The 71,091-nt window shown below is 44.1% G+C and overlaps 2 protein-coding genes across 7 annotated transcripts; one reads left to right on the top strand and one right to left on the bottom strand.

Moving 5' to 3' along the window:
• Window positions 1–32,381: 32,381 nt before the first annotated feature.
• On the top strand, window positions 32,382–53,352 carry CCDC68 (coiled-coil domain containing 68). Of its 6 annotated transcripts, XM_067315793.1 has the most exons (11): window positions 32,382–32,444; window positions 32,700–32,758; window positions 38,196–38,338; window positions 41,649–41,792; window positions 42,373–42,498; window positions 44,170–44,298; window positions 46,980–47,062; window positions 48,566–48,671; window positions 49,584–49,667; window positions 51,982–52,058; window positions 52,836–53,352. In XM_067315793.1, exons 2-11 carry the CDS (start codon window positions 32,740–32,742, stop codon window positions 52,900–52,902), a joined length of 978 nt encoding a protein of 325 aa, XP_067171894.1. In that variant the 5' UTR covers window positions 32,382–32,444; window positions 32,700–32,739; the 3' UTR covers window positions 52,903–53,352. The 6 variants fall into 6 exon arrangements, with proteins under 6 accessions (XP_067171894.1, XP_067171895.1, XP_067171893.1 ...); XM_067315794.1 differs by lacking the exon at window positions 32,382–32,444 and having other exon boundaries at window positions 32,649–32,758; XM_067315792.1 differs by lacking the exons at window positions 32,382–32,444; window positions 32,700–32,758 and adding an exon at window positions 33,608–33,676 and having other exon boundaries at window positions 41,652–41,792.
• Window positions 53,353–54,293: 941 nt separating this feature from the next.
• Window positions 54,294–70,866, bottom strand: RAB27B (RAB27B, member RAS oncogene family). The gene is made up of 6 exons (XM_013945732.2): window positions 70,714–70,866; window positions 67,655–67,740; window positions 65,617–65,720; window positions 63,677–63,800; window positions 61,490–61,695; window positions 54,294–58,454 (listed from the first exon to the last, which is right to left on the bottom strand). Exons 1-5 carry the CDS (start codon window positions 70,864–70,866, stop codon window positions 61,506–61,508), a joined length of 657 nt encoding a protein of 218 aa, XP_013801186.1. The 3' UTR covers window positions 54,294–58,454; window positions 61,490–61,505.
• Between the last annotated feature and the right edge of the window lie 225 nt (window positions 70,867–71,091).

Raw genomic sequence — 71,091 nt, 5'->3', positions numbered from 1 at the left:
TCTCACTGCTTCGTGCTAAACTAAAGAAAATCGTAAAAAAAAAATCTCACCTTGTTAGAAGTGACCAGGAAGGTGAAAAACGGATGAGAAAGGCAGGAGTTGTGGAAAAACTGGAAACACTTTGGGTATCAGCACAACAGCCTTATCTGCCCCGGGGGGGAAAAATCTGAGCACTGAATCCCTGCAAAGCAGAAAAGCACATTACAAGTGACTGAGAAAAGAGAGGAAATGTATTTTTAGTTCATTGAGAAATCTGGTTTGGTTTAGTTTTGAATTAGCTTAAAAATCTGGTTTGGGTTTCGCTAATGACTGAAGCTGGGCGAGGAGCTCTTGTGCAATGCGCTCGACTTCCCGTCCACCAGCCCGAAGGTGGCCGCGTTGGATGCAACCGGCCCCCACCGTCACCGCTGCCGAGCTAACGCGCTCGGCTGATTCGGGGTTGGAAGCGGGAAGCAGCGGCGCTGCCCCTGCAGAAGGGGCTGCAGTGAAGCTTGGGGCCGCCTGGTGCACGGAGAGCACCGTGCATGGAGGACACCAATCGCCAGGGCTTGCTCACCGCCTGCCCAGGCTATGGATATCGACGTTTTCGTGCGTTTTTGCTTTGCTCCTGCCGTAACTGGGCGAACGGCGTGTATCTATATCTATTAGATCAGCAGCGCTTGCTCTCACAGCTGGCTGTCAAGCGAAAATGAATACATAAATCATTAAAACTGGTCTCGCAGGAGACCACAGGCCAATGGTGTTTTATTGTGATTTAATGAAAAACGAAAATGCTGCGAGCACATGGCACGGTTCTCTTTTTCATAACGCTCGATTAAAGGGTTTGCACCCGGCGTCGCGCCGCTCTCCGCCGGGCGGCGCTCCCCCGGCCGCCTGCTCCAGCCGCAGGTGCCAGCGGTGGCCCGCGCCTCCCGTGCCGCTTCCCAGGAGCTGCCAGGAGCATCGGAATAGAAAGGCTCTTCCGCATCCCTGCTGCCCATCCACTGCTATTGCAGGCAGCCACGCTCTGCCGTACTTTGCACGACCTCAGCAAGCTCCATCGGATAGCTAAATAATTATTTTTTAAATTGCTTTTAGGACTGGCACACTTTGATCCATCTGTGGCCACAGTATCCAAGGAAGGGGAGGAATCTCCACGCAAGCTCCATCAGCTGCAACAAAACGTGCACCGATGAATGGCTTTGACCTCTTGCTCTTCACCTAGTTATATAGGCAGAAATAAGGCTAAGGAAACAAGGCTAGGAACAGGACTTGGGTAGTTCAGCGAAAAAGACCACTATTGCATTAATAACTGACCCGGACAAAAATCAGAATTTCCCATCCAGCAGATATTTCTGGGAATTCTGACATTTCAGTGTTTCTTTTGCCGAGTTGGTGACACAAAATGTCAAATTCTGAGATTTCTCCTGATACAGGAACACAGAAACACAGTCACAAAAGGGTTTTCTATCAAATGAAACAAACTGGCATTTCTTATACCGAATGCTTTATTTTAGTTTTGCTGAATTGAAACAAAACACTCCATTTTGCACCAGATCAGCGTCACGCCGCACTTTGGGTGCCACACCTCACCCCTGCATTGCTCCCCCGGGAGCTGGGGTCCCCGCAGGGCTATGTACCCTTAATGCACCGGAAACCTAAGCGGTTGCGTTGCACCCCGGGAGCCGAACATCTCCCGCGCCGAAACGGAATTTGTGCGACACAATGAGCCGTGCACCTCGGGCAAACGGGGATGCGGCTCTGCAGGGAACTTCTCCTTCAGGAGCCGCGAAGGCCTTAGTTCAATGCATTTTAATGCTTTCGGGGACCAGTGAAAACAAAAAGGTGCGGTGCTGGTACAGTGCAACAAAAGAAACAGGTCTGGGTAAAAGTTACCTTAAACAAAGCATGTTGTTGTGATTTCCCCAGCATATTTGGCAAAGTTAGAACATTCTGGGGGAAAATTTTGTTTTTGTGGAAACAGAATTTGCTGTTAGAAGAATGGTCCTGTTGGGCAATTCCTGACCAGATCAAACTGACATTAATTTAGAGTTATATAAAATGTTTCACTTCTCAAAGCAGTAAAGGAGAAGTCTTCACCCTTATGCATCTCTCCTTATGGATTTAAATGCCAGGAAGGATGCTGACTGCTCCTGTCGAGGTCCTGGAGGAGAGAGGGGAGCCAGACCTCTCTGTCTGCAGGCCAAGGCTTGCAGCAGCGTGCAAGGTGCCAAGCCTCTGGAGAACAAGGCTGAGCTGCTAAATCCTCGCCTCGGTAGGCAAAGAAACCTCTCGTGGTCATCCAACGCAGCGGTGCTCAGTACTTCGGCTGACTTTTATCTGTGGCTTCTGCTGAGCGAACAGATAAGCTGTGGCTGCAGCAGGGCTCTGCACAGGACAGGCAGGTATCGCCCATGCAACCTCGCCCTCGGCCACGAACACCTGGGGAAGGAGCCGCACGTCAAAGCCCAGAGCAATGGGAATCTGCCTCCGCTCAGCAGCCCAGTGTCCAAGTCCTAGTACTTTGCAATAAAAATACTAAGGCGCCAAAAAAAAAAAAAAAAAAGGATACTGGGTTGTACATGTGAGCACTTAAATTTTATATCGCATTCACCCTAATGCCTCACATCTGCTTCAGGTTTTTAGTGTTGGCTGCATGTTCCTCAGTAGAGCAGCATGTTTCAAAATAAAGAAAGAAATATTTCATATAGCATTATTGCAGTCTTTCTCCCTCCAGCTTGGGAAACGCTACTTGGTGTCTGCAGCTAAGTCATTAAACTTACAAGGAAGCTTTCTTCGGTACCAGGGAAAAGAAAGCAGCCATGAAGTTTCCCGAGTGCTTGGATGCAACTGCACCTCCTTTGCCTGCCTCCAAAGCTGTGTTTTGGAAGGAAAGACGTAGGCACTGGGTCCCTTCCCTTGCAGCCAGGGGAAGGCAGCAGTTTCTCCACATGGGAAACTGCCTTCGAGGCTGTCCGAAGACGAGGCCGGCTGCCGGGCGGCACGGGTCCCCGCGGTCCAGCTCGGAGACCACAGGAAGCACCGGCGTCCCGACCACCCATTTAACACAAAACACCGGGAGAAAAGTGAACTCAGGAAGTGCTCCTGGTGGAAGGACGGAGAAAACCTGCCCAGACTGGGCTCTTTGGGAGAGCAGAGGGCGACGGGAGACGATTTCAGCTGTACTTTGCTCTATGTCTATGCAGGTCAATACAGTACCCCAAAAAAGGGTGACAAACACCAAAAGCAAAGCAAGAGGCTACAGGGGTGAATGGGAATATTCAGCATGGACCGAGGTGGTTTTACTCGCTAAGAAAATATTTGGACTAATAGCATGGCAAAATCTGCACTCAAACCAGCCTAAAAATGCCAGTTACTGAAAAAAAATCACGTCAGACTGTTTTGCCCTCATCAGAACTTGCAGCGCTTGCAAGATGTCACAAAATTCAAGGGAATTTGAGGACGCAGGTTTTGCGATAAGGAATTCACCGTGGAGCGCAGTGCAGATCCGGTTTTCAATTATGTCATGACCGTGTTTCATAGGAGGGCCCTAAATTTATAGATAAAATGTAAAAGTTGAATATAAAAGTTTTTAAAAGCTTCCACGGAGCAGAGCCTGCTCACCACCAGGCTCACTAAATTTAATTTGGAATAAATATATTTGTCTGCTCGTGCAAACAGCAGGGTCTGAGACTGCCCCGCAGACCCGCGCTGCGGTGTCACTGCTTTATTAAAATGGTGACCACCCTCCAGCATCTCTGCAGAGCCTCAAACCTAATCCCAGCCACGGCTTTCACATCAGGCAAACGCTAAGAGCAAAGATGTGCATTAGCTGCCATGTGAGCAGAAAGTCCCGGGATCTCCGGAGGCCTCGGGCCAGACTTGGCTGTCCCGCATTGGACGCTCTAACTCTGTCTGGGGTTTTTGTTATTAATATTTTATTTTGTCTGTCTTGTTTCTGATCTGTGGGTCGGTATATTCCGAGGAGATGCTTCTAAGGCCACTCTGGAACTTATTATAATTTCCTTTGCTTACAATCGCAGTGCTAAGACTTTTACAAATACAGAAATTATGACCTTTTCCCTGGGGACTTTTTTTAGCTTATTAGATAGACTGGGAAGGAACGGCCTAAAAGTAAGGTGTTGAGATAAGCTGGGGGAGCGGCTAGCAGGCAGAGCAGTGGTCTGGGCAGACGCGAGACCAGACCCACTGACGTACGTAGGTGCCTTCTCAGGTCTCTAATTCTTAAAGAATTCATGGGGAATCTCTGTGCTTGAATAAAAAGGATAGAAACACTTTGGGGGTAACGGGTCTGGTGGCGCCAGGTCCTGGTGGCTCGGCCATGGGCTCTCCTGCGAGCACACCTCCTTGGAGCAGCTCTTGCCGTGACCTTGACTCAGCCGGCAAAACATCTGATTGGGTAGATATGGATTTCACCGAGAGATGAATCTGTTCCACCGGGATATGAATTTATTTCCAACTGAAATGAATTCAAATCACCGCACAACATAATGATGTCAATGTTGCTATATAATCTGAAAGAAGAGCAATATACTGTGAAAGGGCGGCGAGGGAGTTGCTAAATACAATAACCATACAGAGGGAAAAATAGATGTTTAGGGAGTCACCTGCAGCCTTGATTGAAAAATCAGAGTTACATTAAAATTTTTCCTATTTAATTATCTCACAGATAATATCACTTAGATTGAGTTTCATATCTGAGCAAATTAGTTGTGCCACTATTATTAAAACCTACTTAGGAAACTCAATCAGTGAGAACTACCACTTTGAGGCTTAACACGTGCTAGGAACATGACTAGAGAGGGTTTTCTTTCTTTAATGAGCTAAAGTAAATTTATGATATAGATATATGTAGTATGAGTGAATCGAAATTAACACTGCTTTAGAAATTGCTCTTCCATTTAGCAACGCTCTGCAAAGTTGGGCTTGCAAAATTTAATACTGTTAGTTGCGGTCAGGCTCCAGACTGCTGGATCTGACTTTCCTTTGCTAATGCCCCAGATGTGGCAGTGTAAAGGAGCCTTAAAGTAAATGTAAAAGTCATTTATTATTTACACATGGTTAGAGGCCTCTCCTCTTTAAGGGCTCTTGCCCAAGTGATGCAAAAGAACTTTATGGTAAATGAAAAATTTGTTCTCCTGAATTTAATGTGTTGTTACATAAATGTTTATGCACCACACACACACACACACACACACACACACATTTTTTATATGTATGCACTAAAAGGCTTAGTGCGGCTGGCATTCTGGTGTTGAATAAGGGCTGGAGGAATCTTATCTTCATTTTCCACAGTTCCGTGGTCCTGTCCAGAGCAGGAAAGCCGATTCCCATCCTAATGCAAAGCCAATGTCACTTCACAGTGCTTTCTTACAATACGCTTATGGGTTTTTCCATTTGAACCTCCGTAGAGCTATTACCTGAAAACTTTTCACTTTTAAAGAAGCTTTTGGAGTTGCTCAGGTTTCTGATCGGTGGTGATTCAGTGAGCTGGGCTCCTTGTTCCGTACCTTGGCAGCGAGGGGTATTCTGCCACCCTCTGAATTTACTCCAAAGCTTAAGGAAGACTTGCATGTGAACAAACAGTATTTCAACTAGTCACATGTCCAGGGTTTTGGGAGAAGGATCTGAGCTGACTTTGGAGCAGGACTATCATATCTTAGATAGCTAAAGCTGGATGGATTTACTGAAGAGGGATCCCTCCTTCCTGCCCATCTAGACTGGCTCACGCTCCATCTCACGTGATAAGAGAGACTGGACCACTTCATAACCCTTCCTTCCCTCTTTTCCTCTCACCTTCAGAGCTACATCAAGTCCTTGCTGCATTTTCATTTTGGTGCCAAAGACCAAAAGACACCAAGATTTTAATTTTGGTGCAGCTGCAGGCTGCACTATGTATTCATTTAATTCTTTATTTTTGAATTGCTTAGTTTATGCTCCGACCAGACTTTTTTTTCCCCCTAAATTAGTGCTGTTTCCTGCCCTTCATCATTTGTAGAAGTAATCAGTCTGAGTTTTTGCTGATTTTCCATTTCAGTGAATATCATGAAAATGGTCTAATTGCCAGCTCCATCCACTCCACAGAAATGTATGGCTCTGCGGGATGTTTGGAGGAGCTGGAGGAACGCTCACATGTTTTCAGGAGAGAAGACTTGGGGCTCTTCAGGGACCTGCATGGAAGAATCCCATGGGAGACTGTCCTGAAGAGAAGAGGGGTCCAGGAGAGCTGGCTGATATTCAAGGATCACCTCTTCCAAGCTCAAGATGGTCTATCCCCATGTGCAGGAAACGAAGCAAGAGCTGCAGGAAGTCTGCATGGATGAACCGGTCCAACACTGCTTAATGTCTTCATTAATGACCTAAAAGATGGTACAGAGTGCACCCTCAGCAAGGCTGCAGACCATACAAAACTGGGAGGAGTGGTTGATGCACCAGATGGTTGTGTTGCCCTTCAAAGGGATCTTGACAGGTACCAGTCCGGTCCAGTGAAGGGCCACTGGATCACCTTTCAAACCTTCGCATGTACCCCTGGTGCCCTGAGATAGCCGGGGACTGATTCCCTGGAGGTGAGGGGCTGTGGCTGCTGTGTCAGCACGGCTGGACACTGGTGGCCACAGGTACCTGGCATGCGGTGGCCAGCTCTTCCCTCAGCCACGTAGTGCTGCAGCTGCACCAGCTGTAGCTCCTCTCTGTCCTGTTCATTAGGAAAGGAAATGTCTTAATGAGTGGTTGAACATCTTGTCTCCTGAAATGTTCCGAAATTCCAGCAAATATTTCCAGTTTGAGGACTGGGCTGGTAGTGCAGGATGTGGTACGGATTAGGCTGAAGTCATTCCTCCAGAGAAGTCCTCTGGTTTAAAAAGGGGAACTTCTGGACCTCACAGCTGCCAAAGTTTAGTGGGGAGAGAGAACAGCAATGATGCAAATTTTAATAAATTTCACACTCTGCAGCCACTTCCCCTCCTTTGCCCACCAAGTAGATGGAGCTATCAGGGTAGGTCCAATCACTAACAGCCAACTGCCCCTAGAGAGAATATCTTAATCCCGGCCTAAGGACGGGAAAATCCTGAGAGCCATCTCAGTGCAGGCCAGGCAGAAGCAGCACCCATGAGCGGGGTGCATGTGGAGACAGCAGAAGGGCATTGCAGCAGCGATAACCCAGGAGTCTGGCATGCTGGTGCAGGCTGCACTTTTCTGTGAAAACAGAGGAGCAAAACCAGGATACACCAACAGCTACGGGGAACAGGGATTGAAATTCCCACAAAATATGCGAGGAAGCAATTTAGCAAAGCAGCTGGCAGTGGAAACATGTTAGCATTGCCTCCTCTCTTTCCATTTTTTTCGGTACAAAAATCTCCCTATTTTCACTCCTCACGTAAGGAGTGAAGTGTTGCAGGCGTCTCTATCATGTGGGCAAAGAACAAAATGCAATTAAAATTACAGCTGCATCATCTATCATGAGTCCTTGACAAATCTTTCACCTTAAGGCTTCCAGCTTTCATTCTCTTCTGTAAATGTCTCATTCAAAAGGTGAATCATAACATCAAGCTTGATAACTTGGTGTACTGAAGGCTTTTTAGAGCCTTCTCTTAATTGCAAAATACTCTGATATTTCACAGGTTTATGTATCTCACTCCCTCATATCTACTTCCCAGTCACCATCAAAAATAAGGTATCTCAGTGAATACAACTCCCACTCTTTTGCACTAGACCTCTTCTGCCGAGAGATCCCAGGGTAGCACTTTGCAAGTTATGAGTCCAGCTTCTGTGTTGAATATATATTCAAATTTGCCCATATCCAATCCATTGGATGGACTACTGGAGAGCTACCCGTGCTAGAAAAGAAATTAGACCCTGCTTTGAGGTTCTGCCACTGAGAAGTCATCAGGACTCCTCTGCGCAGCCAGAGGTGGTGCCTCACGCTGCTGGCCAGCCTACAGGAGCACTATTTTCTTTTCCAGCACAGGCAGTTACAGATGGGGTTGGTAGCTACGATGCAAAGTTTTCCTGCTGAGCATATGGCAAGAAGACAAGTCTTGCCTAAGAATGGGGCGCCTCCCGGATTAAGGGCCCACCAACATCTGTGTCAGCTGTTTGTGAGAGCAAAGAGAGGTTGGAAACCTCAGACAGAGATGGGTGCTGGGCTGGTGCGGAGCAAGTCCGGGACGTTTATCATGTTTCAGACATCTGGGGTGCTCACAGGCCTTTAAGCAGCACCTCCGTGGGACCCCCCGGGTGGATGTCAGGCAGGACATCGCTTCCCAAGAGCATTCCTGGTGGACCCGAAGCTAAAGCCCTGGCTGGCCAGTGACGGAGTTGCAGCAGAGGGATGATCCCATAAGAGGGGTTGGGACGGGAATTTTCTAGTGGAAACTGGAGCCAGTTCGACGCCCCCTTCCACGTCTCTTCCCTACGGCAGCATATCCATCTCTGCGGGAAACACTTGGCTGCTGCATCACAAACGTGACCAGATTTTTTAAATCAAAACGAAAGTGGAAATGAAATTTTTAAATTCTTAGACCTAAAATATATGCGTAGGCTTCCATATTATTCTATATTTATTATTAAGATAGGCATATTAACTTTTTAGCTGACATAAGAAAATACCATTTCAAAGTATTGAAAATTTAGACAAAACTCCCACATTTTTATGTCACCCATTCTGTGCAAAACAAGTGATATTTACAGGAATACTTCTCTGTGTAATTACACAATTATTAAAAACATAGTAGTGAAGTAGGAGCTTTTATCAAGTCATTCAAATTAGAGCTGTTTCATTCTAATCACTATCTACTTGAATATGTATCACTTGGATGAAACTGTAGAAAGCTCATTAAATATATTTTTCTTTAAAATTTAATTACTGGGAACTTCTTCAGAGAATAATGATTGTGGATCATAATTAGGATCTTTGTTTCTGTTTGTATTTAGACTGAAAGGTATAAAGACGAGGAGAAAAAGAGAGAAATTGCAGATCCAACATTTGGAAAAGGAGCTGTCAGAAGGGGAATAGAATATTAACAAGCCAGATCCAGCATTACAAAGCAGAAAGATGGTGCTATAATTTGATAGACTTATTAAGCCCATCGTTTCTGGTGTTAAGAAAGCTGTGTTGTAGTCTTCTGCAAATGTGAGATACTAATTGGACTCTGTTTCCATACAATGCATTTATGTGCATTAACTTAGTTTAAGCAATGATAATGCATTTGTAGCTTGAATTTGACAATTAGAGTTTGTCCTCTGTGTGATGTTTTTAGATCCCAGAACTGGGAAAAAAATGTGTAAATATTTTCCACCACATGCTAATTGAAACATATATGTATGTCAAAATGAATCACCATATTTTTTCCCAGGATTGTGACAATGGATGGAAGTTACCCACAGAGTAGAAATGGAAACTGGAGGTGGATGGTAGGCGTTTAGCCGTGCTGGCAGAGAGACAGCATTAAGTATTCTTATAGGAATCGTTTCACAGCAGCGTAAGATAAGAATGAGTGAAAGAAAAAAAGAATTGCCCTTAAAAATAATTAGTAAAGGAAAAGGGCCTGAGTCTGAAAACTCTAATGTGAATATCCATTTCACTCACAATTATGCATACTGAAACCATGAGAACTGCTCTCTGAAGACTGCAAAGTTAGATAGCAATCTTAAAAATTAGGTGCAAGTGATATCAATTACCTACAGTTTTCTTGTTTGTAAAGGATTCATTTTTATTGATGATTTTAACTCACTTAAAAAAATGGTTTTGTTTACAAAAAGTACGTTTGGAGATGTTGGGAAATGCTCCAGATACCAAAAGAGAGATGAGGAAAGCTGGGGGAAGAAAGGAAAAGGCTCATTTTCGCTCCCCAGAGCTGAACCCTCATCATTGCCTGGGCTTTGGAGCAGAAGAGGAAATCTGGAAAGGAAGGAAAGAAAGTGCAGACCCAGCTTTTGGAAAGGAGCTGTCAGCAGGGAATGGAAGTGATGCGAGGTAGTTTCTGGCTAATGTTGATTTTCTTTTAATGATGGGGGCTGTAAATCCTTGGAATATCACAACAGACCAGAAGACTAGTAAGACTAATATCAACCCACTGTGCCGTGGAGACCTGGCACAGCCTTGGTGCTGCCGGAGCAAGGCTTGGTCCCGTGCCACTGGACAAGCCTTCCCCATCCCTATTTTGGGTGGTACCACACTGGCATCCCTATTTCAGGTGCTCTTAGGGACGTCTGCCCCATTTGCTCTGCGGGCAATGGTCCCTCAATGTGCTGTCCCACCTACCGAACATCTGCAAGCTGTGACATCCCTGCATACCCACGCGCACCCACGTGCACAAGCTTCCTCCGCATCAGCACGTGGGCAAGTGAAGGCATTTGCCCATCCGCTGAACAACGCATGTTCGTGGATCATTGCTGGGGTGCACCCATGGCTTTTGAGCTCACAAGAGGAGAAATCAGCCTTGATGATGCTTCCCTCAGCCAAATTCTCCCAATCAGCTAGATTATAACGTGAAAATGTCAGAGAATAAAACCATCTTTTGAAAAACGGAGAGCCAATTTGGCAGTCAATTGTGAACAAGCAACTGGACAGAATGGGAAATGATTTTAGATTATAAAGGACTTCTCTCTGGCTTTCAGCTGGAGATATATCATTTACTTTCCTTACTCACCTCTCTAATTTTTAAAAAAGATGCATCATGGGCACTTTATTTATCTGCACTATAATGGAGGTCAAAAGTGTCAGCACGGGGTTGGGACAGAAAACAAAACAACATGTCTCTTGGGGAGACAGGACACTATGCTAACGTACTGGGATGAACCGTACCAAATCTCTCCATTTTCGCAGTGGGAATATCTGCTGAGAGGTGAGAGGTTTTTGCTCCCTGCATCCCAAAGGAAAGCAGATACCAGTTTGGTGGTGAAGGGCTGGAAGTGACATGGCTGCATGAGGCTGCAGAGCTGCTCCCGCGCACGACTCCCCCGGAGCTCAAGGGGAGCCGGGCTCTTGAATACCTCTGCACCTTCCTCTTTTCTGCATGTTTCCATAGATGTCAGTAAATGAATCCAAAAATTACACTGGTAAGAAACCCCTCAAATTTCTGTGGTGAACACTGTGCCCAGGCTCAGGGACAGATTTCATTCCCTTGCAGGGACAAGGCTCTTGCTCAGGTTTGCTGGCGTCAAAATATCGCTCATAAGCGCTTAAATGACTATTTGGTAATTTGCTGTCAAAATGATGACTGAATCTTTTGCATCTTTTGGCAAAGATTTTGATAGTATTTTCCAGTAGTATAAGTACAGAGAGAAAGAGGACCTACAGCTGATAACCTCAACTCCCATCCAAAAACAGATGTTTTGTAGCATGATCCTCTGGGTAGTTTCAGATTGAAGGGTCACAGGGCCAGGCCCTGGCTGAAGCACTGGAGCCTGTGCTCACCCATAGCAGGGTGTGGAGCTGTTCCCAGTGAGCAACCTGGATGCAGCCAGTTTGGGATGAAGGAGTTGGCCAGGGCAGACACAACACAGCCACGTCATTGGGCATCAGGTGCTCAAACTCCTATCAGCACAGGCTAATGTCCTTGGGACATAATCTGCCCTTAAATCTGCCTAAATCTCTGAAAACCTTGCTCCTATGCCAAAGCAAGGAGCATCCAGCTCCAGAGACACCAAAACCAGAGGAACTCCTCAGCCCGCTTCAAAGCTGGGTCATCTCCCATTGGAGACGATTCCATTGGAGCAATAGGTGTGAAATGAGCAGCAGAGAAATCAGCTCATCTGGGTGATAGTAGTTATTTCTGGCACATCTTACCAATCAAATAGGAGTGTGTCCACATTCCCGTGAACTTCTGGTGAGCCGGGAGGCTCCCATCTTTCGCTTGCCCCTTGCCACCCTCTGCATTGTGGCTTCCAAAGGGAGGTTCCTGCCCCATATCTAGAGCTTCATCCCTCAGCTCTTCTCTCCCAAGGATCAAAATTTATTTTCTCTTTTTGGTACAGTTTTCAGCCAGCATCTCTTTAGCAAACATTTTCCTACAGTCAGAGGTATAAAACTAGTGATATAATGGCAGGTGAGCAAATAGTTTGATAAAACACCTCGTCTGGACACTTAGTGATCTGTATTACAGAGGAAATATCTGGCCTGAGACATGTTCCTCCAGCAGACCCCGGCTCCTCTGCCACAGCACAGCTCTTTCATAATACCGTGGGTATCGGGTCAGCATGGACTCAAACTGGGGAAAGAAGTCTTTTTTAGGGAAAATTGGGCAGCTGGAAAGGAAAGACACCATTAATCAGTTTTCTCAGCTATTTTCAGCACACATTTCACTCCTCGCAGAAGCATGTCTCCATGCTCCACTTGCATTGGGCTGTCAAGGCTTATCAGCCCAAACACGGCTCTTTGGCACCAGAAGCGCGGCAGCTCTGCTTTAGGAGGGGAGTTCACAGGTGCCAGATCACAGCATCAGGGCAACCCTGACCAGTGGCTCTTGGGGGTCCGCAGGGAGCATCTCATGGCGTCGGTGCTGGGCACCTCAAGGGTGATGGAAATCTCCACACCCACATCACAAAACATCTGCCACCTGCCTTGTGCTTATAACGGAATGCTTCAAAACTTGGTGGGAAAATGCAATATCTGAACATGTCCCTATATTTTGCAGTCCATCAGGCAGCAGTTAGAGTTATGTCTTCCTTCCTCACCAGGTTAACCACGTTTTGAGTTTTCTTCACCATAGCGAAAGCCAAAACACAGAAGTTTTAGTGTGTGGATGTTACAGCTGGCCTAGAAGGGTCCAAGATGTGCAGTCATAAAGAAACCACGATGAGGATGACCTCTGTCTCTGAGCACCTGCTGGTTTTTCTTGTGCCTGAACCAAAGTTCGTGTATCTTTTCATCATCATTATCATCATCATCACCACCATGAGCACAAAGTTCCTTTCCAAGGTCTGCACTTACCGCTCAGTGCTGCAGACCATGGTCACTGTTGCAGCTTCTCCTTTCAGCCCTTCACTTCCCATTGAAGCCCTTTTATTGCTGATAGGTGTAACGGTAACTACTGGGGCTGAACACGGGATAATATTATTTTTTAGTGCTATAATGCAAAACTGTTCTTCTTTTTTGAGGTGATATGTTGAGAACCCCCCCACCCCAAAGCTGCTAGCTGTACATTTTTCTTCTAAAGATGAATCATAGGCAATTAACAGGAACAATTCTAATTAACTGACATAATTAAAAAACTAATAATGTTTAACATTATTGTTTTATACAATGACATTAGCTTTAACAGCCTAGCAACACATCAAGGCTTCATTTGCATAGTCACTGAGTATATTATTTATTCTTGGTTTCTTTGGTAACCAAATTGACAATAAGAACTGCAATGTGAATTCCTAAATTGTTTTGCCATATAGCTTCATAATTTATGCCATTGGCAGTAATTGTAATGTCTGTATAATTTCCTTTTAATTATCAACTAATGAAATTTACATTCATTTGGGTAAAAAACAAATATTCACATTCAACTTCCAATCACCTGTCCAAATTTCCAATCAATTTGCCGATGTTTGCTGTGCCTTGTGTTTATTTATATTTTTGAATATCAAAATGTGGGAGAAGTGATGAAAACTCTTTGACTGTTAATGGTTGGAGGAATAGTGATTACTGAATGTGCCACCACTGAACTCTTCTACCATCTATATTTTAGGAGATGCCTCTTTCCAAAAAGAAGGGAGAAGCTATGGACTTTATCACATTAAACTCCACGGATTTTAAGTGGAATTAATTCTGTAAACTTTAATTGCAGAATAATCTCTGCCTGTTCCCTTATCTCTTGATTTATTACAGGCATTTATTTCTAGTTTGAAAATTTCTCATCAGTTTCCCAGGGAATTAATTTAGTTTTTCAAAAAGAAAAAAAAAAAGGAGGGTTGGGGGAAGGAAATTGCTTCTAAATTCAAATTGAGATGCTAATTACAATAATTATTTCTTGAAATTATATAGGAACTTTATACATATGAGTATAGTCATTTTGTTAAAAAAAAATTATTTGCACATAATCTTAATTGAACTCAACTTTTGAACAAAACAACACTTTGGATCTTTTTATTTTAAATAATGGCACTTGGGAGGGTCGAGTAGGCCCAGCAACACTCTTCTCATGCCTTGACCCTGCAGACACACAGGTGCATGCTGACGTTCTACACATGGCTGAAGCGTCCACCCCATAGGAAAGTCACACTGGGCCTGGGCAGGAGTGACCTTCATGGGGACCCTTGCCAGGACCCTCACTGGGATCCTCATGGGCACTGTCATGGGGTTGTTCACCAGGATGCTCACCAGACCCTCATGGGAACCCTCATGGGGACGCTCAGCAGAGAGCCTCATGGGGACCCTTGCAGGAACTCTTGCTGGACCCTTGTGAGGACCCTTGTGGGGACCCTCACAGGGACCATAACCATGGATCCTCACAGGGAGCCTCACCAGGACCCTCATGGGGACCCTTGCTGGGACCCTCATGGGGACTTTTGCTGGGACCTTCAGAGGGACCCTCATGGGAACCCTCATGGGAACCCTTGTGGGGACACTCATGGGGACTCATCCAGCTGTGCAAGCTCGACAGGTGCCCACCATGGGCAGAGGCAGTGGCTGGGCTTTGCTTGTCACTCTGAGCGAGTATCTGCTCCTGCCCTCGCTCTCACCATGGCAGGAGTGGGTAATTTTTGCAAGAGCCTGGGCGGATGCACTGCTGACAGCACCTCCGTGAATGGACTCCATAGAAAGTGAGCAATAAAGTCCATTATAGTCAATTACCTTTAAGTGATTTCAATACAGATTTGATGCGAATCCACATGAGACAAATTAAAACAATTAATGGACAATCTGGGCCAGTCCTTGAAGGGAAGTGCTTATTGTTTGTGTCTGGGTTTTTCTTTTCCATCAAATATGCCTCCTGCACATAGAAACTATTAACTCCTTTTGATTAGGAAAAAAAAAGGGAAGCTTAAGAATAATAATTGCTAATGTGAGATGTTTCTTGAGGGAGAATGGCATTGTTATTTGGAGGACTTGATTCCAAACAAAGTTTAACTTGCCTCCTTGGAAAGGAAACATCCGAGTGCTTAAGGGGTCATGGAAAGTCTCTGTTCAAAAAAAAGAGGGGTCTCTCTCAGATTTATTTAGTTTTTAGAATAAAGGGACCATCACAGAGCTGCTTGCATACGAAGGAGTATTTAGTAAACTTAAACTTTTTACCTTGGTAAAGGGAAAAAACGGTGGGAAGAATAGGAAATACATATGCTAAAGGCCACTAACATCAAGAAAGGCAAGGAGAAGACGAACACAGAATGATTATCCATCAATTTTCAAATACAACATCCAGCTTTGGTATCATGAGAACTCTGTCAGTGAAACTGTTGGACACCATATTCACAGCGCGGAGAAAGGAAGGACTTTCACAGAACATTTTCTACAGGATGCTTTGGAGAAAAAAAAAAGAAAGAAAGAATAAATGTGTTAGAAAAGGGATTGTATATACTAATGGAGGATAGGCCTCAGAGTAGTTTCCAAAGTGGTTTGGAGCCACCTCTAGCTTAGAAGATCCCTAAATCCTGATCTAGCTGAACCCAAGATATTCAAAGATAAGAATTACACTGTGCTTGCTTGGTCTATGATGCTCCTTCTCTGAGCATCCACCATGGGCTGCTGGAGATAGAACAACCCTGGACTTGATGGATGCTTGATCTGATCCAGATGGAGATGGTCCTTTTTTTAGGCATACATTTTTTTAAGGTGGAATATGACATTCAGACAGTTTGAATAGCCAAAAGCAGAGGACGTAGCTCACAAAGGTGGGAAGTGGGTTCTGAGCACCTGCATTATTGACATTACCCAGTGAAAATTTGTGCAGCTGCATCATTTTAACCTGCCACAGGTACCTGCCTCATGAATAGCACACTAATATACCTTCACTGCGCTCTGAGATCTTGCAGCAAAATCCATGTAAGAGTATGATGTGGTTCTCTGACCTTCTCTATCAGTGAGTCGTTGAAACAGCGAACGGATTGCAGCTGTGATGTACTGTATAAATTATCCACATAAAGTGGTTATCCATACCCATATCGGCATGGGTTATCCATCCACATTATTACCATGTGTGAGAGAATGTTACTTGCAAGCTCTCTTGTCACAAGAGCTGTGTAGGTAGGCACCCTAACCCATGGAGTTACTGGGCATGTTGTGTTGCAAAAATGTAAAAGAAACTCTGACTTTGCGAAAGTATTGCCCACAACGTCTGCCTTTCCAGGTGACAAGTGCCCAAAGCACCACAAGTAACTCAGGTGTGGTTAAGCAGTTGTTCCTTCGTGGACACAAGAGCAGCAGTTACTCACATGAGATGGCATTGAGGGATGTGCAGCTCCCAGGCCGTCAGCGCGCACCTCTATCTGGAATAACTTTCTGAGCATGTTTGAGCAGATTAGCACTTTGCTGTCCTCATAGCAAATGGTGTTCAAGTTCCTCCATTCCTCCCACAGGCTGATTCGATTTTCAGATGACCTGCGAGAACATACCTCATCCCTTGGGAAGACATGACCAGACTGCTGATGGATGCAGGCTCAAACTCCTGTAGGTGGCAGCTGGCTCTTGCCCAAGGTTTTCCCAGTGCAGAGCTTGGCAGGGAGGACCTCAACTGCCCGGGCTGCAGAGGGGCCAGGAGTGCTGGTTATGGGCACAGCCTATCTCACACGCTTACAAGTTTTCCGCTGAGTGAGGACAGGGACGCCGGAGGAGGGAGAATCCTAATGTTTGTCTCCTGCTGCAAGTAAATTACTGTTTCTGCATGGTGGCCCCGTAGTGTGAACATGGCCCAAAGTCTAGGACAAGCTGCTTTGTTTCCCGGGTGCCCCCAGCTGCTGCCCCAATTCCCATGACAAGCAGCCTCCACAAATAAACCCTCCAGGAAATTGCTCTCTCCTGACCTGATTCCCTTCCCTGGTTTCTCCCGAGGAGTCCCTTCCTGCGCAAATAGTCCCTGGGATCATCTCGCTTGCAGATGGGGCACCGCTTAGCGCGAACGAGGTGGCAGATCTGGGCCTCGGAGATAAAGCCTCCCATGCAGAAGGAGGATTTTTTAACTCTGCGCCCACGTTTGTAAGAAGCTGCTTCCACAGTTCCTGATGCGCTGCCCACGTAAACGGCCTAACAGAGCACAGGCTCCTTAAAATAAAAGGAATGGGACATTTTTAAGAAACGAGCATCTGTGATAGACTAATTTTACTCAGCAAGCAGCAATTGTGATCTGTGTTTGGGTCCACTGAACAGCATTTCTATAGCAGCTGAAAATTCATTTCATTTCATTATCTGAACTGTTCAAGCACCCCACTTTGGATCAGAGAAATCTTTCGAAACCTGCAGGAAACTCATTTACCCCTGCTGAGGCTCCAGCTTCTTTTCCTATATTAAGGTAGCGTTGTCTTCCTTAGAAATTCTGGCAGATATATACACAAGATTTGTGTTGAAAAGAAAAGGAACATTTGCTGAAATCCACGGTGGAAAGGAGCCGTATTATTACTCTTCCCTGTTTTATTTAGGTCTGTTTCAAGGCTACTTTACTGATCTCTCATCTGTTACAAATACAGTTCTTGATACATTAGAGAGGAGAGAGCTGCCTTTGAGGTGATGCAATGTAGAACAAAGAAAAGACCATCTCTGCACTGAGATCTTACTAATGAAGAAACTTGCAGTATCATTAAGTTGAAAAGAGAAAAAAAAATGCAGTAATCAAAGTGGAATGTTTTCAAATTAGGGACAAATTAAGGCATGGACTGTGTCTAGCATTATAGGTCCCTGACAACAAGCACCTTACCTTACATGGCACAGCCGTATTTTCTGATCCACACGGCAAAACTTGACCTAGATTCTCGATTGCAATAGTTTAAATACCTAACAAAAATTGTTGAGATCAATATACTTACTCCAGGAATGCACCAATAAAGATTAGGCTGAAATCATATAATCTATATTCATTATATTGAGTTTCTATAGGCACAGAACAAGTGTAGACTATCTAATAGGTTTCTATGCTTTTGTGCCAGATTTTCAGCCCACATATATCTGTATAAGTACCGACTGACTGTGTTACGCTTATGAGAGTTACAATTCAATCAGAACTGGATCCCTTGCGACACCTGCAGAAACTATCTTTGCAGCCTGAGTGAGAGTATACATTTTTATTGGTCCCATAAGCAGTTACCATCAAATAAATTACTGACATTGATCTGAAGTGTCCATTCCTACACACATGGAATAAGTTACCAAATCCAATTACTACAGTCAAGATTAGACCAGTGTGTTCAAGAGAGGAATTTCCACATGGCAACGTGTTTCATGAGTTACGCTAAACCACATGTTCCAGCCTTGTGGGTTATTCTTTAGGTTTTTCTTAGGTCTTTGGATTTGAGGGGTTGCTTTGATTCCAGTAATCTGGACAAGGACTACTAGGTTCCCCCTCCAGTTTGTTCTGTGAATATATGCAACTCACTTCAGCCCTGCTTTTCAACATAGCCCTGTTTCTGAAGGCAAACAGGCACTCAAGCACACATCGCAAAGTCTAGAGAAGAAAATAATAAGAGGTGGAAAAAGAACAAAGAAGGAAAATGATTTGAAGATGTAGGGAAGATAGAATAGGAGAGAGTAACAGGGAAGATTAAAGAATTATAAGGTGAGAAAATAAAAGAAGATAAGGTGAACACTGAGGTGGGAACAATTGCACTTAAATTTCCCACAGTGTGGCTAATATTGCCTTTCTTCTTTTTTTCTTTCAAATGGCAACTTAAAAGAACCAATAAATCCAACATCTGAGCTTGTCATTCTTTCTGTAGCATTTATTGACACAAGATGAATCAAGAAAGTCCTTCTAGAGGGGGATTCTGGAGGGCAGAAGTGCCCTAGATGCTGTTTGGTGTGAACACCTTCACCCAGCACAATGACAAGTTCCCTTCCAGCTTTCATTGGAGAAACACATAGCCTCTGCTGCGTCATGCCAACTTGCCATCTTTGCACGGCACTGGGAAACCAGCTCCAGCTTCTGGTCTGGAGCTGAGTCTCGACCCCTTGCTTTTCCCACAGGTTCCCTATTTATCCCTCAGTGTTTTTCTGTGGGGCGCAGGGTGGCACTTTGGGGACTCTCCTGTTGTGAAAGCACCGTGCGAGGGCTTGGTGGAGCTTGGCGGGGCTTGGTGGGGCTAGGTGGGGCTCAGTGACCACTAGTGCATCCTCTGCTCCTTTCCCAGTGAGTGCCCTGGGCAGCTTCAGTGCCACCAGGCAGTCACGTTGGGAGAGGTCTCTGAAAGTCTTCTTACACAGCCTGGGCTCCCAAGTTGAGGCGTCATTAAGGTGGTGTCACTAGTGACATTGCCATATCAGACCGCTTTTTTTGGGGGGAAAAACTTTTCTGTATTGCTGGGTTAAACCTGTCTTTTTGTTCATCCACCTCTTCTGTCTGCTGTTGGCCAGTGATTTTCGGAGGACAGTTGCAAGGCCAAGGATAGCTTTTTCGTACTTCTGTACTGTGCCCTTAGCACCCATCAGCCAGCGGGGCAGTGGATTTCCCGCACCCCCGAAAATGTCCCTTTTTGCTGCCGCTTTTGGGATGTTGATTAACCTTTGGAGCTGGCTATGGTCATCCTTACCTGGAATTAGGTGAGAAATAGGGATTTAGGGCAGTTATCCTTGCACAGGGTAACTGCAGGGGGCTGTCCAAGGATGGAGAAAGGAGAGCCCATGTCGTGGATGCAGTTAAATCACTGCTGGAGGGAAGAGGGGGAGAGGAGGGCGAGGGGCACCTCCAACTCCTCCACAGCTCGAGCACATTTTAGAGGCTCTTCTTTGAGCTAAGCAGTACGTATAATGGAATTTTTGCTTGTCACATATTATACAATCACATTTGTCTTTCACAAAGGGCATCTTTTCTTGAATTCCTCCTTTTTTTAAAAAAAAAGCAGAGAAGGAATGAGGAATGAAGTGAATTTTTCATTAGTTTGTTTCTTTGGTGAAAATCTGTAAACCAAAACTCTTTGATTTTCAGAACATCTGATACTGGGATATACACGTTGGCTTTGTCTTTTTCAAATATGGATATATTTTTTCAATTTTGAAAAGCTCCCTCAATCTTTTGGGCTTTTGTGCTCCTCTTGACAAATGGAAAAATTTAAAGGAATAATTGGCTTCTGGTTGAATTTAAGAAATAAAAGAACCCTGAAAATGAATAATCATAGAAAAAGGCCATTGTGTGGAGGAAAAAAAAAAGAATGAATGAAATTTTTCATCTGGCAGTTCAAGGTAATTATGTGAACTGAAATATGAAGACCATGCAAAGACTTACTCCAGTTTTACCTAAAAATGAGGTAAAAATTAGCAATGAAGTAGTGGGCAGAGGCCCCAGCCTTTCAAAAACATACACACGTTAACTTTATTACTAGGAAATCAGGGCGAATCCTCGCTCTAACAAAGTTCAGCAGAAGAACAAGTGCGCCCAGGGTCAGAGTTGCGGAGAGAACTAGCTTCTCTCAAACAGCCCCTGGAAAAGCTGGCACAAGCAGAAGGAGTAAGAGGCGCCACGCATCCATGCATGCATCCATGTGCGCATCCACGCACTTCCTCACCTCCGACAGCAAGGGCGACATTTATGGTGAAAAAAAAGGGATTTAACATATCGGCGCGGCGGGAAAGCGGACACCCTCGGAAACCTCGTGCAAAGGCTGGGGAATTGGTGCATTCCCACGGCGGCTGCAGCGGCCCGGGCAGAGAGGTGGGAGCCGCCGCCGCCGCGCACCGCTGCGCACCGCTGCGCGCCCCGGCGCGGCTGCTCCGGCGGCGCTAGGTGGCACTGCGCGCCCGCGGCCCCGCGCTCCGCTCCGCGCACCGGCCCTGCGCACCCGCCCCGCGCTCCACCGCGCCGCAAAGCGTTTCCCCGTCTCTGCCCCTTTTTGCAGGCTTTTCTGATTTCGAAATCAGCCCTGTTTCGAAGTGGATATTTCAGAAGCAGGATCTGGATCAGCCTTGTTTCTCATGTTGAATTTCAAGTCCAAATATTTATTTCTCAGACTCTGCCTTACTGTCCACCGGAAAGCCTTCCCCCTGCCGAGGCTCCCACCCGTGCCGACGTGCCCGGTTCTCCATCGCGCTGTTCCCGGCACACCGACAACAGGGCAGCCAAGTGCCTCTGGGGCAAGTACAGCACTTGATCGGTGTTTTTTTGTAGGATGAAGAGGCTTTTAGCGAGTGGCAAAGACTTCTGGCATCCTGAGTCACAGCGCGCAGGAGGTAGCAATCTTGGCAGGTGGCAGCTGGCCGTTTTTGGGGACCTGACCTCCAGGTAAGGACGGGGCTAGAGAAAACACGTGGAGCCGCTGTGCAGCCCCCAGCAGCGTTGGGGACAGAGAGAGAGCTGATGTCCTCCTCATCTCCTGGGTGAATATGCACGTGGGCCACACTTACTGAAAGGTTGTCTGAGATTATTCTCCTCCTGAAATAACATGGTGAACAAGAAGCAAACTAGTCCCTGTTTTTTTAATTATTTTTATTTTAAGTTAGGTCCCAGAATATGGGACATACAGACATAGGAACTTAGTTTGTAAACGGGCAGGAAGACGTGGGAGAGGTAGACAACATGCAGGGAAGGATGGGTGGATGGATGGAGATGATGACTTCCAAGAGAAATGGAAGGGAGGAACGTTTCCAGCCACTCTGTGTTCACCTTCCCCCTCGCAGGCAGGAGCTGTGGCTGAGCAGGTTGGGATCAGGACATGCTTCTTCAGTGCTTTAAGCTCATGGGAGATAAGCTGGGCTGTCACCATCCCACCCTCCTCACCACTCTGAGACACATGATCTTGTCTCCTTCCTTTGACCTGCAATAGGACTTGTGCAGCCAGGCAGTAGTCTGGACCCGAGAACGGATGTAGCTGTAAACTGGGAGCTCCTTGGTGGTTGCCCAAGTGTTAGCTCCAGTGCAAGTTTGGGAAGTTGGAAAGCCGCAGCCTGGATGAGCTGCCGGGGAACGACACCTCCGCTGGCACCTTTGCTGCGTGCCAGAGCCAGTGCGAGGAAATGGGGACAGAACCGGTAGGTTGTGGTCAGGCGTTCACGTGTGTCATTCATGTTGTTTTCAAGCCTTCACACCACCACCAGTGGTTACCACGGATCTACCCCCTGCTCTAACCTGAACTGTGTCCGTGTGTCAGGCATATTGCTCGCCCTTGCAAACAACGTGCAAGAAGGGGTTACAAAAACAAGTCTCACCCCGCCTCTCAGCTCCCTCTGTAACGCTGCTCACCAGGAATCGCTGGAAGAGCTGGCGAGTGCCACCGCGGGCATGGACGTATGACACGGGCTCCACACGTCTCCACCGGCCCCACCTCCCTCATACCTTACACACAGCTGCGAATTCCTCAGCCTTTGAAAAGGCAGCAGCTCATCGAGTTTGCATTCCTTCCTTACTCACCACCACGGTTAAATCCTCAATCTTCTTTCTCTATCTCTGCAAACAAGAAAAAAATCCCTTCACTGTTTCCAGGGAAGACAGGTGGTGGATGGGACTATTTCAGAACCTCAGAGCTTCCCCTGCTCGAAATCAAAGATGCTTAAAAAAATCTTTTAGCAAACAAAATCTTCTTAGCAAAGCCAAAATGGGAACTTTGTTCAGTTAAATGATATGAAGCTCTATCACACAAAGAAGTACAGAGTGGTAAATTTAAAATGATTAAATATGTTAAATAGGATAACAAAATCAATACTGCCATGTAGCCTCCCAAATTAAATAATCAAGGAATAAATACTAACATAACATTGCAGCAACAAAAAAACAGTTTTTGGTCAAAAGGCCTTTGAAGCTGGTCAGTCCTTTAGCTTTGCCAACCATTATTTAGGGTTCTTAGTATTTGTTTCTTGATCTGGTTTCAGAAACAGCACAGCATGTGATATACGACACCGTCAGGAAACCGCAGAACATAGCTCACCTGTCTGCAGGGAAAACGGGATTCAGCCTGAACCTCAGGTCCTATCATTCAGTTTGCAACTGCAACTTCAAACCATGGAATTAAAGGCAGAAGACGGAAATCTCCACCCGTGCTTTGGTAATGGCATGCATCGTGTTGTCATCTCTTTCTTAGCCATGCCTGAATGCGAACTGTGTCATGTCCCACAGGGAAGCTCCTCACTAATTGCGCAGAGCATCCGTACCATGCGTATATGCGCAGGGGAGGCCGGGAAGTGAGCAATATCCCGGTGCCTGGTGCCGCTCTCCCATGACAGTGTGTCCTGAGAGCAGGTATTGGCCACGTGTCTTCCAGACACCTAAAGAGCAATCCTGCTTAAGGCAATAAAAATGTATGTGGTAGCACAGCCATTTATAACTCCTGTACAACTTCTTTCAAATGAAAGACTACAGCTCTGCCTTTAATAGAAGAGAATGATGAATGGCTATCATTGCTAATAAAATGTTCCTCCTGGTAAAAGTGGAGTACTTAGCATGTCATGTATGCCTGGATCAATAGCCTTATCTCTTCCAAATCATGGTAGTCCAGTCCCTGTATTCCTGACTAATAGGTGGTTCAAAGAAAATGAACAAAAATCCCCAGGTGCTGCAACATCCTTCGTTCTGAATGTTTCACCTCCTTGCCAGCTACCCATCTGCTATATTAAATAAGAGCATAAACTATGAAAAGTCGGAGCTTGCAAATACCCGATACTATCTTGCACATTGATTATAGCCAAACCAGAAAGTCTACAGGTTACAAGAACAGAACAGAGAACTCCAATCTCCAAAATCACACAAAAAGGCTAACAGGAAACTTTTTTTTTAGGCGACAGCATGCTTTAGATCCTTAGACTTTTAGAGGTAAAATTCAGTTTGCAAAACAGGACACCTAAATCTCAGAGTTGGGGTGCAAGTTAAGTGTCTAAGCTCCCACAGCTGATATACATCTCAGTTTGCAATTCAGCCAGCAAATGTCCACGTCTGCTTTAAGGTAAGCTCAACAGCTGTCCTGCGTGAAGACACCTCAGCTGACAAGTCTCACCTGTGAACCAAGTCCCACCATAAGGATCTGCATTTGGTTTTGCTGCCAGGACTGTAGCCCACAAACGAGTGTATTCAGGCCACGTGGGAGCACGGAGCAAAGGCAGCATGGGAGAGGTGAGGACGTGGTCCTGGACCCTATGGGAGTTGAGTCATTAAATACTGTGGAGGTTTTTACAGCTAAAATGATGGTGGTTTTTTTCCAATGAGAGGCCAAGATGATTTTGTCACGTCACTTCTGCAATGCCACATCTAAGAGACAAAATCTGGTACGGTGTAAAGAGCTGTAAGCAATGCTATCATTTCACAAATGCAGAATTAAATGGAAGTGGCACATTTTCAAAACTGTTAGTACAGAAACCCCAAATTTATCACTGTCTGTCATTTTTCAATATGTTTCTTTCTAAGCCTAGCTTTCTGATGAGTAGAATAATTATAATTTAGCTACAGTAACTTGGGGCTCCATTTTCAGCTAACAGATTGTTTATCAAAATCAAGACCCAGAGCAGCAGCTGTAGGATGGGGAGAGCGAGATTGACGGGGAGAGCAGACCAGTCCTGTGGGAAGCAGATGAACAGAAGGGAATTTAATGACTGCCTCCAAACACAAGTGATCGATTCACTGAACCTGCTCAAGCAAGTCTGCGCTGAGTGATTGGTTTGGGAGAATTCATTATTCATATATATTTATTGTGCTGAGAGAAAGGACACCGTTGGATGGAAATTCAAACTAAATGGACTCTATGAAATTAAATTTGCGTGGACAATTTTATTTTAAAATTCAAGAATTCCTACTATCCCGATAAGACGCTGAGGCAAGCGCGGAGTCATGCACGCCGCCCCGGCCGCAGCAGCGCCAAGCACGCAGAGCCGTCGCGCCTGGCAGGTGGGCTCCCTGTACTACAACCTATCAAAATAAATCTAAGGACTATAAAAATATACCAAAAATATATTTTTAAACAGCTTTTTACTGCATTTTTGCAAGTTTTCGAGTAGTTTTCTCATTTCCCATCTGACATTTACTGGCACAGTATTTCCTGGCACGAGAGCTCTGAACATAATGCCAAGGTATGAAAGGGAAATCAGTTCCAAGCAAAAAAAAAAAAGAGTTATATACAAACTGCCACTCAGAAAATAACATCAGTAATGATTTGAAATGGTAGCTTAAATCCAGCTGTTCCCAAACTATGGACTACCGAATACCTGTTACCCACAGGGAAGGTTAGTAAGGGTCCAAACCTGTTTTGCAGCCATACTGTTTACACAGTGTTTTCACTTAAACACTTGATAACAAAACTGCTTGAAAATCCGTGGGAAAATGAGGTGGTTGACAGGATCAAAAGTGGCGTAAGTATTCATTTAGATCCCCCGTTTCCCTGGATCTGAAGAAGTAACGTGGCACAGGACTGCGCTGTGCAACTGTAATCTCTGAGATAACTCCATACAAAGGTTTTGAGAACTCTCTTTCGACTGAAATGAGTTGCTCTGTGGCTAGAATGATGATTTCATATTTTCAAGACCGAGTCTGCCACGTTCATACCCAATAGCATTCCTAAATCCTTGTGAGATGTCGGTGTCTACGTACAGTGACTCCAGCCCCAATTCAGTAAAGCGCTCGTGGGCACCCTTTTCGAGCACCTGAGCAATGCTTAAATAAAAAGGATTTTTCCAGTGCAGGAAGATCCCCAGAGGCTAAAGCTACAGAAAAAAATTAGATGTCTTATCTAACTGTTGCTTTAAGAAACCAAGGACAGATTGTGTACCCTCAAAACCTCCCCAAATTTGGAAGCCCCTCAAGTCGTACGCACAGGCGTTTCTCCCAATAAAGTTCTAGGATATCCTAATATTTGCTTTGGAGTATCTCCATGGTGCTGACCCTTCAATCCTGTTTCAGCCACGTTAGGACTCATGGATCGGGCCCTGCCCTGCTTATCTCATGCCCAAGAGCTGCTGGAGCGTTTCTGTTGGGCGCAGGCCAGCTGGAAGCACAGGCAGAAGGATGGTGCCAGCCCTTCGCTCAGTCTGCCCAGCGGAAACCACGACTCGGATCCCCCTTCTGCTTGAATGATTTAAACGCGCATCTCTCATGTATAGGCAGGGTGTCCTAAGCCATGTATTTGCATTCTCTCCCTGTTTTTGAATATTGGCTGTCCCTGCAAGAGGGAAACTTATATACCTGAAGAAATGCAGCACTTACTTAGAAAACCTTTCATCTGGGCATTACTGCACTCTTCTGGAAAGAGAGGGATGTGTGTATCCCCTGCAGCTGAAGAGAGGAGGGATGAGAGCCGGTACCTCACACCTGGAGACGCGTCTGAACCACTTAGACGCTCTTAGATGGAAGCTGGGGAGATGGGCAAGCAGAGCTGGGGAGCAAGCACCATATGTCTGTTTGTAAGGAAGGTCTGGCTTTGGCACTTAACTTTGGCAGAGGTTTCATGACTCAATATTTTCTGGAGGACAGCGGTGCTTGGGTTACGCCTTTCTGAGTGGTGGGGTTGGAGTCATGCACTCCAACTCACTTCCTCCGGGATAACCCGGTGTATAGTCATCAAGGCTGTGGATTCTTACCGTAGCAAAGCGATAAAGTTAGATGCAGCAGTGCTTGCTCATCTCATGATTTTCTGGACTGAAATTTCTTGCTTCACACAACTCTGCAGAAAAAGCTTTAATCATACAGCAACATTACAGCTGAAGTACAGATAACGTGACCCAAGGCTGTGAAAGGCAGATTCAAGTAGAGGATGTATTTCCTGCAATTGCAGACACACCCGATGCAATGTAAATTCTAGGAGATTTATACGTTTGTGTATTCCACGATGTTCAAGAGGGAAAGAAGTCTGAAGCAAGAGAAAACCATAACCTTAAAACATAAAATGCAAGAAGGCAGCTTGATTTGTTAGTAGGTAAGAAAATATCACTGAATCGGTTGTTACCTTTCAGAGCGTTGATGCAGGCAAGAAAACATGTCTTGGATATTCTTCTTCAGCATCAGACCATGAAAATACTTGTATTTTCTAAAAACAAAACCACTTATGAAGATAAAAAAAGTTCACTAGTATCATAGCAATTCCCCACTAAATAAAGGGACCCTCCACTTTTGGATGCCTAAAATACCAGAACAGGACTGATGTGCCATCAGCGCTGAGCACACAACTGCTGAAAAAAATACCCTTTAAGACAGTGGTTCCCATAAACATCAGCCTCGGGTTAATATCAACATGGGTAACAGCGATAAGCAAGTAAAATGTCTCTCTCGCCCATCAGCTTGTGTTTTAACTTCTTTTGAACAAAAGCAGTGTTGATGGGTCTGTACTGTTCGCTTACTGATTTAAGGTGTTTGAAGCAAGCCTTCTCCTCCTTTCCCTCCCTTCCACAATCCTATGTTCACTTTTGCATACTATGCTGAGATCTTGGGTTTCTCCCATTCAGGTCCCTGATGGGAGTAGACGGAGCAAGTGGCTGACGTAGTCCCAAGCGTGGCGATCAGCCCTGGCATGGCTTGTACTTGTCACCATCTACTGTTGTGTAGAATTGGAATGTGTATTGGAATACTTTCGTTCTTCCCTCCTGCTAATGTGAATTGTCTTTGCTTTATTATGCCATACAGCTGCTTTCGGTAAATAATTTAAATTATATTATGATGGTAATTACATAATTTCTTGACTATGTAGGTAACTGCAGACTGTTTTTGTTGTGTGCTAACATTTAGTTCACAGTAGGTCTACATCTATATCTGTCACATACAGATGGAAATACATTTACTGTTAATAGGAACCTTTTACGGTACAGATCCACAGCAAAGTATTCTCTAAGGGCTATGTTCATAATACCTAAGTCAGGTATGATGAGCATTGTGGCACTGGAGATCAAGATGGAAATTGGTCATTCAGGATTTTCAGACCTTACTTTCCTCTACAGTAAGTAGAGAAAATTAGCACTGATGCGTCACAGTAGCTTGGTCTAAACAACCATAATGATCCAGGTCATAATTTTTCTGAATCCTGTGAATTTCTTTGAGTAAAGACAGTCTATCTTCCTAACAAGAGATCCTCTTCCAGAAAAAAATACACACTTTCTTCCAGGCACCACTCATTCTCCGTTGTCTGTTCCGGGCCTGCACATGGCCAGGACACAGTGGATATGTGCCACCAGCTGGCAGGACCTTGTTCTGGCTGAGCCTCAGAGAGCCACATCCATTACATGGTTGGTTGTCCCAGGAAAGGCAACTGGAAAGGAAAGGTCCTTTAATAAATAATAATAGTGAAGGTGTCTTAAACATCAGCTCTTGAGTACACACTTCCCAGAAGAATGAGATGGACAATTTCAGTGTAACTGGATAATATGAGACTCATATAAGACTGCTAAAAAAGGTAAGTAAATTTGTGTAGGATTGTTTAATACCAACAGAGCACATAAATCTTGCCAATAATCAGCCCTAATTTTAATTACAGTGAAGCAAGTGTTATAGAGAAAGTATTTTGTTAGAGCAAATGATCTATCTGGGAAAAAAATGACAGGCTTTTTGGTTCACAAGCTCTTCTGTACATATGAAATGGGAGAAACAGATTTCAAGCTTTGGTTTCTATTTAATGAATTCAAATTAGTGGTTGGTTAGACCAGACGCAAATATTTATTTCATTTTCAAATAACAAATATTGTGAGAGGAACTATTAAGTCGGGAGTAAGCTAACATTTCCTAGACTTGGTTAAATGCTTTTAAAATGTCTCTATAAAATACAGGAAGAGTGAGGGCTTCATTTTCTTGCTAATGTTATGTTTTCAGTGTAGGCAAGATAAGAAGAACTCTTTTTATTCTTGCCCAAACTACTCATGCAACAAAACTCTTATCTTAAAAAGACATTGACAGGAACAGTTAACACACAGTATAATTAAAGCAATAAATTAATTACCAGGCTTCCCTGGTGACTATTAAACACTTGAGGCAAAAGAGCTGTCTTTTGCTCCTTGTTGAAGGATTATTACTGTTTAGTTTGAGCATTAGCTTGAACAATTTAGGACACTTTCTCCGGTGCCAGTGCATCGACACAAAATGCTTAATATTTATAGGCATGCAAAAGTTGTTCAAGCAGTTTTGCTAACATATATGTTACTCGATAGTTGTGACATTCTCTAACACATTCTTTACGTTTCTGGGTAATTTTGGTGGCTGCCAGCAAGCTCCTTCGGAGATGGACACAGACATCAGCCATCGAAACAATGTGATAGCAGGAAAATGCCTTCAAGCCCTCGCCCTGCGCTGCCGGAGGCTCCAGGAGCCGTTCGGTTGGAGTCGGAGGCTCTCCTGGGTGCCGGCGAGGTGGTGAGCTCAGCGCTTGTGTCATCGGTCCTCCCGCGGGAAGCAGCGCGGAGCCCTGTGCCATCTCCGGCCTTACCGCGAGCCCTCGCGCCGCGTGACAGCACAAAAGCTGGCTTCGGGTAAGTTATTTGGGGAGCAGGTAGCGAAAATACCCGTGAGATTTGAAAGGTAAAATAAACTAGCAAAATGAGTAGCAATGTATCGGGACGTATGGATTCCAGCGGCCTACAGGAAATAGCCAGGTTATATATTGTGACTGGAAGAAGCATGAGTCAGACCAAACTGGTTCCCAAAAAGGAATGTGTTTTGCCGTATTAATCAGCAAACTTCCCACTAAGGCAATTGCTAACAACATCTGACCTGAGAAGTGATGTAATGCCAAATGCTAATTAAGACTTAATATCTGATTGCCAAAGCCCATAGGTCTCTCCTGTTACACCCAGAAGATAGGAGGAAACTGAATTAACAGGCAGAAACAGCGTTAGCTGGGGAGAAAAAAGGACAGCATTTCAGTGATCTTCTGAAAAGCGAGCTCTGTGAAAAAGGCACTTCTTCAAATCAGTGTTGTGTGTACTTGTGTTTGCAGCATTATCTTTCACTTCAAGCCTCTGCGGTTGAAAGAAAAAGGAAAGGTTTGCTCCCTTCATTTTCTCCTCCTCTAAAGATCCAACCATACGCTCCTATCATAAAATATATTTCAGTGTGGTTCCCTGCGTCTCATAATGCAGTAAGATTCTCACAGTTCATGAGCATCTCTAAGTTGTTAGTATAACTTGTCCAGATTTTTTTTAAATACGACTTTAGTTTGCAGTACAAGATTTTTATTTTTTATACTCCTTTCTTCCCTATTTGAAAGCCCCTTAAAACACAGAACTAAAGCACATAAGTAAATTTGGAATTATACCATTTGCCCTAATTATATATATTTGGTGTTAGACGAGATCTCAGTGGAGAAAAATCCACATCACAGAAGTTATCAGTTGTTTCTTTTTAGACTATCAGACGTCTAATAGATCCCTATGTCAAATCTAGTAAAATGAGATTTTGCCAAATGAATACCTGCGCTACATTTCCCTGAAGGAAAGGAAGGGTCCTGATGGCACAGCCCTCCCAGATAGCATCCTGCTGCGACTTTCCAGACCACGCCGGGACACAGCAGGAAAGGGGAAGCAAGGGGGGGAGAGCCCGCACCGTGCCATGGTGCTGTTGTCCTGAGAAACCCCTATTGTCCTCCTCCAGCGATGACCATGGTTATCACGTCTGAAATACAAAAATACAAATCACTGCTGCTTTTCGACTGAAACAGCCGCCATGCAGACAGAGAGCAAGTGATGCAGGTGAATTGCTGGTTATATTTTCAATAGAGAAATAATAATTTTTAAGCCTCTTTCACAATGTGTACAAAGTTTCTCTCTGTTGTATACAACAGGGTTTGGTCCAGACCCCAGAATTTGCAAATAAGCTTAATGCCCTACTCATGAAAACTTATAACTGAGTTTTGAGGGACAGCCTATACCAAAATATCCATTTTTTGGTTTTCTTTTTAATGAGTTTGTGTCTGTAACTGATTTTCTTTTAATTAAGGTACAACTCAGACATTTGAATAACAACATTAAATTGTTGCCTAATTGAGCAAGTTCTAAGAGCTGAGAGTTGACCTACGTATCGTATACAAAAGCGAGGAGCATTGCAGGAGCTGAATCAAAACAGGATGCGGCAATCAGGAACGACGAATCCAAGGGCAAGACTGAGCCTCTGACCTAAATGAGCGGGTTCGTTAGCCTCCTCTGCCACGTGCTTGTCGCACGCGTTAAGGGCTCAGGTTAGTCCCTCGGAAGAAACTGTCTAGCAGTCGCTAAGACCTCAAAGGTCTCGGCCATTTGGGGGACTTGGGCTGTTCCCCCTTCGTTTGGGGCAGGTATACGCACCGCCTATAGAAAGGTATACGCACTGCCTATAGAAATAGCGTTGTGTCGTGGCGAGTGGCTGATGTGGCAGCTTAGGAGACGTTGCACAGAGCCTCTTTTTGCGTCCGTCGGCAGGGCTGGAGCACACGTTTGGTGCCCTGATAGCGCGGATGTGGCAGCCTACTGATACCTGGGGTGTCGGATAAGAGCGTTATTTTATAAGTCACCTGAAACCGTCCCCCCCATAAAAAGAGGTGTGCAGATGCCACCCTATTTCCCTGCTTGGCTCTAAAACTCAAGCTGCAAAGCACTAAAATCTTAAGCCCTGCAAAGATTTCCCGCAGCGGGGTTTGCAAACAGTTTTGTACGTAGCTTCCAAGCTACGTCGATCTGCGTTTTGCTCCGCTTTCCTTCAGCGCTAAGAGAAAATGAAGCGACCAGCCTGGAGCCCGCGTTCCTCGGCTGCAGGGTAGGGCTGAAAACGTGAAATATTGCAGCCCGCCTCAACGCTTTCGGCCTCTGGCCCCGCTCGCTCGGTGAAGCCGGACTTGGATGCCGGGCCCTGCCTTTCTGGTGTTTGCTCAGCAAACGGGGAAGCAAAGCGAGCCCGACTTTGCCCTGCGGGCACTTAGCGTCTGCAGGGAGCCGAGAGAGGAGCGGCACATCCCAGGCACTGGGGGGGGGGGGGGAAGAGCAGCAATCTCTTTTTTTTTTTTAATATAAATTTTTAATAATAATTAGAAATTCATAATTATTAAAAGTCTTGCTGGAAAAAGCAATTGTGGGGGGGGGGAATTGATGTATTTATGAGAACTGCGTGAGGCGGGGGGATGCAGGCTGCAGGGGACTGGACGTGCTGGCGGCGACCGCTCTCTTCCCGAGAGGTTACGAGGCGGCTTTCTGCGCGCTTCCCCCCTCCGCACCGCCTGTTCTCCCCGTCCGGCCCGTTTCCCGCTGCGCCTGCAGCGCTTTCCCGGGGCCTCGATGCTTCTCCTTAAAGCCCTCGGAGGCGCCTCCCGCCCCTGCAGCACTCCGAGGCCGCGGGGCCTGAGGGCGCCGCGGGGCCGGGCGGGCGGCGGGAGCCGCCTCAGCGCGGGGCGGCGGGAAGGCGGCGGCGCTGGGCGGGGCGAGGCCGCGGCCCGGCACCTCCGCGCCAGAGCGGCGGCGCCCGGTAACCGCCACGGCCCGGGCGGCGGCGGCGGCGGCGGCGGCGGGTCCGTCCCGTGCCGTCTCCCCCCCCCCCCCCCCCCCCGCGGGCCTCTGTCTCCCTGCGCGGCTCAGCGGCCCCTCACGAGCCTCGGGCTCCCCTTCTACCCGGGGCCGGTTCCCCCCCTCAGCCGTGGTCGTCGGTGCCCCCCCCCTCCCCCGAGCCAAGACCGCCCCCATTTTTTTATTCCTCCTTTCACAATAACGCTCTTTTTTTCAGGTAGCCGCCCGGGAGCCCCGGCTCGTCCTGCGCCCTTAGCATGTCCTCCCCGCCCAGAGGTGAGTCTCGTCCCCCCTCGTCGCGCTGGGCAAAGCTCGTCGTTTTGGGGGTGAGACAGCAGCGCCCGGAGCCCCCTTTGCCCCCAGCGCCCGCCGGAGATGGGAAGGGGGGACGGGAGATGGGAAGGGGGGACGGGAGACGGGAAGGGGGGACGGGAGACGGGTGTCCCCCGCGCCCCGGGCCCGTTTGTGCCCTTTGCGGACGGCAGTGAGGCCCCCAGCACCTGCCTAAGCCTCCGTGTGTGAACAACCCCGCTTAAAAGTGGGTGACGCTGCTTAAATCCCTAGCTGGGCCCGATTTTGTCATTGCCACCACCATATACGGTAAAACTGAAGGTCTCGGTACGTTATTGCAGAATCTCCAGATTTGATTATTTCAGGTTTTTTTTTTCCTGCTAACTTAACTTCTCGCTGTATGGGCTCTGTTTGTCTAAAACAAACTGTTGTACGCGGTTTCAGGTAAACAGCTTACTTTGGGGAGCGTGTGCTACTGTGTCTTAATCTGCTGCTCAGCGTGGCTGCAAATGCCTTTTCTGCATTTCCACCGATACTGAGGATAAATTAGCATACTCAAAACGAATTCTGACAAATCCAGGTCCCCCTGAGCTGCCTTGCACGCCTACTACCACATGCTTTTAATAAAGCATAACCTTGATACGCATTTTCTCTTTCTTATGGGAGATACCTGGTGTATCTAATGAGTCTGCGTAAAGACATAAAGTGAATTATTCGTCAGGAACTACTTAGTTTGTGCGCATCTAATGCAGTTTGGATGAAACAAATGTTTGTGAACTGTCCCTACTGATTTCTTCTTCTTAATTCTGTGTTGTGCTCTTAGTCACCGGTTATCTGATCTTTTCCCTGTGCCGTGATTGTCTGGCAGAAACGCTTTCATGCAGTGGGAGAATATAAAAAAGGGTACGTTTGCCTGAGGACAGATGATCATGTTGGCATGTACATTCATGTACTCATTCAAAACTGTTTCTCAAACACTTATGAGAACAACGGTAACAAACAAGTGCTTTCCTGTGGAAGTTCACAAACAACAGACTGATTAAAAGGTGAATGAATATTGTATAAACTCCTGTTCAGCTGTGGAACAAACACAGTATTTACTTACCTGTCCCTGTAGTGCTCAGGTGCAACAAACAGGAGGAAAAGGGAGTAACCTTATGTCTGAGTTACAGGGCTCAGCTGGAGACTAACATGGAATTATTTTATCTGAGTGCTCCAAATAATTGTGATTAAATAGATTAATTTCAATTAGAATGACTCTCTTAGTTACATAACTGGTCCTATTATCCAGCCTTCACAAAGAGGAGGAACTGCTTTGCGGATAATTTGTTTTAAAAGTTGAAGCAAACTATGAAATCAAACTGTTATTCACTAAAACAGGTCTTTTTTCATTTTTGCTTTCCGTGGCATGTTTGACTGCTTTATTAGGTTTCGTGTATATGTGTATATATGTGTGTGTATACGTAGCATGCATGGAAAATCTCTCTGGGTGTAATATAGCTGAATGACTGCATGAATAATGCATGCACAAATGTGATCTTTGAAAGAGAATTCTGTAGACAGAAAGGAAAATTAAATTCTGAAGCAGAGTTTTCGTGGGACCTTATTTTGGAGAAGGGCTTGAATGGAAGTCTGTTTTTTCCAGAGTGATTTTTTTTGTTGTTTTTGCATCTATCATGGAAAGATGTTTATGATAAATATGCAGTTGTCATGATTACAGATGAACTGCCTTTGAGCCCCTGTAGCTCTCTTGAGCGTTCCCCTTCAGTGACAGCCCGCTGTGGAAGCAACAGAAGCCTCGCTGTCTCCCGACTTCCCGTTCAGAGGCTCAGCTGCACGTGGCCTCTGCAAGCCGCTTCTCTTGGGGAGCTGAGCTGTGTTTGTTACCTTTGATCCGCTTCTCTCTTTGGCCTTGACAAAGCACATCACTAAGGTGGTGGCCAAGGAGTTGCACCTCTTCCTCAGTAACAGTATAATAATGTAAATATGGTTCTGTACTGAACCTTACTCAAAGTGACAGTATTCTGAATGCATATTGGGATGTTCCTTGTATAAGCAAGGGAGGTGCTTTCCTGCTTGGTGTATTCCCGATTCTCTTTTGCGTGAACTTTATAGCAAGCAACCCATTGTAAGCAAAAGCAGGGAGACATGCTTTTATATTCATGAAAGTATAATATTCCTGTGTTTGTCACACTTATATTGACAACCTCAGGTCTATTAAAGAAAATCTGGCTTGCTTGACAGGTCACAGAAAGCTGGGTGCTTATGCAGGGTGGCGGAGGGATGTTTCTGTGAACATTAAGCCCCTTAAAGTGTGTCTTCTAACAAGGAAAGTCTGTGAATAACAGATGAATTCGGCACTTCTTTTTAGACTGGCTTCTAAAGTAGAGAAAATATTTGTGTGCTGCAGGAAGTCAAAGTAATTCTTCTGTCTCTACTCTTTCTGTAAAGAAAGATATGTTAAAGAAACCTATCGAATATCTCTTTAAAAGCTGGCTTGCGAAGCAGACAGTGGGCGGTGTTGAATTCTAGCATTACCTGGCGGTGCTCTGGCTTTAGTGCTACTGTTGTGCTGACAGCTCTTCCCCTCCGCAAGGACAGAAGTGCCAAAATGAATATTTAGGTCCAGCCTTGCAGTTCTGCAAACTCTTGCTCCTTTGCTCCCTTGCTCTAGAATGAGGACTGTACCAAGGACTTTTCACTCTCAGCTGAATGCTTTGAGCTCAAGTTAGAGATTATTGCTCATTATTGCTCTCCTCTCTTAGCTCAGCTTCTTTAGAGCCAGAAAAACAATTCAATTCCTCGATTTTTTCCCTGGGGGCAGGTAGAGATTTCGGGCTGAATCATCTCAGGCGGAAGGGATAGTTGATCCGGAATTGCCTTTGTTTTAGGGTTAACTACTTAAGTTCATTACTAGATGGCAAGGGAAGAAGCGAGGAGGAAAAACAACTACCCAGAGGAAAAAATGAATTTTGTTGAATTATTTGTATCTTTGGTGGGAAACATCTTCTGTATCCATGGCAAACCTCTTCTGTGCCGTGACTGTAAGCATGCAGAATTTCCATTTTATCTTCCTGTCCAGATAAGCCACCGTACTGACAAATGAGCGACAATATTTGGAGTGTGTTCTTGCATGCAGGAAAAAAGTGTATACTTTTAATTGCTTGAGGTCAAAGTCCTCAAGGTTGTATCTGGATATACAGCTTTGCTGTTCAAGTAGAAGTTATGATCGGAAAGTTAATTTTGCCACCTTTTAGTCATGGCTGGTTTTTACAGCCAGATGTTGACCTTATGGCTTCTTGTCATACCTTTACCACCTGGAAGCTAGATTACAGGGGGCTCCTCTTTTGCTTACAAAGTCTCATTGCAAAGACTTTACAGCGCACATGCGCTCTGGTCCATGCTGCTGGCCTGCTCGTGTCGGCCTGGAATTTCAGATCCGATTTTTGACCTACAAAAGTTCTGGTTTATTGCTGCTTCCGTCTGGCACTGTGCCTCCTGAAGCTGTGGGAGGTCACAGGGACTCTGCTGTCAGGGGCATCTTGGACTTCCTTGGCATATCAGACAAGGGGCTGGTAGAAGGCCTGTGTTAGGGAGAGGCTGCCACTTTCCTCCCCTCTCCCATATGTCCAAAATAGACCAGCTCCGTAACGATCAGGGTTATGGTACCTTCTTATGCTCCTGACTTTTAGTTGAACTGAGAAGACTCAAAAGGGAGTAGTGAGAGCTTTTATTTTATTGCTCTTTTAATTTGTAAATCTCCTAAGAATTAGACTTCTAAGTAACAGCCTGGGGCACTTAAATCTCATGTGGTGAATTTCCTTATACTTATTTATAGTTAATTTATAATTTAGTCTTCTGTTGTTGTCTGCCTGGGACACGTGTTAACATAACAAATTGAAAATATCTCTAATCTGGATGAGCTGCTGCTGATTCACCTGGGCAGTTATACAAACGAGGTCCATGCAGCTCTTTGTGGGAATGAGATCCTTCCTCTATTACAGCAATAAATATTTCAAGTTGCCTAATTATATTTTATTAGAAAATGACTTAATTAAGAAATGTGCTAGATTGAGAGAGCTTCCTGCGAGTGCTGCAATACTTTATGCTCGGTTGACTGAACAAAAGCAAGAGGGTTTGGCCTACAGTATCAGTACAGCGCAAGTAGGACTGTTGTTACTGAGTTAAACTACAGTAACCCCAAGTCTTTGAACTTCAGTGTTTTAAAATAAATAATTCACAATAATATTTCATTTTAAAATGTGTCTGTAGGCTTTGTAAAATCCAAACACTTTTTGTCTTTTCTGTTGTGAACCCATCCACAGTCTCCATGCTGTGTAAGTGGCTTTATTATTCCTCTGTGCTAGTTTTAAATAGTTTCAGATACTTCAAATGTACTTGTTAAAACTCAGCTTGTCCAATGTGTCCACTCATAAGCTTACTGACTACAGCTGGAATAGGACTGGAAACTGTATCTTCCAAGACGCACATATTCACTTCAGAGTAATCCAGCTGACACTGGATGTCACCATTGTACAACACAAATGCAGCTGAAGGTGATTGGGACCTTATATTCAGCGCACGATATAGAAAGGAAAAGCCTTATCTTTTGTCTGCCGTCTATTCCCCCCGGGTGGTTTTTTCATGAGAGTTATGGTATCAGTCAAGCCTTGTCCTGCTTATATGTAATGAGCAGCACAGGTAATCCTACTGCACCTGATTAAAATTAGTTCTGTGCTCTTACTTTGATACAGTCATTGGGAACTCAGTACACCTATTAGTCAGTAAGGCTGTACTGTGAAGATGGCCCTAGATACAGGAACGCTTCTACTAAAAAAGCAGTAGTGCTTTTTGAAGGGACAGCTGGGACAATTGCCTCTGAACGAACCACTGCTGAAATTAAACTGCAGCGTGAAGCAAGGAGGCCAGATCCTTCTCTTTATTACACAGACCCAAGTCTGGACTAAATTCAGTGAAGGCAGTGGGATTACTGTGGAGAGTATAACTGATTTATAAACTTCTAAGATAGGTGGCAAAAGTCTTGTTTTGTTCTTAGTTAAATTACATGCACGTGTGGAGTATTCACGTACTCGCTGACAGCTCTGGGGAATCTCTGGCCTTATGATTTCTGAAATAATATGGGACTGTGGTGTGGTTTGCTAGTAAAAAGCCATTGAATTCTTCAGCAAAAATGTGTGAATGTATCACTTTTCCCACCTATTAAAAAAAATTAAATGTCTATATTTCTTAAGAAAGTGATGCTTTATGTTTACTACTTTTTTATTTGTCCTGTAAGCTTGAAATACCTGCCTGATTCCAGCATGTCTTTGAAGTTGAAATGGTATTAAGTGGAGTGGAATAATGGAATTATTCCCTATACTTGCATAATAAAACAAACTTTGCTCTTCTCTCATTTGTACAGAACAGAAAAATGCACGTATAGTGACAACTACCCTACTGCTCACTGAACATATAACAAGAGAGGACCGAGGCTCAGAGGGAAATTATCTCCTTTATGGATCCTCTTGTGCCCAAATCACTGAAGAGGCTGAATACGTGAAAAAGGTATTTTTGAAGCTGTTGTTCTGTTCCTTTCTTTGTTTCTGTAGAAAGCATGATAAGCAATAGCAATAACTACTGAAAAAGAAGATTCTGACCCCTATGGCAATACTCAGTTGTTTATCTGGAAAAACCTTTGATTTATGCATTTATTCTAGAAACACTGTTTACTTTGCACTAACAACTTAATTATAGCATGCACTGTCTTAGGTTGGGTTAAACCTCTTTGAAATTAGTGAGGTTTTCCACCCCTCCTTTAGTATTGTTGCAAGAGACACTTAAGTGCCTGTCCCCACCCAAACTCACAAGTCTGCAGAGGTAGAACTGGGGACTGTTTGCTTGGGGACAGGAGAAGAGCACACAGAGGCAGAGCACAGTCTGCAGGTGCGCTAGCAGTGCAGCACAAAGGCAACGTCTGTGAGCTACGGTGGTGATATGCATGTCCAAAAACATGAAGTCTTAACTTTTGCAGCTGAAGCAACAAGGCATCTAACAGTGTGACTGATGAGCAGATTGATAATAGGCTAATGATCAGATTGTCCTGGGTCCATCAAAAGTCTAACAGAAATTTGGTATCTTATGGAAAAGACAGGAAGATGGAAATAGATGAATATATAACACTTAAAGCTCTACAGCATGAGTGTACGTGTGGTTGGAGCTTCTTTGCCTCCTTTACATATGAAAAAAGGTAACTAAGCAGTTAGAAAGTGCAGGACAGATGCATTAGGCTTTAAAAATGATAATAGAATACTGTGAGATATGATTCATAAGAAAATAAATATATCTAAAGCTGTTGTTCAAGCTGCTAGATAATTTGAACAGCGCACTGACAGTATATACTAATGTACTTGCAAGTTTTTATTTGAAGCAATTTGATAGATAACATCAATGCTGAGCTGAGTAGAATGGCTGGGCTTGGTCTCTGGAAGAGATTAGAAACACTCTTGAGCAGTCAGTGAGCAGCCTTATCTGAAGCAGAAATATTGGTTTGAGGTACCTGGAGGACCAGTACTCGGTAGGCTCAGAGTGGCACGTGAGAAAGGCAAGTCCTAGAGGTGTCAAGTGCTACAGCAGGTCTGAGGACTGGAAAAAGTCTTCTTGTTGCTTTCCTGAATGCCAGAGGAAATGTAGGAAGAACAAAGTTTACTGAATGCCTTAATGAACTCCTGTGTACTGACAACCCAAGAAATACCTTACTCCATTATGGGCTGTGCAGTCCAGAAGAGAGGACCTCAAACTTTTGATTTAAATTAAAAAGAAATAAGATGTCTTTGTCCTCTTCGTAATTACTTATGTGAAGCTGTAGAATGAATACTATATCTTTGAATCTGGAAATTTTACCATGAATTCTCAAGAATCTCATAACCCAAAATCTTCTACATGAAGCAATTACTGAGAAAAAGATGTATTCTGTGGTGGTGACACTAATTCATAAAGGCTTCGTGAACTGATGCACTGCTTGATGCAGACACTGCAATGAATAGGTAGAACACGCATCTTTTTCATAAGAGATCTTGTGAGCAAGGAGACTCAGCTTAGTAGGATCTGATATCTTATTTCTTTGCTCTAAGCAATAGAGCACAGTGATGATAATATGCAAAGGCAGTTTTTCTGCATCCCAGCTGAACTTGGAAGAGCACTGTGGTATGACTAACGAGAAGGATCAGTGGGCTGAAACACTGCTAATTTAGAAATAATCATAAAAAGTTATTTTTAAAAAAAATTCTTACTCCTTTTTCTATTCAGTTGAGGAATGATGTTGAAGAAAAGCCTCTACAGTGAAAAGAAAGTGATTTTTCTGGTTAGAACCCTTTAAAACATAGAGACTATTCTTTGGTTTTGGTAGTTTATTTTTAACAAATGAACTTGATGTAAAGTAAGAAAGGCCATATAAATGCCAGTGCATTCTGGCATAAATCTGATTAATGGAAGGTCGTGCTTCTTGCACATACAGGGTCTTAAAACAGACACGTAGAAAGCAATGAGCACACATTAGTGAATGCCTGTGGAAAAAATGTTTTAAGCAATGTGCCTCCTGTCTGTTAGGCACTGATTCTAGCCCCATGTTTTCCCCAAAGTATTCATTTCGGTTGTGTTCAACGTGAGACCTGCTCTTCTCTTCTGGCAGTCCCCTGCTTCATTAGCTCTACACTTTCTAGCCAAGAACCAAGGAAAGGGGGTTCTGGACACAGGAGCCTCCTTCACTGCAAGAGCCAACTTCATCCCAGAGCAGTTCATCAGGATAAAAATAGTGCTTGATCTTGTATTAAGTCATGTATCACACAGAGGTTTATCTGGCACCTTATCTTTAATTATTTTCCTTGCTGATTCCAGTTTTTCCCTTTGGGGGAACCCCTGCTCCCTCACTGGTGTGCTGCCCACTGTTAGCTTCTACTTAAATCCATGTGCATCTCACTGTCTCTTTCCCTTACTCCCAAATAGTCCCCAGAGCCCATTTCTGCTGGAGACCCAGGTTCCTAACTCCATCTTGCCTGCTCTTGCCCTGCCATGTTCCAGTTTTCTTTTTCCTGCTGAGTTCTGGTTACTGCAGTTTTCTCTGTGTCCCGGATCCCTCTGGCCTGCTCCCAGGAATGCATCCGGTTGCTCTGCAGGGTTGGCGCGTGCACGGTTTGCGAAGTACTAGAGCTCTGCCCTGGGACTATGAGATCCTGGAAGGTCTGGTCACTAAAGCCGAGGGATTTTTTTAGCTACTTGCACCTTGTCTAACCTCTGTTTAAATCCTTTATCAGAGGTGCTTTTCTGCCAGACATCCAACCACTGTTCCAAAGAGGCAGTCCTTAGGCAGAAAACAGATTTGGGGATGTTTTGCTAAAACAGTTAAAATATGCTGGAGTAATAAATAGCTGAAAGGTTCTTTTAATGGGAAGTGTTGGATAACAATTAATAATGTGCATTTCTGCAGCCTCACCTATAATACAACATGTGCTGCAATATTCTAAAAGCTAATTAATCTTGTGAAATAACACTGTAGAGAATGGAACGTAGTTATTTATCAGGATTGACATGTTAATGCTTTCAAATGTAAAACCCTGGAGAGCTGAACAAACAGAACATTGTAATTTCTCTTAATTTATTGAGGGTGGTGAAACTGTTGTGACCGCTACTCTGTAAATAGTTTAGGCTTTGGCTCTCTGAAGAGCTAGCTGTGGAGTTGTCTGTCCAGTGCTCCCTGCAGGAGGAAGAGAGGGATGTTAATAAGAAACAAGATTTTTTTTTAGAGTCACAATCATGAATGCTGATTGTTAAAGCTATTTTTTAGTATTTTGAAAATAATTTCCATGTGTATTTCCTTTAGCAGCTTCCTCAAATCTCAGGCAATAAACTGGAGTCAACGAACAGTACGTCTAGCTCCAAGTACAGTCCCATTGTGGCGAAGATGAAAGAAACAGAACACCAGCTCTTGCTGGTGAGCAAGGAAAACCAAGTACTAAAGGTCAAGGTGCGTTCCAATTTTTTTTTTTTTAAGGCTTCCAGTGAATATCTCTGCTTTGCAGCCCAGTGGGCATTTAGCTCTGTTTGCACTAGAGTTAGTTGCTGCAGAAAAGCGCCTATTTGGTACTCCTTTGCCAGGTTCTTTGCTTCTGGAGAAGGAGCAGATCAGCTAGTACAAACTGTTTCATTTTAGTAGACAGTGAAATTCTTATTGAAATCTGCTCCTAAGGACATATTTGATTTTTGGATAGTGAGATGACATAGCCAGCTCTGTTGATAGTAGACAGCAGATGTATTTACAAGCAGTTAGAAGTACATCTCTCCTTTTAAATCATAAGCCTTTGTCATATGGGATGGCTCAATACTGAATAAATCTGCCTTTATTTGGAAACTAAAATGCCTGTCAGATCCCTGCTCACATTCATGGCATTGTTCACAGGTATTTAGGACTTATTTTATTTTATTTTTTTTACGAGGGTAAGTATTGAAATTTGATGTTGTATAGAGAGCTTAATTTTTGGCATCTAATTATAACATCACTTTTTTTAAAGCACAATAAATGTTTTCTGTACAATTACTCTTTCTAGCTGGAAGCTACAAGAGAAGCAGGTGTACAGGCTCTCAGATCTGCCTCCCAAACACTGTATGAGAATTACCATACTCGGTCAGAAGAACTTACAAAAAGGCATGAGAATGATAAGAAGCAAATACAGGTACAAATCTCTCCTACGTGTGGGGATGGCAATACTGTTCAGTACCAAAATACTCCTGGAAGATATTTCTTCTGTTTATTTTACTTGGCGTCATATATAAATGTTTTTCGAATATGAACGATTTTAGGGGCTCTTTACTTTCAGAGGGTGATGCTCACCTACTGTGGGTTAAGTCATCTTAAGGTATTTTGAGTTTCTTATGTTAATGTGGAGACAGCTTATATTGGTAGGCAGTTCTGGAAATGGAGAGCACGGTTTCTTATGGGGACTCTGGCTCTCTGTGCTGCATACTTTGAATCTAAGAACTCCAATGTCTACTCCTCGTGCAATATGAAAAATTAAAAATTATTTCAGTTTTATTCTTGATTCTTCGAATCAGGTTGGTAGAATTGGCTCAAAATTAGACCGTGGCATTTCTTCCGTTTTTTCCTTTCCCTCTACTCATGATAATGAAAAGAAGTGTGATTCTGGCTAAAGAGGGTCAGGATATTTGACAGGACTTAGCAATGATACTAAGTTGTGTTAACTGTAGGAGTGGGAAAGACCCAAAGAAGAATAGGACAAGACGTTTTTAGCGGGAAATGGGAGACATCTTCCTGCTACACCACTGCTCTCATTTGGAGGGGCTGCGTGATTAAAGACTCATCTCCATAAGCACCAAGGCGCAGGGAGCAGTGCCGGGCGGAGGAACCCCCAAGGGCAGCAAACGGGCCCCCTGCGTGGCTCCTCCTGGGGCCAGCCGAGGAGATCGGCCCCACTGCCTCGGCGTGACGGCCGCCAGATGAACCGAGGGTCCCTGGCCCCCTCGCAGGCTAAGGGGGGTTGATGCCTACAGGGATATGGGGTTCGTTATGAGATGCCTGGGAAAAGCCGTGTGCTTATTGTGTGGGCATGTGTGTCAATGTGTAATGCCTAGCGAACGTTAAGCTGGACTAGCTGGCACGTAGGGTAGGATGCTTGGGAGGTAGGTATCGGAGCAGCCATAAATCTGGGCTGGATACTGGAGAGATCAGGAGGTCCAGGCCAAGTCCTGGACAGACTGTGGGGTCTGGGGGATCAGCTCCTGGTAGTACCGTGGGTCTGGAGCAGCTAGAAGAGATGCCCGTCTGTGTGTGCATGTGTGTCTCTGTGCGCGAGGCAACTGAGACCAGGGCATCCCGGTGTCTAGGACCAGTTACTGGGGGGATCCATAGTGTGAGTGTGCGTAGGTCTGAGCACCAGCAGCTGGAGTGGGGCTGCAGGCCTCGGGGACTCGTGTGTCTAGGTGCCAGCTGCTGCGGAGACCTGGGGACCAGTTACTGGATAGGCCGAGGGTCTGAGACCAGCTGTTGGCGGGATCTATATGGTGTATATATGGCCTATACGTGTGTATATATTTTTCGGTAACAGGCTTTCATCGTGATCAGCCAGAGAAGGGAACAGGATGAGGCTGTTGGTGCTGTTTGTGCTTCTATGAGTGTTGTGTTTTCTGGCTGGGTTGATCCGTGTGGCCAGCCAGGTGTCTATGTATGCGTTGCGGGTATGTGCACGTATTGGGAATAAACGCTCGGCCTCGCTGCTGGCTGGACCTCGGGTCAGCGAGCCGCAGCAGCCTCGCCTCCATCCATCTACTGCATTCACCAGCTCCTGACACATATGCATGTGTGTATTTAATGCCCTTCCTCATCGTAGGCCTACAACCTTGAACAAGAACGAAAGCTCCAGCAAAATACGGAAAAAGCCAATCGCCTAGCTGAAGGAATCACGGAAAAATGCACCCAGATTACAGAAATGGAGAAGAGAGTGCAAAGGATGGAAGAGGTATGTTCCTGCAGCCCTTTGCGTTCAGGAGTCACCTTAGCGGAGAGACCTCCCCTTCTGCTGGAGGTTGTTAGCCCTAGGACTGTCCATGTTTGCGTACTTCTGCTCTGCCGAACTGGAGCTGTTCACCTGAGTAAAAGACTCTCTGGAATTACATGTCTTATTATTATTTTGTTAGCTCCCATGTCAGGACAGAGCAACAGTGTGGAAGATGGTGCTGAGTCTGTTGAAAAGAGTTAATTACTTTCAGTATTTGGGGCATTGAAACTAAAAGGACTTCTGCCATGTTGCAAAAAATTTCCTCTCCTTTATGGTGAATTTGCTTTGGTGGTTTTAGCTGATTTTGAAGAACTGATGGTATCATGCATAATTTTCCTGATGTATGCACTGAATAGCAGTGGGAGTTACTGTACTGGAAATACTATTTTAAAACTAAATTTTCCCTGTCCTGGGCTTACTGTAAATACAGGGTCAATGAATACAATACCTGCATGTAACTTAGTTTAAAGTTGTTAAATGTGAAATAGGATGCATCTTCCCAAACGCACGTTACCTGAATTTCCAGTTCGCAGTATGCTGTAACCAAGTCACTAATACGATGGAGGAGAAGCAAAGCAGGGATGCGTATATTTTGCTTTTGTCTTCTAGTAAAAATTTAAAACATTACAGACCTGATCCCAGCTGTTGCAGAATGCCCTGCAGCTGGGCTTAGAGCACCTCGACACGGTTCAAAGTCCCTTAGGTAGAGAGAAAATTTTACTTTTTTTTTTGCCTCCTATGTGAATGACTCACCGTTAGACTACAGGTAAAAGACCAGCCCCAGCTTTTCTTTCCTGATCTCCCTCTCTCCACACGGGGGTCCGAGGGAAGTTTCTTCCCACTCGTTTTCAGGCCTGCCGGTTCCCCCTCACATTCCCCAAGCGAAGGCGAATGGCTCCCCTGGAACTGGCTGCGTTAGGGGCCGCCGACTGCTGCGGCTCCCGCGGTACCGTGGGCCAGGTGGTGGCGCGCATGACCCCATCCTTGCTCTGGGACCTCTGGCGCTTGGCAGAGATGCGGCAGGGGTGGTTCCCCCGGCCCTGCTGTTCCTGCCCGCTGGTTTTGCTCTCGTGGCAGTGCCACAGCGTCTGCCCGCAGGGAAGCGCGCTCAGCTCGCGCTCCTGTACCTTCTGCCTGCTTTCCTGATGCCCGCCTTTGTACAGATGGCACCTTGCGGGCATCGGGGGTGTAGTTTCGGTGACGCACGCATTTTCACCTTTCTTTTCAGCCCTTTCCCTCGCTGCTCATCCAAGTCCTTGCTTTTTTCCCTTCTCGTGCATTTCTGCCAGCCATCACACACAAGTGATCTTTCTAATGCAAAGAGTTTCATCACCAGTTTCCTTCAGATTTTTCCCTTATGTGGAAGAAATTTCAGTGACTTCTTCTGTCTCTGAATGTCCAAGCTAATAGCAGCAGATACGGTTTAGCCTTTGGGTTGATGCCGTCTCTGGCAGCAGCATAACAACGTGTGTCGTGGACCTGATTGATTGATGACGAATGCAGCATGTGAAACACAAAATGGTTTTGTGCAGTAAGTGCGCCAAAGGTAGATCCTGGCTACACAGATTTTATTCTTTGGCATGTTTACCTATCTGACCCTTAACTCATATATCTAAGGGCTTTTGTGGTGCCTTGAATGTCAGAATTCTTTTTTCTTGGGCTGAGGGTTACACGTCTGTAGTCTGAAAAGGTGGGTTATAGGATGGCTTTTTGACTGATACTCACGCAATCTGCTTTCAGTCCAGAAGGAGTAGTATGGTAGCTGTGAAGGGAGGGTCTAAGAAAAGAAAGGAAGGGAATAGTTTGTGGTGTTATTGGTGTTTAGACAGTTTATACAGTTGGAAAAAGCCATGATTTCAGACTTGGAAGTGTCTTATCTTTCTTCTAACAGCAAAAATGTACTTTCCTTGTAACACCTGTCTGTGTCCAGGAATTTTGATAGGCTGTCAAAATAAAAATATGTCCTCAAATGCAATCAGTCAAAAAAAGACACAGATTTACCCAGACTTTTAGAATGTGTAATTTGCATTTTGGGGGTAGTGAATATGCCTCAACTTCTTAAAATGCTAGAAGACAGGTTTTGCCACCCTATTCAAGCTGCACAGAATTTTTCTTCTGCATATGAGACATCTTGATTTCAATGGGATTGAACACAGACCAATGCACTGCTCAGCCAGAATAAAGCTGATAGGATCAGTCACTGCACCGATGGGTTTCTGGAAATCAAATGTTACGAAAAAGTACTTTCGAAGAATTTGCGCTCTTCTAGTAACACAACATCCCATAAATAGAATTGGACATAACAGTAGTAATGCAGTATCCACCGGCAGCTGAGCATAATCATTCACAAGATCTAAGTTTTATGCTAATTAAATAAAGGCGAGACCTCTTGTTTTTAACAGAGTTTTCTCATGATGATAAATCAGTACATTGTTGTCCCTTGCTAAATCAATTCAGAGAGGTCAAACTGCTCTGTATCTAAAGCTGATGTTGATGTAGGTCCATTTGTAGATGATTATTGCTGAATTCTGTCTATTGTCAGATAGTGATTAAAACCATCAAATATTTAGGCAAATTTTTCTTGCTAATCAAACAATAGAAAGTGTAATATTGTTTTTATATAACTTTAATTGTTCCCTTAGGAAAAGAAAACTCTGATGGAAAGGAAGCTGTCACTGGAACAGATGCTTCTACAGATGATGTCAAAGAAAGAAGACAGCAAACGGTGACTGAATGCATATGATAAAGTGTTTTCCTTTTTGAGGGGGATTGTTTTATATGGGGTACCAGACAATAACTTGCTCAAGTTCCTTTTGGTAGTAAAATTATTCATGTCATAAACAATTGGTTCAAAACCTGAATTAGGGTGATTGTTTAAAAACAAACAAACAGATCTTAGTGTACTGTACCTTTGAGATATTGATTCTCCTCAAATTCTACTACTTACTACCTTTTCTTCCATCTTGCATGTACTAGTTGCTTCTCTTCTCTGATTCTTGCTTGAGGTTGATGCTGCTTTTTTGTCATTGTTCCTGCAACGAGTAAGGAAGTAGTCAGGAATCAGTAGATCTGCGTTCTGTTACCATCATGGACCTTCAAGGCCGCTTTATGTCATCTCTTTGAGCCACTATACTCGCTCGTAAAGTTGATCCTGTCCTGAAGAGCTTTTAGGTTAGAGAAGGAGCGTCATTTATCTTGCATAACAGAGTGCTGCTTTCTGCTGGGATTTGTGTTCTAATAATAGAACATCATGTCTGTAATAAAAAATGAACTGATGATGAATGGAAGGGCTGTGCACGATTTGTGAATCGTGCAGCATTCCTCTCTTGCATTGACAACCTGGAAGGATTTTCACACTTTCTTCTTTACATACTATGTATCTCTACCTTCACTGGCTGACAGAAGGTGAGAAGCTAAAAGACTTCTTGAATGGCTGGCTTTTTCGTGCTGGAATCCTTCTAAACAGTGAAATTGCACCATTGATTCTGTCATCTCTTATGCACAAAGCAACATATGTCAACAGTGTCTCACTTGCAGTTGCATTCTTTTGGGGCAAGTGTGTTTTTATTTAAAGCATACATGCTGTATTCATTTAACAAATACTTAGCCTAGTACTCATTTTTACTCGTTGCATCTTCAGTTTGAGAGGTGTCTGCCACAGAGTATGCTGTCCCTTTTCAACAGGGACATGCTACTTAGGGACTATTATTCCATAGTGTTTCAGAGTGACTTTAAGCAGCTCTTGTCTTGAAAGAAAGGACTCCCTTTTACGGTTAAAGTGTATTACTCAAAAGCACATTTATTTGCTCTCAGTGGGAAAAAATACTGCTGCTGTTTATCCTTTTCTTCTCATCTCATGCATAACAACTGCATATCTTCTTTCTCTTATATCAGACAATGCTCTGTTGTTTATGGATTCTCTCATTTGTGAATTCAATTTATGAAGTTATTTATGAATTTCCTTACCAACAGTTAGTAAGGGTAGAGGGTGGTCCTACCAGGTAAAGCCTGCCTTGGACTACAGTTTATTTGTTCTGCTCAGTAAAGAAGTCTTTTTATGTGTATTTATATGTGAATTACAGCCATGTATCTTCAGCAGCATTCAGAACAGCCTTGCTAGCACCAAGCTCTTGAGTACAGCCTGATGCAGGAAGGCACATTGAGCCATTCAGTCAACCCTTGGGGGGGGGAAAGAACCTTAAAATGTGCTTTGCTTTTCCACCACTAGGTGTCTGGCTCTTCAGATGGAGATTTCCACTCTGCAAGAACAGATTTGCCATTTGCAGCGTGTGATCCAGGCCCAGCATCAGAACCTGCGCAGTGTGATTCAGGAGGTCAGGCAGAGGTTGTTACACAGGACAGCTTTTTCATGTTTGGGAAAACAAGCACTAGAGACTTGGTTCTGTGCTTTTGTCTTGAGTCTCTCTGACTGGTGAGGAGCAGCTTGCTCATCGTGTTTTGCCTGGTTTTGCACACCCTGCATTCGTATTCGTTTTGACGCTACATTTAAAATGGAAATGCTATATTCCGTGCAGAGCGCTCCGTCTCTGATAACTGCAGCAGCCAGTTACTAACTTGGTGAGGCAGCCAGTAAAATCTTTACGTGCCGGTGCTGCTCCGGGGGCCCAGATCCCCCTTGCTTCCGTAGTCCCATTGAACTCCCTGCTTGTTGCAGTATTCCTTGAAGCATCTGGTCACTGACTAGGCTAGATGAACGTGCCTTACACCTATTTTTATGCTAAGTGAGTAAAGCTATTTTCATGAACGTAGCAAATAATAGGCTTAGATACTGGGAGGCATACAACAAAACTTAACGCAATTAAACTGCTTTGCAAAGTAACTATATAATGTGAACTGCTTTTACTGACAGTACTAACCTGCGCTGTGTGCTACACGACTTGCAAAACGTGTTTGTCTTCTCCCAACTAGTTGAAACAAGTTCCCACACTAATTAGTCTTCATAATCATGTTTCTGTGAATAGGCCAACAAAAGGTAGGCTTGTTATCCTAAGGAAGATGCGACACTGTGGTGAGACTGTTTTATAAATTGTTCAGTCAATTATTCTACATTTGAATTTTCCTATGATAAAAGACTATGGGAGTCTCTCTCTGCTTTAGAGACTTGAAATGTCTGCATTTTTTCTGTTATGATGAGACACTTAACACTGTGGTTTTATTTGTCATAGAAACATTCTTAATGTTTTAAGGTTTTTAATCCAGTACAAACTTCATGTTCTAACTCCTAGGTGGAGGAATTGAACAATGAACTCAGAAACCAAGATGAAAAAATAGGAAATCTGACAGAAAAGCTAAATGCGCTTGAAGCTCAGGTAAAGTGAGAAAGAAACAAGATATCTTAAACTAAACTTATACAATTTTGAGATCAAAAATAATTCTCTAAAATCATCATGTTTGACTTCCTCAACAGCTCAGTAAGGCTTATATTAGGACCTTCAGTCAAGGCATAACACTATTTTCTTTCCCTTGCGTTATTCCCTAGGATCGAATAAGGGGAACTAACTCTAAAATTGCTGACTTTATGCAATGGAAGGGTGTTTTGTTTTGTTTTTTTTCCTTTCCTAAGTAGTCAACAGTCGTCTTGTAGAAAGGATAAACTCACCAGTGACTTCAATGGTAAAAGATCCTAAGTGCCGTATCCCATATAGACTTGGGTTTTATTTCCACTGCAGACACCTCTTGAAGTAGAGATCAGAACCCAGTGATTTGACCTTTTTTCAGGTTATTGTTGTGATCACGAGGCAAGAGAGGTCAGTCCTGGCCGTCTCCCCCTTGTGTCCATCCTGAAAGGATGGAGGTGTCTTCGAGTACCTGGGACTGGGGATTCAGGTGTCGCCCCCCCCCCGCCCCAACTCAGCCCCTCTGCACCAGCTCTCTGGGCAGCTAACCAGGCTGGCTGCATGGCCCAGCTCTTACACGAGTACCTAAGTGACCTCTTAGAGCACAGCCGGTAGATCCCGCGTCTGGAAGGAAGGTATGTGGCAACTGCCTTCTAGCGCCTGCATCTCGCATTGCACCTGGTCCTAAGTGTCATGAAAATCTCACCCTTTGTGTCTGTAGTTATTTAACTAAACCCACAGCACCCGTGAATTAAGGAACATCATCAAAATATACTAGTTTGTATTTTGACAACCAATTCTTTGCCTTGACATTCACCATGGCTGCCTTGGTGACAAGCATCAGCTTAGAAGTAAAAAGTAGAAAGGAATGACATGGGTATGGGAGATGGAAAAGGCTGCGGGAATCAGGATTTTAAACCTGTAATTGGCACGAGAATTTTAGCAGCGAGGTATTAATGTAGCAACCTGTGACTTGACCCTTCAGGTACTTGCATGCTCAAAGCTAACTGTGTGGAGCAGTCCAATTAAGCACGTATGTGTGAAATTTATGGTGCATGTCTTTCAGTTTTCTGATTGCCTCCTGGCCAGCTTCCTGCCTCTTGGGAATCAAGTCTTTGTTCTTTGCCTGCTTCCTTCCTATTGTTTCTTATTTAATTATTAGGCAATTGCAATTTTTGCTAGTATCATCTTCAGCGTTGCATGGAAACTAGCTCTATGTAAAGGCTGACAATTTTTTTTTTATCCATCCTTTTTTGGTGTTGGCGTTATTTTAACTAGTTTGGATCACAACTTAATTGTATGTTCTGTACTGTTTTCAGACTATTCTTTTTACTCATCTGCTAGGACTGAATGAAATATCAAACTTCAGAACTCTAGAAAATCTGTATTTGTATCATAGTTCTTGTTGGTATCAACATAAGCTGTCAGATGCATGTATTTACATGAGGTGGCAAGAGCTATGTTGCTTTGTTTTCGCAAGACTTGTCAAAATACAAGTTAGTGCTAAGGTTCCTGCCCAAGGGCTTTTAGGGTTGCTAAACCTAACGCTGTATCTGTGTGAGAGACTCAGCTCTGCCTATTTCTGTGTGAGGCTGAGGGCCAGATAACAACAGCGCTTGGTGGCTGTTCAGTCGTAGCACTGCTCTACTTTTCCTTAGGTAGGTTAGAGCCTTTGGCCAGATTCGGATACGAATCTGTGTTAGGTGCCCAAAGCCTGTCTGCTTCCAAACTCCTGATTTAGAAACGGATGTCCAGGAGCTGTTTATCCTTGAAAGTGTTTGAAATCCTCGGCAGCTTCTGCTGCTTATTTTTCCACTACCCAGTCACCTTATCCTCTGTGGATGCCCAGAACTGCCCTGACTTCGGCTGCCCCTGTCAAAGCTTCGTGATGGTTAAAATTTAGGGTGAGTGGTGTCGGTGTCTCTTGTAGAGTCTGTCTCGGTCAGGCTGCACTCCTGACTGCCCCCGTTCCAAAGCGGGGCAACAGCAACCCAGTGTCTTCGGTCAAGAAACATGGTTGATGGTGGAGAGGGAAGAGAAAGTGTTAAGAAAACTTTGACCAGATCTTTCAGCATCTCGGACCTTCATCGCCCCATGCTGAGGAACCTGAAGTCCCTCAGTTGCTAAGGTTGTCTGTATGACAACATCTGCTTTTTATTTCTTTGCACTGTATCTTCCACTCACTTTTTTAAAAAAAGGCCTTTCTGAACGAGCTGCAGGCTCTTGTCATCCAGTCTTGTTTTGTCTGCTACATTGTTCTGAGCAGGGATTTTTTTTTTTCTTGCAGAATAAGGAACTTAAAGAAAAAGTGGAATTATGGTCTGGCCAATCCAAGACTAAAGTTTCAAAAGGTGTCGTGACAGAGTAAGTATCTTTGAAGGTATTCCATGACACATGAGCAGCTGAGTGTGCGCTATTTGCAGGCCTCACCAAACTCCCCTGCAGAGTTTTGAAGGAATTGATTCTGCCCTTGGTGGAAGTAATCAGATTTCATCCTTCAGGGGTTATTTTCTTTATAAAGGAAAGAGAAAACACAAGCTCTACTTCAAACTCGTTAGCTAATAGTGCAACTGATGGAGCTGTATGCCTGAATGCCGTGCTGCACTCCAGATCAAATGGGGCATGCTCAACAGATCAACCAAAGGCATCTATAGCAACTTGTACATCGGTTTAAAATTAAATGAAACAAGGCAGACTGTGGTGACTGGGAGGTGTGCACACACCCGCACCAAGCCAGGAGAGGCTGTACTCACCCTGTGAAACCAACTTGGTAGGTTTTTCTGCAGTGTATGTTCTTTGGCTCCAGTAGATCTGGATTCAAGTTTCTGCCCTCAGCTGGCAGAACAGGAGCTTGAAGTCCTCTGTATCCAGGGCAATAGTTACAAACCTCTGAGTTAGTGCAGTATGTAGGGGTAGACTGTTCCTCGGTTTCTAGGAAAAAAACCTTCTAAACGAAGGGGGGTAAATCTGGCTCTCTATGAATGAGTTGTGTAGCTGAGGACTCTGACCAGTGGTACCTGGCTTGCAGGAAACAATTACAGTGCTGGGCAGTGGATTGACCACATTTTGGTGGACTTTAGGTTGGCTTTGGCATGTGAAGATTTTTGAATGATCTCTACCTTTTTGTGCTTTATTTTGCAGCACACCGCGAGGCTTTGGAACATCACCTTACTTCATGCTCACCAGGATAAGGAAGCAAGAAAGCTAGATGAACAACTGGATGTTTGTCTTCCCCCTTTTTTTGATGTGCTGCAATCCTTAACTCCTACATCATTTTTGCTACTGCAAAGCACCTTCAACACTTGCTGCTTTTTTACGAAACATGGTACAGAAGTGGTGCTACAGAGCTGCATTTAGAAGAATAAGCCTGGAAGCAAGGCAAGAGCTGAAGAGACGGTGAGCTCATTAACGCCTGCACAGCCCAAATGGGAAAAGCTGCCCTTGGCCGTGCCTGAGGAGGACACACTGCTGCCGCGCAGCTGCACCGCTGCCTTTGCGCCCTGCGTAGTGCGGGCCGCAGCATGCACCTGCCTCCACTGCTGGGCAGTGGCACACTAAAGGGCTCCAACCGTACAGACTGCAGCAAAGAATCAGTTTTAGCTGCTGCTCGAATTTAGGCAAGATTATTTTAAAATAAACTTTTAGATATTCTGTTTCATCATCACAGTCACCACTTTCCTACCTCATCTTTTATCGTGAACTAACTGACATCGTGGAAATTAAGACTAAGGGCTGGCTGCGATCCTGAGCTTTCAGTATGGGCTGTCCTCCAGCTGGCTCTTAGGTCCTAAACTCTTCTAGGATGCCTCTGAGGTTGTTTGAGAACAGGCTTCAGCGATACAGGTACCACACAGCATGTTTTTGGAGCAGCAACACCATATTGCAGGCAGTGTCCTCAGGTGACGAGGAAGTTACCAGTTTCTGGTATAAACAGGCTCTTGCTTTCCTGAAAACTTGCTGTGGCAAACAAGACATTTACTACCCCGGTCAGCTTAGATAGGAAGTGCATGGGATTAGCTTCATTTCCGGTATGGCTTTGGCATTTACCTCCTTATTTCAATCTCACATTATCAAGTGGTACCACCTGAGACAAGTCAGAGCGTAGCCTCAGCCTGGGCGCTGCAGGAGGTTCGATTCCTGACGCTTCGCCCCGTTCAGCGCAAACGCAGCCCCGGGCGGGGGCTGGCAGCGGGCCCGTGTACGCATACCCAAGCGCGCGGTAGTGCTGGGGGAAGCCGGCAGCGCTCCACTAGCAAGGTCACTGTGTTCAGCTGGATTTGCTAGAGCTTTTCTCCCCTGCCCCCCAACGCAGGGAACGATCTGTTTAGCACTCTTTACCTCCCCAAAGTGGCCACAGTCACTTACCAAAGCAGCTCCCGTACAAAGCAGCTCCTTTATGTGCAACAGCATGTGACCTTTTTCTCTCCTTTAACACGGACGTGACCTGATGATCAGCATTCCCTGGTGAAGAGATGTTTTGCACCCCACGAAGTAAGCTGTGTCCCCCAAGACATCCTGCTTCAGTGACAGAATATTTGCACGTTCACATTTACCTGTGTATTGTAGTCCTAGGAAGCATAGGCAAAAAGGAAAACCAAAGAATTGCAGAATTTTTTTATAGGATTTTTCTTCTAAACAGTGACTCACAGAGATGGCAGTATTTTTTAAAAAAGTGTTGTTCTTTAAATAAGACAAACATACCAAATTTCAGTTTGTTCCCTTTCTTATCTAACTAACTTTAGCAACATTATTCATACATAGTGTCACTCTGGGGCTTAACTCAGCTAAGGTGCAAAAAACTCAGGCAGTGGTTCTGCACGCGCTGCACGACCAGACACGTGCAGCCAGGCTCCACTGACAGACGGAGCCTGATGTGGTTAGACTTACCCAGAGAGCACCAGCCTCACCAGAGCCATATAAGCATGAGCTTTATAATCATGTAAGAGTGAGCTGCATATACATGATACATCACTGGCCCCTGGAGCAGCTCTCGTGTAAACAGCAGCAGCCACTTCACTGAGAACGGAGCCTTTCACCCAAGTCTGAGCTGCCTTAAGGAGGCACCTGGCCATCTAACCACCCCTCTGTTGACCAAGGAACACCGCGTGCGACTGCAGGACAATGTCCTGCTGCCACTCGGGGCAGGCTGTGCACTGACTTAGGGGTTCAATGGTTTGTATTCATGCACCTGGTACAAGAACCAGAGCCAAGTTAAAGGAACTACGTGGAACAACTCTAGCATAGCCTGCAAGGAAAAAGCAGCCCAGCCCTTCCGTATTTCTTCTCTTAAGCTGACAAATTGCAAATACTGTGTCTCCTAGGGAGAAGTCTCCACTTCCCCCCATACCAGCTGAGACACCTGATTAAAAATGTATTTTTATTTCGAAAATAACAGTGCAGAAACTGAATCACAGGATTATATTCCTCAACTGCATTACACAGACCCAGACACCAGTGAATCATTTGACACTATGGTTTGAAGCCACAGGTACTTTGGTACAACAAAATGACATTAACATTGGTAAGCAAGCACCACGGTCCATCAAGGGGCATATATAATAAAAAATAGTATTTGCATTCAAGATAGTTTCAGTCACATTCATATCACTAGGCATAACACAGATCTGTTGAAGACAAACATAAAACATGCTTACAGCAGCATAACAGAAGGAAACATTTAAAAGATAATTGATACAGTAAAATGTTTAGTGTTTATCTGAGAGATATCTTAACGAAACCCAAGAACAATTTAACTTCCATAAATAAGCTGTTAGATACAATAGGCTTCTCTTAGTATACAGTGCGTCCATTAAGCCCTATTGCACAATGAGGGTCAACAACTTTAGGTTATGCTTGCTAAAGTTATGTTTTAAATAGGTAACGGCATGGAATAAAAGCACATAGCAAAGAATCACTACCACCCTTGCCCTGAACTAGTTAAAATAGAAATAATAATAATAATGATGATAATAAAATAGAAACAGATCTGCCCAGCACCCAGGAGAATGGTTCTGAGTCAACAACATCCTACAGAAAAAAACAACCAAAAAAGAACCTATCCTGTTCGGGTGAACGTGTGTGTGCACGTGTGTGCTGTGGGGAGCGGGGACTGGTCTTTAACAGCAGAAGAATTACAAGGGACAGGAAAAAACTGGGAGAATTTGGCTTCCTACTTGCAGATGCCTCAACAAGTCTCAGCAGTCAAGTAAAACTGTTCGTTTTAACATTTTCAGAGTGGCATCAGTTACAACACCTTTTTTTTTTTTCCTTTTCCTTTTTAAGATCAGAGCATGGTCTGAAACTCCTGCTGCGTTCACACCTGCACAAAAATAGCAGCCACTTGAGTTTATTTTTATGCTTGCTACTCTTCTTTGCTTGTATACACGCATACAAATTTTAAAACTTCAGCTCTAGACAGATACTTTAGTTTATACCTCAAGAGGCTGAAGATTAGTCACATCCACAAATTGAAGCAGTTCTAGGAGATAAAACCTCTTACCTTAAAACAGAGTCCCAAATAGTTGCTATTCAGAGGTTATCAAAATCATATATAGCAGAGCTTTTACCAGAGTTTCTTACGTGGTCCAATCACCTACAATCTAAATATATGCATGACAACCCTTTACACATTCAAAACGTTGGGTAAGATTTAGCCTTCGGAGAACAGCTTAAGGCAACTGGTTTTTATAAAGCTACCACGATGGCAAATGGCAGCGGCTCTCAAACGCTGCTTTTGCTCCATCACACCCCACGCCAGCGCCGCCTGCATCAGAGCAGCCGGCACGTGTCCCCTTCTGCCCTTCGGCCTCTGCCTTCATCGAGAGCATGCTTCAGGCACCCAGAAACCCCCCTTTTCTTTTAGGGGAGCAAATGCCTTTTGCCTTGAGACCATCTATAAAAATCCACTGACAGCAAAGGTTATGGAGAAGTATAGGAGGAGCTGGTGGGAAGCGGCGGGGAAGGGGCCGAGCAGCCTCCGCCGCAGAGCGGGGAGAGGAACTGCTGCTCCTGTGCAGGAGCTGGAGCCGGAGCTGCCGGGCAGCCGGGGCAGAGCGCAAAGCGTCAGCGCCAGAGCCCTTCATTTGGGAGAGGCGCGCTAGAGCGCGAAGAAAAGACGCATTCAAAGCTGATCACAGATAAGTCTTCCGTAAAATGGAAGCAGAAGCTGAAGTGACTGCGAAGCCCAAGACTGCCATACGCAACGTGGCGTATTCCAAACTCTGCCGTTCGGCCGTTTCCCGGCCCGGGCAGCTCCTACCGCTGCAGCCGCTCAGGATGGGCGGCATGGCCACGCGCGAACACCGGCCTTGCCAGGAGCTGCCGCGAAGCACATGCTTAAGCCTCTCACAACCTTGCATCAAAGACTACTCTCCTAGTATCTTACTGTTGATGCAATAATTTTCTTCATGGTTGGACAATATTAAATCACATCTGTATGTTCATGCAATAGGTACTTTTATGCAGTTCTTTACTTCAGGACATTTTAATGATAGTTTTTTTGCCCTGGCAATGCCTTCTTTCTGCACAAAGATGCTCCAGACCCAGTTCAGTCAAGCACTGGCAAAGTGGGCTGCTGGTGAACACTCGCGGGCATTTCTAGGTCGCATCTCTAAAGGCCTGGCTTTACCACCTCCTTGGTCAGCGCGCAGCACTGCTCAGCTCAGCAATACCACACACACACTGCACAGCAAGGCCTACGGCAACAGGGCTCGCACGGGAGAAACGGAAATAAGGTAACGCGTTTCTAGAGGGACACAAAGAGACACCTTGAGAAACCACTGCCTGCACTGAAGTATCATAGCAGCTTCCCTCCCTCTCCAGCAACGTGGTGGGATATTAGCTGTACTTCTGCTCAAAAGCAAATGCTTAACTTCTGATCCAACACTGTATAATCAAACGTTGCAATAGCAGAATTCAAGTTCTACTGGGAAGAGTCGACGCCATATCCTATTTGATATACCAAGGTAAAAGCAAATTCATTTTCTAGGCTGGTGTCCTGGAAGAATTTATATGACAGAGCATGTTGAATGCTTCAAGTCATGGGAGTGCAAAAAAGATGAAGACGGTAGGCCACGCTGCTCCAGCGAGGGATACATTCAAGAGTTCAAAACGCAATCAGAAGAACTAGAAGTAGCGAACAAGCGCGTTGTGCCGAGACACCCAGCTTTACTCACTTTGTAATAGCCTTGACGCGAGACTGAACTACCCACGGCATTAGGGCTTCACCTGTGCTGCACGGCCCGGGCACCAGCAGAGCTCCAGTGACTCACCGTCTGTCCACCTCGGCGCACTACGGAGCAGGAGAAGCTATGTACGGGGGATCTACTGCAGTGGAGGAAAGCCCTGCAGACAGCAAGTGGTTAATGCTCAGACCTGGCAGAGTGTTGCAACACGTACGATAGAAAAGTTCCTTTCTGTAAAGCTTGACTGTGTAAGACCTTATCTGTGAGTAGCCCAGGTAGAGTGTCCTCTGCTGCAGTTACCGCTATTTCCAGGATCTCACATACTGGCCCTGAGTCACCCGTTTGGATGAAGAAGGGCTGCAGGTGCTTGGCAGATGGTCGCTGAGGGCCGTAACACCGTGCAGGAAGACAGACGGACGTCTCCGCGTGGATATACGTCCACCAGCTGACTCACATTCGCATGTGGAACCCACCGGGAACAGCTACGGAGAATAACTGGCGCAGGAGTGGAGGTGATGGTGGAGGGGGGGATTTTTAATGAGAGTTTGTCCTCTAGGTTTTTGCAGGGAAGGTTAATCTAATAAACAACGAAGCAATTACAAGCCATTTAGAATCACTTAATATGTTCCCCTTCATACCTCAAAGCTACTTGGAAAAACTTGTAGCACCTACCAGGATTAGAAACATTTCTCTTCCTTTCCTCTAAACTAAGTTTTGATGGCAAAATCCATTTAAGATGAAAGTTTCATGAGCTTTCACGGATTTCTTTTTTTTAAGCACAGAATAATAATCAGCATTGCTTGCGTCTGCACCCATATAAATACAAAGCAAGCAATGGAGTTTTTGCTGCAGCCATTTCCCCGTAGCTCCTAAATGGATCCCTCAAGCGATACTGCTACCGCGACAGCCACGAGCTACGTCCATCTCCAACACCGGGACCTTTCTGAAACCAGCCCTCAGGGAGCAGAGCCATCTGGGACCTCGCTTCCCGTTTTGACAACTTACAGTCACTGAAGTTCAGTGGCAAGATCAGGAGAATCTTTCCTCTATAGCAAACCGTTCTGTAATTTTTTTTCTTCTTTTTGCTATTACTATTTTAAGAACGCTAGTTTCATCAGATAAGGAGATAAATGGAAGCAACTGAGCTTCATCAAGGTGCCTTGAAACAGTGCCAGGTTTAGGATTTTCCACACCTTTATAGGAACCATCTGGCTATTGCTGAAGCTACCAAGATCACTTCAAGCTTTGTAGTAACTTCTGGACAAGCTTAAGCTGCTTTGAGAAATACGTTTTTTGTTGAGCGGCAATACTTTAGCGTTCTTAGCAACCTTTCACTCCTGTTCAGTGGACAAAAACCTGATGCCATGAAATGAGAGATTTCTTTGAAAGTGAGACAGGAAACTTCTCAGTTCATCATTTTCATGAATCCAAGAGATATTACAAAGTGAGTATTTTTTTTTAAATTATGCATAGGTTAGATGCTACACATCAAAATAAAGGATACAACTTCACTTCAGAACACCCCCCGAACTTCCAGTCCCTAACCTAAGGGACCTATCTGAGCATCACTCCGCTTGAGTATCAGTCTGCTTGTACCTTCTGCCTGGGAAATCATCCATGGACTGCTACAGCAGCTTTGGCCTCTCTTGAGGTGCTAGGGCTTTTCACAGCCTATAAAAGGACGTGTATTAGAGCCGGCTGTATAGTATTCCCTATATGTAGCCTTTACGTATAGCTTATCAGTTATATCACCTTTACAGTCTGCAAATCAGATTTCTGTACCGGTCCAGTAACTCGGTTACCCACCCAGTGAGCCTGCTCCTATGGGTGTACCATCTGAGCTGTTAACATGCCAAATCATCACCTAAACATCATTTTATGATCTGGGCAGAAAAATCCGTTGTTCTTTCACCAAAGTAGCTGGTAAATTCTCAATTTCTGGGAAACACCTAACCATCTTAGGAGCTTGCTGTTCACAAAGGTTGCAATTCTGAATCAATTCAAAGCTGAAAACATTGTGGGACTTTACATTGAAATAAATGAAAGTCGACAATCCTGCCAACCCAACCAATTTAACTTGACTTTTTAATAGAGTCGTTCTTTCTCCCAGTCTGCTCCCTTCCAAGTGACAGCAGCGTAAAGCACAATAAACACTAATAGACCCTTAACTACCAGCTCCATAAAAGCAGAACTGCTATTCTACGAGATAGGACAGGGCAGACTAATCAATATGCTATAATTTGATTTCAAAAATGATCCATAAGTTTCCATTTCTTTAATTTTTCCTCTACTTGTCTTTGCTTGTAACAAGCTATTTGCTGTTTCATTCGATTTTTTTACTTTCATCTGTAAAAGACCTCCTTCACATTTTACCCTTCTACTGTAGCAAACTAACAGGCTATTTTTTATCCATTCCTCTGAAATATCTGCAAACTTCTGCACTACATTTCCATCTCGAGGCAGGCATACTTTGGAAGCCTGTCATTCCAAGTCCCCACCTCACCGTTTTCCCATGTTGCCTCTTGTAGAGAATATGAGAAAGTTTCTCTCTGTTGAAAACCTGAACGTACTGAGGCCCCCCAAAATCCACAGTGAGTAACTTCTTAGTGATTCCCCCAGCGTGACCAATGAATTTACAGTCCTCTTTCAGACAGTGCAAACATTCACAAGCTCTTTCCCTTGTCCCACCTGGGATATGCAGTTATCTGAAGAAAGAAAGAAAAAGGACGGTTTCCTTATGTGGGGGAAGGGAGAAAAACTATTTTTTGCTTACGGTGAGATTCAGAAGATGCTTCACAAAATGCATCTTTTCTCTTTTTCCATAGATTGCGCTCTTTTCTTTTTAAACTGTCCCTGCAGCGTGAGAATTCCTCTCAATACTTTTTCCTGCAACTCTCCAATCCCTGCTTGGATTATTGGCAACAAAAGTGGCGTTGCACAATTCCCTGATTAATTTGTTAAAAATTAAATCCCTTTCTTCCTCCCCTCCCCCCCCCAAACCCAAAAGAGACACACACACCCCACACACCCCCAACTAACCAACTTATCAGTGATTCAGTCAGGACAGATTCACAGCATTGCTTACTCTGTGCAAGTAGTAAAGTTTTTTCTTAGTAGGCCATATAAAATCTTCTGTACGCCTTAGAAAATGCATGGTCCCTGATGTAGATCAAGAATTATAAAGAAACAGGAATCTGTGGAAAAATGGCACAGACCTAGAAAACCACCCACTTCCATTTTAATTTCTATATCCAGTTTATATAGATAATAGGTTCCTTCCCTCCTTTTTTAAAAAAATAAAGCAACTTTCCTCTATTCAGTATCCTGATCACATGTAAAATAAAGATGAGGGCTGGAGGGGAAGGGAGTGGGAAGGGGAAGAAAAGAGGGGAGAATTTTCATGAAAATGGCACCTTTCAGGAAGAATTATTTCAGCACAAGAGCCTCACTGAGACACAGGTTTTCGTTTTTAAATCAGTTCTTTGGAGAAAAAAAAATGCACAATCCCAATAAAACAACACAACTTTGCTTCTGTGCATGGCTCAACAGAGCAGGTTTGGATTTGGTGGTAAGTCAACCGTTTTCTGATGAAATATTTTGATTGGTTCTCACAGTTTAGAGGTGAAGTCTAGCAGGCACACTTTTTCGCCTCCGGTTTTGCTGAATCTAGCTTTCCCGAGCTTCCCCCGTTGGCGGTGTCAGAGACTTGCGTCTTGTCCACGCACTGCTCCATGCGTTTCATTATCAAGTCCAGGAGAGTGTCCACAGCCTTCTCCACGTTTTGTCCAGTAGCAGCACTCGTTTCAAAGTACGGTATGCTACAACGAAAATGAAAAGTTTTGTTGGGAAGACTTTTTAAGACGGTTGAGACTGAACTCTCTGTAATATCAGTGATGGTTTTGGTGTTAATGAGAGGAATCTGACAGATTTGGACTTCTGGTTTGCCTGGATACTATTTCCCTTCTGGGCAGAGCCAAAACTCCTGTTCCTATTACATGGTAATATTAGGATATAAATACTAAAAAGCAACATTAAATTGCAAAATTTGTCCTGGCATTTTGACTTTGAACAGTGAAAAAATAGCTGAAAAAATCCTGCAGGTAACTAGAAGGTCTACTGGGAAGTGAAACCTAGGTCTGCATTTACAGCAAATTTCAGGGACCATGGAGTATATCCTACCATTGCAGACCTGCAGGGTTTCTCCAGCGGGAATACTTTACTGTAGGTAAAGTTTTCACACCTTTCTTGGATACTCTCTAGATACAGAATCTTTTCAGATCAGCTTAGTCTCTCACATGGAAGTTTTTCCAGGCTTCTGCTCGTTGCAGCTGCCTTCCAAAAAAAGTCCTTCTGTTTCCACTAATTTTCTTTCACGACAGGACTGCTGCAGTAATGCAGTGAGGTCACGTTAGTGCCACCTTCCTATTATTCTTCATGCCTTCCGACTCTAGCAAGCATTAAATCTTAACACTGAGTGCCAGCTCTAGCGGAACAATAAAACACAGCCAGACACTTGAGCGCTTACAGCTCACCTAGAGCCCAACCACGTGCCCCAGGAAAGATATCCCTCCCAATATAAATCAGTCCGCATGCCACAACTTGCAGCTCCTGCACCTCTCACTTGCACCTTCAGTAGCACTCAGCCTAGTACAAATGCCAGCATTTGCCTGTTCCAAAACCACCAAACTTTATTCATTTTTGATATATGAGAACCTACCCAGCTCCAGTGCTTCCCTGCTCACTCAGAACTCTGCTACCTGTGAAGAGCCTCTGCCAAAACACAATTTGAAAGCCCCCATAGGCTATATGAGCCATTTATGTCCATTATTTTAAAGCCATGCTCATTTTTCCTATCATGCCATCGTGATCTAGATGTTTTACGGTTTTGCTTGCTGGTTTCAGCCAGCTCACTGGCTGGTGAAACAAAGTTTGCTTATTTAAGTTCACCAGAACGAATCTGCTATTTAGCAGATAGGTACAGCTTTTGCTATTTAGCCCTCAGTGAGAACCTGTCTATTTATAAGCACAATTTAGCTTAGGTGTAGCTGTTTCCGTTCTGAAATCCCATTTGAATCCAAAAGACTGCCTTCCAATCCTTCTTTTTTAGCAGAGAGGACTATCAATTGCTCCAGCACTTCCACTGTATAAACTGGCACAAGCTAACTTTCCAGTGTCACTGACCTCCTTACCTGCCTGTAGAAAAATCTTACTTTTAAGAGTACTAGGTCTGATTTGCTTATTACTCCTCACAGTCTCTCAGGCAGTCTTATGCCGCTGGCCCCATCCTCTGTGAGCAACCCCCACTGCCTAGTAAAGGTGATTAAAGCAAAAAAAATACATTCTTTTTGCCCAGGTAAGGAGACAGCACTATTTACTAACTACAATACAAGGCCAGTTCATCCAGTATCAGGACAGCCTGTAAGTGATATGTATTACTGCAAAGAAATGTAGAAGTGCGCATTTGCCCCTGGAATACTCTGTCCAAAGTCCTTGGGGCAAGCCAACATCCCAAGACTGTAGTTTTCTAGTCAGAGTGCTTCATTTCAGCCATATTATTCATGTTGCAATATTTTAGCAAAACTATTATACAGTGACTTTGCCTTCTACTTATTTCCTATCCAAACAGGTTGATCTGAAAGTGTGACAGGTTGGATATCACTATAGAAGGTGCACACAGGATACTGCAATACCTACAAATCTTAAGAGTTTATAAGTATACTTGTGACTGCCTCTAGTCAGTCATCACCTATACCTACCACCGTTATTAACTAAATTTAGCTCCTCTCATAATTTGCTTACCCATATTTGTCCGCCAGGTCTTTTGCTTGCCTTTCATTTACCTCTCTTTGGTCTGATAAATCAGCTTTATTACCAATCAACACTATATCTGGATTCTCACAATATGCATTGGCTTGCAGCTGACCTAGAAGGAAAAATAAACTGGAGTTTAGAGAATGCTGGAAGTTCCTTAAAGCCTAAGATCGTTGATGATTAAAGATACCTGAAACAATTCTCTTTCCTCCTGTCCACCTTGAAATACCCCAGGCTACGTAACCGTTTCACACCAAACATTTCTTTGTCATACTTCTACTCATTAAGGTGAATTTCAAAATAGGAAGCGGAAATGGTAGTAGAAATGGTACTAGAATTTTTTTTCCCAGTATTTATTTTACCAACACATGAAAAGGCTTAACTTCAAAGTGTAGTAAATATAGTGCTTTAACCTAAAAAATGAGCATACCAACAGGCCTCCAGTAAAGAAGAAAAGAAGAGAACTGTGCCCTCCTGCCAAACCTCCCCGAAAACCTCCACCAGCCAGAACTCTCTTATTCAGTAAGACCCACAAGGACATTGTGGAAGGATATATATATATGTATGTATATATATATAAATAAAAGCATTCCACACCAGCTGCAAATACATTTCTTCAGAAGCCTGCAACAAAATCCTGATGCTTTTTTTTCTCTTGGGTATACTCATTGGCTTCAAGACAGTTTTTCCCAGTCGAAGATCCAGGCACAAGTACTGCCCAGAGCTTCAACCTTTTACTTTGTACCTTCACCCTTTTGTTTTGTACGTAATTGTACAAAGCCATTTACTTATACTTGCCTCGATCTTGAGGTGACCGACTTGAAAAGTTGCAGTATACATAAAAAATTAGAGACTCAACTAGGTAAGCCATCGAATGTGATGATGGCAACGGGTTAGGGGAGGAGGGAACCGCTGAAGAAGAAACACAGCTACTAGGTAAAATCCGATGGAGCTGTTTTCACAAAGCTGTTTTGGATTCCCATATTATCCCCACGTAGACCTGCAGCTCATCTAGCTGGAAATGTACTGGCCTCTGTCCTTACAGTGCTCCAAAAACCCTCAATTAAAAACAAACTTTGGGAATTGAACCTTTGTTTCACTTTTAGCCCGGCCCTTGTCCCAAGAAAAGCTGCCAGCGACTGCAGATGCAAGCTGTAATTCCATGATTCAATAACCAGAGCTCTCTGGAAGTGGCATTGGCCTTGCTAAGGGTCACAATATGTCTGGCTGTTCAGAGTCTGAAAGCAAACTCTGTGCAGGCTTCCAGACAAAAACCTCAAAGCTCAATTTTAATTAAACCTCAAGGCAGACAGGAAGGAATTGCATCCTGCTTTACTAATAGAAAACACACCATAAAACTAACAGCAATATCAAGAGTACAGTTTCCAAGCTCCTGTGTATTAACTAAAATATGAGGTATGCTCGAGGAAGTGAAAAACGCCATGAATTTTCAAGAGGTCATAGATTTAATTGGTTGTACCAAATCCAAACAAGATTACCAAGTATATGCCCAAAATAACCTACCATGAAAAAGAAAGGGTGTTCACCTTTCAAATGTGATGAAGCTTTTACCCTAAGTCACAGGCCTACCCTGTCCATGACAATTCAGTGCAGCCCGAGTAAGCAATAGGAAGGGGCAATGCTCCGCCAGGCTGCGATGCACATCCTCCATCTACGGCAGACTTTTGGTTTCAGCGGTGCATGCAACAACGACAGATCATCTCACGTGCATCCCAAAACCCAGCAAGAGCAAGTGTGTTTTGCAGCACACAGGCCGCAAGTACCCCATTTATGGCTACACTAGACATAATTCCTTTCTTTGATTGCTTTTCAGTTCACAGTGACACACGTAATGACACCTAGCAGCCCAAAATACACAAGAAAGCTTCAGGTCAACCAATACAGGCAAGCTCTACAGTTCTACTTACTCATCCAATTTCTGACATTTAAGAAGCTCTGTTGACTGGTGAGATCAAACATTAGTAAAAAGCCCATGGCATCTCTGAAAAATGCTGTGGTAAGACTTCGAAATCTGAAGGAAGGAAAAAGAAAAGACAAGGTAGCTCTATTAATACAAACTGAGCTCAAAGGTTCTAGGTAAACACATTTTTGGCAAGTCTTAATTGAGTAAAGGAAAATGAGAGAGAGCGTAAAGCTTTTCTGAATCATTTGTGCAAAAATTCCATTAAAATATTTTGAAATACGAAGAGCCTGTATGATTTAGTGGACATATGTTCCCACGGAAGCAAAATCCATGACCTTCATCTTCGTTATGATGTATCACATCAGTCGATAGTTCTTAATCAGAGTGTGTTAGTAATCTACCAGAGGAAGCTTACATGTAAAAATATAAACTTTGGCGGTGACTAATCTATTGGTTCAAATTCTGCCTGTCTGATTTAACTGAAAAAACTCCCAGGGAAGGGGGAAGGGGGGGAAAGAGTGCAGAAAAGAAAAAAGAAGCAGAAGCATTTAATGCGTCACCAATCACAGTGATAGAAATGGATTCAGCTGCCGCGATGACACACGCAGTCGATGGATGCACATTGCCTAATACAGCAAGAATTAGAGAAGGCAGCGAAGGAAGAGTAGATGGCTACTCTCAGGTTTTTGACTGTTCAGGGCGAATGTCTACTGGGAAACTCAGCTAAAAGGGGAATGTAACGTTATTTACAGGGTACGCATGCACTCTGTAAATGGACCTGAACGAAACATTTAATAAGTCTGCATTCACAATTATATGATTTATAGCCTTCTTACAAAGCCATGAAACTGGATGAAACTACAGACCATGAAACTACAACCTTGTTTGTTACAAACTACAACCAAAAGGTCACAAACCTGTTCAAATTTGACACATGAAGAAAATCCAAATAATTCAAGACTTTCACAGAGTGCTTGTAAACTGTACAACAAAGCTCTGACACCCTATTTTTTTTACATATATATTTTTATATATTACAGGGAGCAGACACCTCACAAAACATGACCATGTGACATGACCACGTGCGACCAATCTCACACAATCTAACAGAACCCAAACCTGTAACTGATACTTTACAACACACATCCACGAAAATTAAAACAAAAGCTCTCCACAGCAGCATGTCAGATATCTGACACGTATGTTTAGGTTTTTCTTCCCAGGAAAAAATAGTCTCAAAATGTTTAACTTCTTTTAGAGGCTGTTTCTTTATGTATACACAAATAGTGCTTGAGGATAAGAGGGAGAGACCCGGAGAGCACACTGCAGCCTCCTCGCGCTCTTCGCACAGCCCAGCAAGCCCTGCCACGCGACATGAGCTCGGCTTCCTTTGGAAACCTGCAGGCTGCCTCCTCTCTCCTCTCCTTCCTCTCCTGCAGGTGAATGCTTTAGTCTGCCGCTCTTCAGGCGCTAACACACCGCAGAGAGATGTGAACTGTATTTAAGTCTCTTGCCGACAGATGACATCAGGAGTAATGTGGGGCAACCACACGCGCTACGCTAGCAAAAGCCGGTGCATTTGGTTGTGCAGAACCGCCAGGGGAAGCTTAAGAAAGCAGCATATGCAGTTCCCCCTTTAAAAAATAATAGGATCAAAAACTCAGGAGAATAGGATAGGTAGGTAAGTTATACAATCCCTTCCAGAGGAGATTAAGAACATATTATGAAGCCAAAAACCAGTACAAAACAAAAAACCCAGTCAATGAACCAATAACCCACAAGTGCCAGAAATGAGAGGGCTGTGCTGTCCTGAGGCCAGGAAGAGACTGCTTTAAATTCCTTCCAGTCCTACTTTCTAGATTCTCTGGTCACTGTACCAAAGCCACGTCTGGAAAACTTTATTTCTGACATATATGTTTGGTGTCCCAAAATAACATGATTTTTGAGGGTTTTTTTTTTCCCCCTCAACAGGTTAATGGTTTCTTCAGAAATGTAAAAAACTTGATTTCCAATGAGCTGTATGGAACTGCTGAACTCATTACCTTTCCTGTCCGGCTGTGTCCCAAAGCTGGAGATGTACCTTAAAGGCTTTTCCCGGAGATCCATTTGGTCCTCTGCTATTGTAAACCTAAAGGAAGAGGCAGATCAGTACATCAGTAGCGCTGACACTGAAAGCCGTCGCTTGCATCACGGTCTTTTTTATGTTTTGTGCGGGAACTAAGCAACAAGTAAAGAGGAAAAGTTCAGTCCTTAACTTAAAGCTGACTCTTACTACTAAAAAACACTTCAGAGGGAGGCTTGTAACAACACTTAAAAACCCAGAAGCCATATGAAACGTCTATGAAAGCTGCCCTGTAAGACAACTTGGCCATAGTCAGTACTTCACATGAGATCCAATTCTGTAAAAGCTGGTATATCAGGGTGCTGAGCAAGCTTTCTGCATGCAGCTTCATTGCTGTTCCTATGAATTTTATAGGCGACTGACAGGATTAACCTCTATTACAAAAAAACCTATTTTCTCTTCATTAATTTCTGTTCGACCTTAACGACTTTCTTACTAACTGGGATTGCAAACTCATAGTGCTTAACAAACGGCACTTTTGCTGGGGCTCAATTCGTTATCAAAAAGAAAGTGTGAAAATTAACTGATATACTTAAAGGCAGTGGGAGAAAAGTACATATGATCTGGTTTTGTTGTCTGGGTTAGTCCAGCAGATTCTTCGCAGTTTTTAGAAGCAGGCAAACATAGCTCTTGCGTTTAGGTCAAGACAATATGGATTTTATGGACATGGCCTTATCCAGAGGCTCCGCTGGCCTTCCCTGGGGACGTGGAATGCCTCTTCACCTGCCCTCCCCGGGCTGCAAAATACAGCATCGAGTTCTCCTGCCCAAACAAATCAATAGTAATTGGGGGTTGGATTAGATGACCTCTGGAGGTCCTTTCCAACCCAGATTATTCTATAGACTTGTTTAAATTGTTGCAATTTCAGCACATAGCTTCCAACTGCAACGCACTTTTCTTTGCGGCAGGTGCCAGCTCTCAAAATCAGGAATGCATCGATGCATCAACCACACCGAGTTTTGTAAATTAAATAGGTTTGCTGGGGCATCTTCCTGTAATATTTAGCAAAGTAAACAGGGAATCACATAGGGTCACTTTTTGAAGTGACTTTTATACAACAGAAAACCACACATTTAACCTTTAAAATCTCTTTCTTAAGAGATAGTTTATTCCAACAGACCTTCAAGAAGTTTCAAAGCTGGTAAAATTTCATGTAAGACATAGTTTCTCCCACCCTTATAAAACATCCTACCCCCAAAATATATTGTAATGGAAAAATTACTGAAGAAATCTGACCACAACCTTTAGCAGAAAAGTTCAACCCTCTCGAACGAATCCGGCGTCCAGGTTCAGAGCGCTTTAATGAGCCTCTGAGCTCTGAGTAGCTACGGAAAGAGCACGCCAGCAATTGGCATGTTCAGACATTTCTTTGCAATAAAAATAAGCGTTAATATTTTACTCTTATTACCTCAGTGGAATCTAACAGCGAGGAGAATGAACCAGACTGCAACTTGTGCATCATGTTTAACTGGCCTGAACTTACCTAATGCTGAGTCTGAGCAATTTAAGACAAAATCCAGATGCAAGGCTCTTTTATTCTACCTAAGGCCTAATGATTAATTTTCTGGTGCTGCAGAACTACAACCATTGCATTTTAACTGGCAGGTTCCCGAGGGACCTGAACACACCTAACGAGTGCCCTGACTGGAGCATGTGCAGATATGCTGACACGGTTCACACAGGGGACCAAGAAACACATAAATTACACCTGGACCCCCAAAGGGCGGGGGGGGGGGGATATTGCCAAGACATTGGATTTTAGTCAACTATTTCAAAACTGGGAAATGTTTTAATAATAAATATTGTGAATGATTTTTAGGTCTTACATTAACCTGATGAAGGGCTGAAAAGCACTTAGTTTCGTTCAAAATAAATAGTATAAAGTTTTGTCAGAGCTGCAGAGTTATTCTCAGGCAAAAGGATTAGCTTTTAGCACGTTTCCCTCGCCAGGCTGAACGGCTCTAGATAAGCCGTGGGTCTTACGTGGTCCTTACACCCGTTGAGTCACCTCGGGGTTGTCAAGACTTACGAACACTTTTCACGCAAAATTCTTGAAGTATTTCATGTAAGTTAAAAAGAAGCAAATTTAAACAGGTCCCCGTCTTTGAACTGGGGAAGTATTTACAACTTTTATCAAGGAAATGTCTAAAATCATTGTCCAGGGTCTAATATCTTTCATTTTTTATGCTTTCACTATTTAAGCAAAGTACAATTGTTACTATCAGAAAGCTGAATTTAAACCCTGTATTTAGCCTGTATCTGTTAGGATCTATGAACAAATATATTAAAATTATAATTATTATTAATATGCAATTAGATTTAATTAATTAAAATACAATTAAAATATAATTAATTATTAAAATATATTAAATTAAAACAAAGCAAGTGTGCTTCCATATCCACGAAAAAAATCCAGCTGACAATACACAAGACTCATCTCCTATTTAGAGTCAAGAAACAGAAGCGCTGCAGCGCCCGCCGGCACCCCGGTACGACGTCCGCCAGCCCTAACGGGTCTCCAGCCTTGCTGCTGCTCCGCACTCGGGGAAGCGGCACGGTGCAGTTGGCAAAATTATTTCCTTTCCTACCTTGCTATGCAGTCTGAAGCCTCTGCACTTCTACCGCTTTCCATCCTTTCTATTTAATTACAAGTTTTGGGGCTAGAGTTATTTCTAGACGCAAACAAATCTCATTCACCAGCATCATGTGACCCTGCTCTTGGAAAGATCCTTTAATAACAATATACACTAAACCAGGGTACCATCAAACAAGAGGATAAGGATAACAGCATCTTCCCCTTTTACCCCATTCCTAATTAGGACTTGTTTGAGCCAAAAACTAGACCAGGAAAAGCATCATCAATACAGGTTTTACCCCACAGTAAGAGAAGCAATATGCATTTACATGAAATTTGTTCTCAACAATAAGGAATAAAGAAGAAAAAAAAATAGCAGACATTATTCACACGAGACAACTTACCACTCGTTTTTCCCGAAAGTCTATCCCTACTGTCGTGATGAATTTTGGATTAAATTTGTTATCAGTGTATCTGTACAGGAACGTTGTTTTTCCAACCCCAGAGTCTCCAAGGGCCAGGAGTTTAATCAGATAGTCATAGTCTCCATCAGTCATAGTGCTAATTTTTAGGAACCTATGCAAAGAGGAGAAAAAATGGATTTAAAGAGAACAAAATCCCCTTCCTGTTTGGTTTTGCTTCATTTAGATTTTTGTCCATTGAAATGCTGCTGCCTGTAATCAAGGTTGCAAGTTATGTTGGTGTACTTGCTAATGGAAAGAAGCAGTAAAACTCATAATTTCAGTTTAGCTGACATGTGTTAATACAATTTATACTTTCAA

This window comes from Apteryx mantelli, chromosome Z (assembly GCF_036417845.1).
Source record: "Apteryx mantelli isolate bAptMan1 chromosome Z, bAptMan1.hap1, whole genome shotgun sequence".
Classification (NCBI taxonomy): domain Eukaryota; kingdom Metazoa; phylum Chordata; class Aves; order Apterygiformes; family Apterygidae; genus Apteryx; species Apteryx mantelli.
Note: the sequence above shows the minus strand (reverse complement) of the source record. Positions and strands in the feature narration are given on the sequence as shown.

What these genes read in the sequence shown, in the direction of transcription:
- CCDC68 (XM_067315791.1), top strand. Translation starts at nt 33,652, where the DNA reads ATGCAGTGGGAGAATATAAAAAAGG. An exon ending in ATGATAAGAAGCAAATACAG is followed by an intron (nt 42,499 to 44,169) that starts GTACAAATCTCT and finishes TCCTCATCGTAG; the next exon opens with GCCTACAACCTTGAACAAGA. An exon ending in TGCGCAGTGTGATTCAGGAG is followed by an intron (nt 48,672 to 49,583) that starts GTCAGGCAGAGG and finishes TCTAACTCCTAG; the next exon opens with GTGGAGGAATTGAACAATGA.
- RAB27B (XM_013945732.2), bottom strand. Translation starts at nt 70,866, where the DNA reads ATGACTGATGGAGACTATGACTATCTGATTAAACTCCTGGCCCTTGGA. An exon ending in ACTTTCGGGAAAAACGAGTG is followed by an intron (nt 67,741 to 70,713) that starts GTAAGTTGTCTC and finishes CTCTTCCTTTAG; the next exon opens with GTTTACAATAGCAGAGGACC. An exon ending in GACACAGCCGGACAGGAAAG is followed by an intron (nt 65,721 to 67,654) that starts GTAATGAGTTCA and finishes TCCTTCCTTCAG; the next exon opens with ATTTCGAAGTCTTACCACAG.